General features: G+C 34.7%; 1 pseudogene; it reads right to left on the bottom strand.

Moving 5' to 3' along the window:
• Positions 1-43,629: 43,629 nt before the first annotated feature.
• Positions 43,630-68,158, bottom strand: LOC134370524 (tigger transposable element-derived protein 1-like; annotated as a pseudogene).
• Positions 68,159-72,089: the final 3,931 nt, after the last annotated feature.

The following is a 72,089-nucleotide window of genomic DNA, read 5'->3' as shown; positions in this document are numbered from 1 at the left end:
CCTAGTTTTCACACATTCGACTGCCAAGAACTTATTTGTTTCTAATAGAATAAAATGTACTTAGTCACCTTGATCGCTGTCAGCCTTGTATTACTAGCCTTCTATGTTAGAGTCTGCTAAGAGCTGGAATTAAAATATGTGAAAGGGCTGGATATTGTCAATAATCTATTAAGCAACTTGAAATTCCATCTTAGTTGCTGCACTCAGTAAACATATTTCTGCTCTAAGAAAATAATCATCCTACGAACTCAATTTATTCTACCCTATATAGATTATTACAGGACACCCAGAGGTTTGTACGTTTAGTCTATAATTCAGACCTCATGGGGTATTCATTAAATTATTTTTCAAGGCCCAATTTAAATAACAACTTCTCTTGAAATTTCCCTTGGTCTTCTCCACAAAAAGAAAAAGTTGCTGCAATTTAACTAAGAAGCCCTTAAAAAATCTAATCCATTTCCTTTACTAAGAAAATAGCTTTAAAGAAATGCAATTACTTATCCAGAGAAAAACAGCTATATCATGTCAAAGCTGGGACTGAAGTCCAAGATTCTTGTGCCCAGTACAATCCAGTCACTACATTGCATTAGCGTTTTTTACATCTACTGAAATAATATAGCCATTTTCTATTTATTTTGCTACATAACATGCACATTATTTAGAATATAGAAATTGATGTTGTAAAAAAGAAACATTTCAAATAGTGAATTAAATAAGACAGCAGTACATTTTGCTCTCATTTTACAAATCAGAGATTATTTCTAGGGGTTGTTGGATAATTGTTCTGTCCTCCTTTATATATGGATTCCGGTTTGGAGTCCAAGGTAACTGTTTAGCCATGGCCATATCCCAAAGAGTTCAAAAGAGTGAAGAGCTGAAGTAGAAAGCAAGCAAGTTCCTTCGGGGTAAACATGTAGAAGTTACACACACCACTTTGTCTCACATTCTGTTGGTTGCATGGTCACAACTAGGTGTGTGAGAAGAGGCGAATCTCCAGGTGGGTGGTTGTTCCCTGGTAACATCAGGAGTTGTATTAATATATTATCTGTTTACTTATTGTTTACTGTTTTACTATTCCAAATGGTCTGTCTCAAAAGCTTTGCACACACACACTCACTTCTAATCACAAGAGTCCTACTTTTTGCCATCTCATACTTGTGTACCTAACAGAGCATGTCCAACCATATTTCCAACTAGCAAATTAACCTTTGTGTAAAGGCAAATGACTCTTTATATCAGTCTGAAAAAATTGAAGAGAGACTGCTAAGGAGAAACTAATGGACACAAGCACAACATTTTCAGGATCCCCTGTTTTTCTCTGGATAGTGCATTGAATTCTTCATTATTTTTTTTTCTCTTGTGACTCAAACAATGTTAAAATGGGAGCTGCTAATCCTACACTTGATCTGTTGCCTGCAATTCTAGCCAAAAACAGACTTGATACTCTGTATTTTCAGAGTCATCATATGCAGAAACTACATACAATATTTTGTCTCACATTCTCATCAAATAGTATCCTTTTAGTATAAGGATCCTTAGTATTAACTGAAAAAAATTAAAAGTGGTCAGGAGTCATTTTGAGTGACATATTTAAGGTTTCAAAACTATGAAATTTATAACATCCAGGAAACTGTGACATTTTCTCTGTCAAGAACCGTAAGTATGTCATCTTGCCATCAAATAACCAACCTCTGAGATTCCCTCATGGCCATACTTCAAGGCCAGATGCTCAATCCTTGATAAATGTGCAAGTGAGATAAGAAGAGGGGGCTGCTCAGTTGGCCCTGCTTTCTACCACGTTCACTGGTACCTTATCTGTGCTCTACCTACTGGTTATCTTGTAACATGTGTTCCTTTAATTAAAAGGAATACATCCTATCTTGTTTAACTGACAAATATTTCTTCCACAAAGAATAGAAGGGAAGGAAATAAGTAAACTATAAGAGAGGAACCTAATCCCTTGATAGAAATTCCTCTACAAGCCATAATAAGATATAAAACTGTAATTGTTCCAAAAGATAATAAAATACTTGAAGAAAGGAACATTTTTGTTCCTTTAGTTAGTTTGTTTTGTTGTCTTTTTTGTTTGTTATTAAAATTTTACAATTTCAACAAATATTATTGACCTAGGCCTTATTAGATACTAAGTTTATACTGATATAAACTAAAGTTTATATCAGTAAACAAAACAAACCAAAACCCTGCCCCATGGAACTTGCACTCTAGTAGGAAATACTCAGTGTGAATTTATAGAGGCAGTAGAGAACTGAATTAATAAATATGTACTTGCTAACAGCCAAATTTCCGGTCTTTGAAGTTTTTCTAGTGGTAAGGAGAGTACTATTTCACAGGGAAAAAAGAGAAATGTGACACATAAAGACAGTCCTAATTTCAAATATTTTATCTACTTCATAAACATGCTTAAGATTATGTAATTTATTTGAAAAATAATAAATATATATTTAAATATATAACACTTAAAAATTATCTATTTTCTCAGCTCTATAAAAATCTTCTATTTTCCATCTTTGATGATCCTGTGTAAATCTTACCTGAGCTTCAGTTTTCACATTATGCCAAATTAAAATTTAAGCCAACACTAGTGACCATACGTAAGTGCGCATATCAATGGTGCGCATTGGAAGACTCGTGATGAATGTAGAGTACTATATAACTATATCATAGTATTATTACTATGATTGCATTTTTGTACTTAAATATATCTCCCTGCTTCGAATGACTTTAAAATAAATAAATAATAAAAATGGAAAAGTAATAGGAAATAAAACATTTACAGCAGACAATTTATATTTAAACTAATTCATTAATATTTTTAGGTAGAAGTTCAAATTATTAATTTTTCAAATCATAATAGTTGTTTTGGGGAAATCTGAATCTTTAAAAATATTTTCAAACTTCTTTCTCCAAGATTTTACATGAAAATTTAAGTGTTTTATTAAAATAATGACTATATTTGGTAATTTATCTAGAAAGCAGACACTCTGTCTTTTATAATCATTTAATTGTTTTTATCAGAAGAAATTTTTGATGTATTTATGCAATTTTATTGGATTTTTTCTCTCTTGAGGCAAATTCATTTAAAATATTTGTTTTCATTTTTTTTTAAACATTGAGACATCTCTCCTCATTCCTGTGATATTCCCATGAAAAAAGTAACAGTTTGGTTAAAATAATTACTGAAGCTAAAGAAAAACTTATTTACCACGCACTGATCATGGATCTGAATATTCACTCATTCTACCATCTGAGAATGTCTAACCTACTGTTGATCTAACAGAAGGCTTCGCACAAATGGGAGAAGCTTACTTTGAACTTACTTGATATTATCCAAAGTTTAATCTGATATCAGGAGCTCATTCCTGTTTACCTTAGATAAAGATTCAATAGTTTCCATCAAATAATTAAGCAAATTTTAATACTACTTCAAATTGCTTCTCCCATCTATACAATCTGCAAAAGTTAAGCACATTAATACTTTTTTTCTTTTTTCTTACTTTTGGTTTTATTTGTTTATTTATTTATTATGAATATTCATGAGGTGCAAAGCTAATCGTCACCCCTTGTGCCCATGATGTGAGGGCCAGATTCATGCTGGGGGCATACCCACTACCAGAAATTATTTTTGTACCCCCCACCCCCCACCCAATTATCCTCCAACCTCCCTCCCTCTCCCACTTTGCCCCCCACTCCACCTTGTAGCCCTAGGAATGTTCCTTCCCTCTGTTTGACATGTTTTATTCCACGTGCTCTTGTTACTCTGAGTCTAATGTATCTTACTGCTACATTAAATTTTAAGGTAAAATCAAGGTAATGTCAAAATATACCTATCTCTGATATTATATTATTGTTTTTATTTTATCAAAATAAATTGCTTAAGTGAGTAGACTCAGTTTTAGTACATTAAGTACAGGCCTAATTATTTTTATACTTTATCCATCAGTTTATTATCAGCTTGACAGGTCCACAGTCTCCATTTTCCATATGCCATTATTTTTTCATTCATTCAAATTGAGATCTCTGCTTTGCCAGTTATGGCTATAAAGAAACAATTATATATTAGGTAGTCTCCAACATATGATTATAATGCAATCTAAAAGAATATTTCAAGGTCAGTTGTTTGAACTCAGAACGTATTTTCTATAAGAGGAGAAATGTTGAAATTTGTAGTTATAAAATAAGTTATATTTTAAAACATGATTTAAAACATAATATAGCTGAATGCACATTTGCTATGAAAACTAGTATTATGTGGTACCACTGAAATGTTAACTTGTTGTCAATGAAGTGAAGTCTATCCAATTGTTCCTTGTGTGTCCATAGCACCTGATGAAAGAAAGACCTCTAATCAAAAAAGGTCAAGGCAAGGAAAGCTTATGTTTAAAAGAGAGCATTACTGAAATGTAAATGACTGATTATCAGAATTGTGTTCGACACTGGGTACAACTTGGGCAGATGGTCTCAGTGAAGATTCGTCAGGGCAGTAGAACTGAGGGGGCTCAATCTGTAGGAAAGACTCCATAGTGGGCCAGAATTTCCACACAGCCCAGACAGGGAAGTGATTAACAACACACACAAAAAGCCTTCCCCAGATAATCAGCAACAAATAGCAGTCTCCTCACACAAGTAGGCAGTAAAGTAAAGACACAAGATAAAGAACAGAGAAATATGTCACAACCAAATGAAAAAACAAAGCACCAGCAATGGATGCAGAAGAATAACAGATCTATGAAATATCTGACAGAGAATTCAGAATGACCCTCTTAAGGATGTTCTGGGAGTCACAAGAAAATACAGGTAGAAGATTAAATGATATCAGGAAAACAATCCAGGAGCAGAATGACAAACATGACAAAGAAATAGAATTAATTTTAAAAAAACAAATACAGGGCCGAGCCCGTGGCGCACTGGGGAGAATGTGGCGCTGGGAGCACAGCGACGCTCCCGCCGCGGGTTCGGATCCTATATAGGAATGGCCGGTGCACTCACTGGCTGAGTGCCAGTCACGAAAAAAGACCAAACAAACAAACAAACAAACAAACAAACAAACAAACAAATAGAAATTCTGAAAATAAAGAATACATTATTTGAATTGGAAAACTAAATAGAAAGCTCCAACAGCAGACATAAACAAGAATCAGTGAGCTTGAAGACAAAACACATAAAATTATATAATCAGAGGAGCAAAAAAAAAGAAACAAAAATACAGTAAATATGGGACTCCCTCAAGTGAAATAACTTCTGCATAATTAGGAAAAAGGAAGAGACCTAGAAAGCATTTTCAAGGGAATAATGGCTGAAAATTTCCCAAGTATAGAGAAAGATGACAAAATCCAGGTCCAGAAAGCTCAGAGGTCACCAGTCAAATTCAACGCAAGAAGAAACACCTCAAGGCACATCACAATCAAATTATCAAAAACCAAAGATGAGAGAGAATACTGACTGAAAGCAGCAAAATAAATGAAATACATAACATTCAACAAAGCCCCAATATGTCTCTCTGTGAATTTCTCATTAGAAAGCCTACATGCCAGAATAGAAAGTGATGATATATGCAGGGTGCTGAAGAAAAAAGATGGTCAACCATGGATTCTGTATCTAACAAAACTAACCTTCAAATATGAAGGAGAAATAAAGTCTTTCCTAGACAAACAAAAAGCTAAGGAAATTAATCAACACTATACCTGCCCTACAAGAAATGCTAAAAGGAGTTCTTGAGTCTGAAAGAAGAAGACATTAAGGAGCAGCAAGAAAACATTTGAAGGTCCATAACTCATTACTAAATTAAGCTCATAAAGACCCTCAGAATACTCCTGTGTGCTAATGATGGTGAATAAACCACTTACATCCTTAGTATGAAGACTAAAGGACAAACCTAACAAGACACAAATGTATGCAGCAACTGTGTAAGACACGCAAAATTAAAGATGTATCTTGAAACAGCAAAGTGTCAAAAGGGAGAGGGATGACACCAAAGCACAGAGCTGGCTTTATATATTTTTTTTCTTAGATATCAAAGTTAAGTTGTTATTAGTCTAAAATAATTTGTTATAACTACAAAAAGTATTTTGTAAGTTTCATGGTAACCATAACACAAAAACTTAGAAGAGACATATAAAAGAAGACATGAGGCCAGGAAAAAAAGCATCCACAAAACAACCAGAAAAAAATAGCAAATTGGCAGTAACAAGTCCCTATGTATCAATAATAACCTTAAATGTAGATGGATCAAATGTCCCAATTAAAAGACACAGAGTGGCTAAATGGATTATAAAACAAGAACCAACAATATGCTACCTACAAGAAAGTCATTTACCAATAAAGACTAACACTGGCTGAAAGAGAAGTGATAGAAAAATAAATCTCATGCAAATGGAAACCAGAAAAGAGCAGGAGTAGCTATACTATACTTACATAAAAAAGACTTCAAGACAAGGAAAGTAAAAATAAGTAAATAAATAAATAAGGAAGGCCATTATATAATGACAAAAGGATCAATTCAACAAGAGGATATAACAATTCTAAATACATATGCACCCAATTCCATGGCACTAAGGTATATAAAGCAATTACTATTGGACCTAACAGGAGAGACTGACTGCAATACAATAATAGATGGGGACTTTAATACTCTACTTTCAGCAAAGGACAGATCATCAAGACAGAATTAACCAGGAAACATCAGAATTAACCTCTAGTATAGGCCAACTTGACCTAATGGACATTTATAAAACATTTCATTTATAAAAGCTAGAGAATACACATTCTTTTCAGCAGCACATGGAACACTCTCTGGAATAAGCCATATGTTAGGACACAAAACAAGTCTCGACAAATTTTTTAAAAATCATAATCATATCTACTACCTTGTAAAACCACAAAAGGACACTGGAAACCATACAAATACACGGAAATTAAATACTGTGCTCCTAAACAATGAATGGGTCAAAGAGGAAATCAAGAAGGAAATTTTAAAATTTCTACAGACAAAAAAGAAAACACAACATACGGAACCTATGGAATACAGTCAAAGCACTTCTAAGAAGCAAGTTTATAGTAATAAATACCTACATCAGAAAAGTAGAAAGACTCCAAATAAACCTTGCATTACACCTCAGAGAGCTGGAAAAACAAGAACAAACCAAACCTGAAATCAGTAGAAGAAGAGAAACAACAAAGATCAGAGCAAAAATAAATGAATTAGATATTTAAAAAAATACAAAAGATCAATGAAACGAAGAGTTGATATTTTGAAAAGATAAAAATTGATAAAGCTTTTACTAGACAGCCAAAGGAAAACAAGAGAAAAGACTCAAATAAAGTCAGAAATTAAAGAGGGAATATTACAACTGATACTACAGAAATACAAAGGATCATAAGAGACTACTACAAACAACTATATGTGAGTGAACTGGAAAACCTAGAAGAAATGGATAAATTCCTGGGCACATATCACTTACCAATGTTAAATCATGATGAACCAGAAAACCTAAACAGACCAGTAATGAGTAATGAGATTGAAACAGTAAAAAAATCTTCCAACAAATAAAAGCCCAGGATGAGACAGCTTCACTGCCAATTTCTACCAAACATTTAAAGAAGAATGCATAGCAATTCTTCTCAAACTCTTCCAAAAAATTGAAGAGGAAGCCAGCATTACTCTCATACCAAAACCAGAAAAAAAAAAAAAAAAACAATAAATGAAGAAAACTATAGACCAATATCTCTACTGAACACAGATGTGAAGATTCTCAAAAAAATACTAGCAAACAGAATCCAGCAAAACATGAAGAAGATCATACACCATGACCAAATGGGATACATTCTAGGGATGCAAGGGTGGTTCCACATAGGCAGATTTGTAAAGGTGATGATGCATCACATCAACAGAATGAAGGAACAAAACACATATAATCATTTTAATAGATGCAGAAAATGCATATAATAAATCTAACACCACTTCGTTATAAGCATATTCAACAAATTAGGTATAGAGGGAATGCACTTCAATACAATAAAGCCCATATATGACAAACCCACAGCTAATATCATGCTAAATGGACCAAAAATTGGAGGCTTTTCCTCTAAGATCTGAAACAAGACAAGGATGCCCACTTTCCCTACTCTTACCCAAGATGATACTAGAAGTTCTGCCCTGTGCAACAGAAAGCAATAAATAGTGTTCAAATCAGAAAGGAGGAGGTTGAATAATTTCTGTTTGCAGAAATATGCATGATCTATACATAGACAACCCTAAAGATACCACTAAAAAATTACCAGAACTAATAAATGAGTTCAGTAAAGGTGAATTTGTGTCAGGATGCAAAATCAACACACAAAAAACAGTAGCCTTCCTATTCACCAATAACAATATAGCCAAAGAAGAAATCAAGAAAGTAATCCCATTCACAATAGCTACCAAAAACATGAAGTACCTAGGAGTAAATTAAACAAAGGAGGTGAAAGACCTCTACAATGAAAACGATGAAACACCAGTGAAAAAAACTGAAGAGAACACAAATAAATGGAAAGATACCCCATGTTCTTGGGTCAGAAGAATTAAAATCACAAAAATGTCCATATTAACCAAAGTAATCTATACATTCAATGCAGACATGGTCAAAATACCAATAACATTCCTCACAGAAATAGAAAAAATGCTCTTGAAATTTTTATGGAACCACAAAAGACACCATGCATCTAAAGCCATCTTGAACAAAAAGAACAAACTTGGAGGCATCACACTCCCTAACTTCAAAACATACTATAAAGCTATAAATATAAAACATACTATAAATCAAAACAGCATGGTGCTGGCATAAATACAGACAAATTGACTAATGACGTAAATAGAGAGCCCTACATTAAAGCCACATTCATATAGCCAACTGATTTTCAAGAAAAGTGCCACAAATATATAATGGAGAAAGAACAGCCTCTTCAACAAGTGGTGCTGGGAAAACTGGATATCCACATGCAGAAGACTGAAGCTAGATCCTTATCTCTCGCCACACAAAAATCAACTCAAAATGGATTTAACACCTAAATTTAAGACTAAAACTATGAGACTTCTAGAAGAAAACATACGGGAAATGCTACATGAAATGGGAGCAGGCAGTGCTTTTTTGAGGGCAACTACAAAGGCACAGGCAACTAAAGCAAAACATGTAAATGGGCTACATCAAAGTAAAAAGCTTCTGTATAGCAAGGAATACCGTCATCAAAGTGAAGAGAGAACATACAGAACTGGAGAAAGTGTTTGCCAATCACACATCAGACAAGGTGCTAATGTCCAGAATATATAAGGAACTTAAACGACTCAATAGCAAAAAAACAAATAACCCTATTACACACTGGGCAAAGGACCTGAACAGATGTTTCTCAAAACAAGACATACAAATGGCCAACAGGCACATGAAGAAATGCTCAGCACCACTAATCATCAGGGAAATTCAAATTAAAACCATAAAGAGATATTTCACTCCAGTTAGAATGACTATTATCAACAAGATAAAAAATAACAAATGCTGGAGAGGATGCGGAGATAAGGGAACTCTCCTACATTTCTGGTGAGGATGTAAATTGATACAGCCACTGTGGAAAACATCATGGAGGTTCCTCAGACAATAAATATAGATTTAGTCTGATTCAGCTATCTTAGTGCTGGGTCTGTACCCAGGCATTCCCATGTTTATTGCAACACTATTCATAATAGCCAAGAGATGGAATCAACCTAAATGTTCATCAATGGAGGAATAGATGTTTGTTTATTTTTAATAAACAAACAAACAAACAAACAAAAAAAATGTGGTATATATAAACAATGGAATACTACTCAGCTATTTAAAAAAAAATCCTATCATTTGCAGCAGCATGGCTGGAACTAGAAACAATCATGTTAAGGCAAATACCACTGTATATCACTTGTGTGGAATCCTAAAAAAAAAAAAAAAAAAAAAAAAAGGGGATTCTCATAGAAGTAGTGTTAAATAATGGTTACCAGAAGCTGAAGGAGAGAGTAGAGGTAGGGGAAAAGAGGGAAAGTTGTGGACTAAAGAGTACAAACCTATGCTATCTAAGTGAATCATTGTGTAGTTTATGCATGTATTGAAACGTCACCTTGTACCCCATAAGGATGTCTGAGTTAATGTAAAAATATTTTTAATAAAAAAAATTGTTTTTGAATGTTTTCTTTAATCTGGAAGAAAAAATACCAATAAAAATAGGGAGAGATGCAAGGGTAAAAGCATTGCTAATCTCTTATCAACATAGACAGGTTGGATTTTCCCTCACCACTGGGTTGGTGCTTTTCATTCCATAGGGCAGAATTTTAAAGAAGGAAGACAGTGGTTTATTACAAAACCATAGTAAACAAGCTAAATATCTACTAATATAAAAATGCTTAAAATAATTACAACAAATGCAACTACCACACACACACAAAAGTACTACATCTACCCAGTGTGAATATTATTTTGTAGCCACTGGGAGTATTTTTGAATATATTTAACAACACAAAAATACTTACGGAAAAGTGTTAAGTTATACAGCAGGAATCATGCCATAGACTGTCATTCCAATTTTATTCAACGTGTGGCATGAGGCATGATCGGTCTCAGCCGGAGTCACTCTATATTTGAGCCTATTACATCTTATTGCAAGTTGTAGCTACAGACATTGTTGAAGTTTTGAAGTGTATATAGAAATAAATTAATAGATAAATTTAACAAATAATGTATTTAATAATTGGTGCTACTACCCTAGGATTTCTTACCCAGAATATAAAGAAGTTGATAGAACAGAGATAATGAAGGGGAAGGTGGGGATTTAAAGATATTTTGTCTTTTTTGAGCGGGAAGAAGGAGAGGTTGGGGCTACCTCCCCACAAACATGGTGATGAAAATTCTCATCGATTCCATAAAGCCTGTGAAATATTTTGTCATCAGGCAGAGGACACAGGGGTCTGTTTCTTGAATTGTGCCTAAGAAAGCTAAAACTGCAATTGAAAACAGGATAGAGGTGGCTGGATCGAGAACGGTCTCCCAGGTATTTTCAAGACAAAGGTTACATGAGTGTTTCTCATAGAACAAATGTGAGCTGTTTGGGATACCAGGCCTGCCTAAACCATTCCACGTCCTGCCCAGAGGACTGTGAACATGGATGAAGAGGATGGCCAGATAAACCAAGGGATCAAGGTAGAGGCTGAAGAGTATGTATTTTCTACACTATGGTAGCTTGACCGCATCTACAGAAATACCTTTGGTTAAAAAAGAAAAAAAAGTGGGGCTGGGAGGGGTGGAGAGGTACCTTTGAAACATTTTACGTGTCGGGAAAGTGAAAAGCCAAGCAGTCAAGTAAAAATTGTCTTAGTTGTTTACGACTCTTTCCTTTCGCTATTTTGAAAATATTAGAAACTTGGAAGAGACAAATATGAAAGTAAAGGGAAAATGGAGTTTTCCTGTATCTCATTCCTCAAACCCAGGAAACTGTACATTACAGGTTGTAACCAGGGGAATAAAGAGAGAAATTTCCTTTTTTATGAAGTTTGACATTTTCAGTATTTTTTTTATTGTTCTGTGAAAGAGTTTTATTTTGTTTTTTTCATTGAGGTGAAAATTATATAAAATAAAATAAAAAGATCTGATATAGTTGGTATAATGAATAATTGATAAGTTTTGGCAATTTTATAAATCTATGTAACCACCATGCAAAACAAAATACAGACCACTTCTATCATTTCCTAAAATTTCCTCATGTCACTTTCTAATCAATTCCCTCCTCACCAATAGTAACTGCAGTATAATACTTAACATGATATTTAACTTGCCTGTTCTTAAATCTTATAAATATATATTATGTATTTATATATATTTTTATAATATATGTATAAAACGCCATGCAGAAACTTTATATTTTGCTTATTTTGATCAACGCAATATTTGGGGGAATTCATTCATATTTTTGCACGTACCGGTGGTTCATTCCTGTTGATTGTTGGACATATAACAGTATGTTATACTTTCTTCTGTTGGTAAACTTTTGCATTGTCTTGAATTTGCGTATACTATGAATAGGTTTATGTATATTTTTGTATAAGTCATTGTGTGGATATGTGATTTCATTTCTCTTTTGATAAGCAGAGTTTATTATTATTACTATTGTCAAGTCACATAGTTCAAATGTGTCTTTATGTTAGCGTTTTTTGTTTCTTGTATCATTTTTATGTCTCTAAAATAGAGAAAATATTCTTCTATATTTTCCTCTAAAAGCTTTGTATTTCTAGCTTTCATTTATCGTAAAATTCATCTCAAATTCATTTTTCACTTATCATAGAATTCATCTCAAATGCATATACTGAGATAGAATTTGAGGTTAATTTTCATCCATACAGTTATCTAGTTCTTCCAGCACCATTGCTAAAAAGATTTTGGTATCCCTGTTGAGTTGACTCAGTGCATCATCATAAAATAATTGAATCCATTTAACTAAGTTTATTTCTAAATTCTCTGTCCTATTCTAATTATCCATTTGTCTTGGTTATTGTAGCTTTATAGTAAGTTCCAAAATAAAGTAGCATAATTCTCTCATTTTTTTTTCTTTTTTAGGATTGTTTTAGCTATAACAAATCCTTTCCTTTTTCTGTACATTTTAAATTCTTCCTGTTAAAATTTCTATAAAAATGCTGCTGAAAATACATTGAATTGTAATAAATTTACAGATAGATTTATAGGAAATTGACATTTCAAAAGTATTGAAAAATTGTTAGCTATTACATATTCAAAATATCTTTTGTAAATTTCTTTCTCTTCCCTTTTGAGAATTCCAAAAATCCTTATATTGACCATTTGATATTTGATATTATCCCACAGAGCTCAGATTTCCTTTGCATTTTTTCTCTATTCTTTTGTTTATTCCTTTCTATGTAGTTAATTTCTGATGACTTTTCTTCAAATTCACTTAAACTTTGTTCTGCTTTTGCCAGGCCTCTATTATATCATTTTGTAGTCTTTTTTAGTGATATCACATAATTTTTTTAAAATTTCTAGAATTTCGATGTGCTTTTAAAAATACTTTCTATATTACTGATGTAATTCTCTATCAATATGTACATAGTTTTCCACTATTGCATTTTCCATCATTGTCTTTAATATATTTATCATAGTTATTTTAAAGTTCCTGTTAGTAAATTTCAACATATGGACCAACTCTAGGTCTGCTTCTGTGTACCCATTATCAATGTACTTCCTCCAAATCTATTCACTATCGCTCACCTTGCGATACTAGTTCTGCTTGGGAAGTAGAATTTATAAACATGCCTTTTGCCAGCTGGCATAATGGTTAGCCAGCATACTAAACAAAAAGTGGTGCTCACCTGCGGTAAGTTTCAATGGACTGCCACGGCATCTTCCCAGTCAGTTCAGGAACCATCTTATATTAGCTCAGCAGCAACTATTTGGGTAACTTCCTGGACAGTTTCCAGCTCCTAATTGACATCACAGCCCACAATTTCCTGCTTCCTGCCTCCAGTAATAAAGTAAACTTTTCTGCCAACCTGTGGCTACAGCCATGCCACCCTCCTAGAGATCTGAATCTTAGCCATGTGTAGAAGAATCTCCTTCAAAAATTGTCCTTCCCTGAGTACTCTGTCTCAGCCATATTTGTAGTGGTTCTTCCCTATACCTGATATTTCTTTATTTTTTAGAGTTCTATTTACACCTTACTAGTTAATTTTTATTATTTATTAACTTTCCCTATTCAAGTGTGCTCTATGGTCTTTGTCTCTTGCCTGAACCCTGGCTGAGACAGAATTGGTAGTAGGAGTGGTCCCAGGAACTAGACGCATGGAGATGGAATTTGGGAATCAGTGTGGTTGTGTCCTTGAGTTTGAATATACTCCTAAATCCCTTGCTACTTGGAATTTATATGCTAATAATCCAGGACATTTCATGGCCTCCCAATTAGTCAGGCTATCATCTGTGTTTGATAATGCTGAAGTGCCAACTAAAGCAAGTGCCTTGAGGCTCCAATTGACTGCTCTTGACTGTCAAGGCAACAGTGATGAGTGCAAGAATCTGTAAAAACCGTGGTGTGAAATGAATTCTTCTTTGTGCACTACAGTGCCTATAGAAAGCAAATGCCATGCTCAAGTCATACTATGAAAAATACGGGGAATAGACACAAAGAATAATTATGATTTGTAATGATGAACATGCTAATAATACTGATTTGATCATCACATATTGATCCTCACATAGCACTATCACAAATACTGATAGTCAATTCCATACCCTGCAAATATGTATAATCAATCATGCTTCAATTAAAAAATAAAAAATAAAAATAAAAAAGAAAGGAAAATAGACACCTGCTTGAGACGCTATAAAAAATAAATATGCAATATTTTTTTTTCCTAGTAGGCACAGGTGTGATATTGCTAAAAAATCCAAGATAAAATTTAAAAGTAAAAATCAAAGACACAAAAAAATAATAGCGTGGGCTGATGAGTTACAATGTCAGTTGAATTGGGTCTCAACAATTTCCTATATTAAATTTAGGGGACAGATCAGGAAAGATTAAAATTGGAATGCAAACATCTGGTATACCCAGATGAAACTTAATCTTTGTCTTTTGTATCATTATGAGCTTCACTTTTCAGTTACTAGGTGGCCCTCATGTGTCTGAGGAGACTAGACTTCCTTTGCTTGAAAACTCTATGTCATTAAAAAGGTATGGATATTAATTCTACTCAAGACCTATCAATATCATGGCCTGTTACATAAGGCCCATAACTAGTGCCAAATCTCACAATGTTCTAAGGGGAGAGATACACACTACAACCCAGGAGGAAATAATTTGAACACCAAAAGAATTTCAAGACTTTTCTATCATGTCTGCAGAAAACTGGGAACATGTTAGACAAATGAAGGAGAAAAAAATATTATTCATGTAAATGAACGTACAAGAAATTCTCAGTCTAATGTATTACCTTGTGTACTAGAGGTGGCTCAGGTAGCTTATTTGGTTGAATGAAACATGGACTCAGTGTTGACCTACATTTAATGAGCTTGAGATGATGGAGCTTATCTGGCATGATGCGAATGAGGGAATTCAAAGGCTGAAGCATCTAGAAATGTGGGGATTATGAAGTATGATTGGCATTCCCACTATGTCGTATAAAGAGGTAAAGAAGACATGCCTTCACTAGTCATTAAAAATTAATTAGTGAGGGGAGCACCTACATCCTTGAAAGCCATCTAGTAAATCCCCTTTAAGGGACAGGTATTGCCATTTGGAATGCTGCCCAGATATGGCTTTATCAGTCTTCATTGTCAGCATGGATTCCCAGAAAGAGTATCAGAGTCCAAGTGGCAGCACTTAATCGCCAGAATCAAGGTGGGCCTGTTTACCACAGGAGTTTATTGGTAGTAAGAATGCCCGGGCTAGAAGGATATTTTCCACTGGCAAATTAATCACTTTTTGAATAGAATAAAATAGATGCACAGCATACCAGTGTATTGTTATATACGAGGGGGCTTCAAAATGTTAATGGACAGATTCACCCTGTGCTTTAATTCCATTCTTCCACGAACTTTTTAAAGTATCCCTGGATATACAATATATCCCATTGGGTAATTTTGCTTGCAGATATTTAAATCAAAATCTTTCAGGTATTCTACATTTTTTCCAAATCATTCTCGCCACCAAAATTATGTTGGTTAAAAAAACATTTCTTCCAGTCAGGTTCTTCAATATGCCTATATTTTGTACTGAAAGCTTTGAGTGGACCTAGCCATTTTACCTGATTCTGTGCTGGGAGCAAGACAGTCTAAATTTTTATAATAAAAAGGCATCCTAAAATCCCTTTGTATCCATGAAAAGATAAAACTAAAGCCCATTTGGTATAGACAAGGGCTGTACGTGAAACTATTTAATTTTGCTGCTCAATGTTATAACAAGAAACTAGAGCAATAATCTATTTTTAAAACTAAATTAATATTCATTGAGTATCTATGATGCATTCATCACTAGGATTCATGATCTCCAGTGTATATAAACAATAAAACCCATAGATTCTGTCCTTAAGTACCGTATATTTTATTTAAGAAGATAATTTTAACCAATAAAATACAATTATTACAAATAAATAAACACACATTATGTACATGCATTGCATATATGTACTATGTAATACAAATATTATGTGTATACATAATATTTATGCATATGTGTGTTCAACTCTGCTAAAACCTTGCTCTATAGAGTATTAACAAATTATAGAGCAGATTTTTATCTATGGGAGACAGAGAAATAAAAGTATTAGAACAAAGCCAAAAAAAAAGTTGTGAGATAATAGTTTAAAGAATATCCATGCACTTGGAAACTAAATTAAAACACAAAAATGTATAATTAACTTCATATTAGAGGCGAATTACCACTTGCATCCCTTGCATGACAATTACTAAAGAAAACAATGAATCAGCTCAACTACTATCTGGAATAATAAGACTTTTATATCATTTAGCATTGTCAAATTTGTGTAGGAAGCCAAGATGACTGGAAAAAAAAAAAAAAGGTTGCTACAGTACTTAACGACATTAAGACCCTGTTTGAACCAATGCACATTTTTTACACATTTATCATATAGTGTTTTGAATTATTAGTTAACACTGTGCTTATTTATATTTTTTTTATTCCCAGTCGGACCCTTTGTAATAGAAGGGACTAGATTTCATAAGTGTTTGTATACTGTAGTAGAACTCTGCACAGTGACTTGCTATAGGGATAACACATTTTCTTCGTCTACATATATTTTCATTCATATACATATATTGTGTATATGCACTCAGCAGCAAAATGGACACACTGGCTATATTTGGGGGGTTAAAACTGTATGAGCTTTTAGTTCTTGGAATTTAAAAAGCTAAATCTTTAACTATTCAAATACTAATTTAATGATGATAATTGCTAAGAGATTTCATAGTAAAAGTGTAAAAAGTATACTCAAAAGCAAATATTTTATAGGCTTTTATCATGCTTTCCTTTTATGAACAGTTTCCCATCATAGGAGACTTTTCCTTTATTTGAGTTTTTTAGATAAAAGGAATGAATACGTGAATATCAACAATCTCATATATTATAAAAAGTACTTATTAGCTTTATACAAAAAAGTTTGAAGTCATTCTCAAATAGTATTGTGTGGTATTTGAAATTCCCTATTCTTCAGAAAAACTCAAGATCTGAGGTTTTCTCTAAAGTAATTCAGTAAAGTGACCAAATACCCCTCATTTTAATGGACTGTATCAGCCTCCCAGGAATTTTCAATGGAACATTAACTCGTCTCTTTATAGCTCTATTCTCAAATAACGGTTCTTGTCCTCTTTTAAAAAGTCAGCAATTGTGAAAGCATTTCTTATTAGGAGTTTTTCCTTGTTTGGTGGAGACATTTTTTCAAAGCCAATTCATCCTTTTTGAGGAATTAGTTTGTTGAGAGAGAGCACAATTATTTTTAGGGTAATTGTTACATGTAAGACTCTTATTAGTCAATATTTAACAATTTTCCAAATAGTTATTTACCTTGTAATTATTAATTATACAAATATTCTGTGAATGGGTACTATATTTCATAGTGTTAGATGTTTCCATTGTAGAGCTAGATTAAAATTAATGTCCTGAAAATACAAAGAAATGAAAATAGGACTTATTGACTGTCAATAACAAAGTATAAAACATCTGCTGCTGAACCACGATAAACAGAATAAAAGCAAACTGCCTGAGAATTGGGTAAAGAGTCACGGGGTATAAGAAGAGATATCTAAAATACATCTTGAAATATTAGTGGGACTCGTGAAGTGTATTAAGCAAAAATAACCAGTGCCAAAGTCAATGTATAATATATCAAAGAAGACTAAAACAAAGACCAGTGTGAAACCCTGGGTGCAATTCAGTAATAGTGTCAAGTGAGAGAGGGGAAACCAGGACACACAATTGAATCAGATTTTGTTTACTAGGAGAAGATATTGGAATGCTCTTGGTTCTAAGTAACAGAAAAATCCCAATTCAAACTTGTTTTAAAAACAATAAATTTATTGTATTACATTAAAAAATTTAGTAATAAGAGCTGTACATGCCTTCAAGCCTCAGTGTCATCCATGGGAAGTTTCAGGCATCACTTCCAAACACAATGAAAGACAAAGATAAGAAAAAAATAATAATATTTGTAGTATTCCTTTAAGACAGATGACATCTGGAACAATAAATAAAAAATAATTTTAAAACAGGTATTTAAAAGTTAAAAAACACACCTAGAAATATATAAAAATGAAATTAAAGAGTACTGTTCCAAACCCACTGTGATAAAATAATAATAATAATAATAATAATATTTATACACACACACACACACACACATATAAAACCCCCATGTACAAAATCACTTTATGTTAAAGTGAAAATACAGTCATATCCAGAGATAGAAGAGGCCTACTCTGCTTCAGTATATTTCTTAGCAGTAATGAATCCTTCTCAAGGATTTCTCATCAGGCTTTCCCAATTAATTGGCCAGAATTAAGTCACACGGCATTGGTAAATCTTTTATTGAGGAGAGAAATGAACCACACTGACTGACTGATACTAATTAGAGAAGACACCTGGAATCGTGGTGGCAGTCACCCTCTCTGGAGGGGCATGAAAGAGTAGCTAAGCAAAATTGCTGTTTTCTTTTGTTTAAAGAAAGAAGATGGAAAGAGGATTAGATAGGTACCCAATTTGGGGTTTTTGTTTGTTTGTTTTTTGTTTGTTTTGCTTTTTTACCAAGAACAAAGAAAAATACTGACTTGTTTAATGAAGCTAACAGAGTTGTTAAATCAGTAAGTCTCTCAGGTTTCCATCAAACGAGCATAAAATATGCTGGAGGTAGGTTCCAGAGTGATGTCCGGAGTCAAGGTTTCACTGTTCACAAAAGACTAGATAAGTACCTCTATGTTTTTATTTTCCTTGATAAACTATGTGTTTGAATTTAAGAAATGAGAAGCCAGAAGATGTTCCATGTAGGAGAATGTAATGGATTTTTTTTAAAACCTAATGGTACAAATGATAATAGATGACATAAGACAGCATAGACTAAAAGCAAGAAAACCATGTTTAAAACATTGGAATGTACCAGGAGAAACATTATGTAGGGCTTAGCTTAGAAAGTGATCATCGTATTGCATAAAAGCAGAGGTTTTTTATACTTTTGTGTCTGGGGTTAATATTGATAGAAATTATGAACAATGAAATATTGAAAGATGAATAAGAAAGTTTTAAGAATGATATCTAGATTACAATAGAATAACCTTAAATAATACCAATAACAGTGAAAAAGGTGAAACATTCAGGGAGAGAACATTTTTATCATACTCTTTTGAGGGTACTGATGTGATATCTTAGAGGCTACCTTCAATATGTTAACAGAAATATTCACCTGAAGCACAGAAAATGTGAAATCCAAAACTGTCACCCAAGCAGTCATAATTGAAGATATGGGAGATCATCTTAAGAAAATATACAGCATGGAAATAAAAGATCTGCTGGTACCTGGGTGGGTTTTTACAGCTTTGTCTTTTTTTTTTTTTTTTTTTAATCTTTTCTCATGCCAGTGAATACAGCTGACTGACTTCAATCAGTATGTGGGAATCTAGAAATCACATCTTTTCCAGTCTTGAAGATCTTTGCACACACATAAAAATATCACATAGCAGCATGAAGAATATTAATCCATACTGTCTTTAAAATAGGAGATAGCAGTCTCCAAAGCATATGAATGCATCTTTTTTTGTGGCAAAAACTCTGTGACAGCTATTTTATCTGCTCAAATTTTACACATCTTTTGTTCTCATGTTCTGAAGAGTTGCTCAATAAATGACTAAGTGCTATAATTTTAAATTCTTTCTCAAGGATTATTTCATTATGTGATAATTTTACCTTGGTATTTTTAAGGACAAACTTCAAAAAGATTGTTTTAGTCAACATAGAATGGAGATATTGTGTGGTTAAAAAAAGGAAAAAATGTCAAATGTTTAGCACATATTACTTTCTGGACCATTTGCCAAATATATTTGGTTACCCTACAGAATGTTATAGTATTCCTCTAAGACAGATAACATGTTGGAAACAAAATATTATAATAGTTGCTCTGTAAGATAACAGTTGTGCCTAGAAATATTTGAAAATAAAATACAAGCAATGAGTTTGACCCCAATGTGAATAAATGCATAAAAGCCATATCAATAAAATCATATATGTATAAAATCTTTTTTGTAATATAAAAGTAAATAGAGTAACAATGCAATCTATCCTTATAATTTTTTGTCATTTCTAAATACAAATGGCTGAACACATGTTCAATATAATTTTCAAATTATCTGAAGCAGGAAAATGGTTATTTTGTAAATATCCTTTGGTATATCATTAATTATCGTTTTGGGATTAAGTGGAGACCTAAAGGAAATACAGGGATTAGCTAAAGAAGAGGAGGTATGATTATGTTACAGGGATGACTATGAGAAAAGACCTTTTGAATGGGATAGAATGGTGAGTTTACGACACTGAAATAAGGAAAGTATGTTTGAAATTAAGAGAATGGAAGAACCAAGAATGAGAAGAGACTATAAAGAAAAGTAGGGGCCTAAGTGTAATAGGAAGCCATTAAAATACTTTAAGCCAAAAGATAATATGGTAAGACTCACACTCAGAATACACGACCTATTGCATTCTGTAGAAGTCATCAGAGAGAGACTTTTTAACGGTAACAGACAGAATGCTTTTGCTGTTGTCCACGTGACTGACAGCGGCAGACATGGAGGAAATTGATTTGCGAAGTATTCCAGTCAAACAGACCAGATATTAGTTGTGAATCATCTCTGAGAAGTGTAGGACAGCCTGGCAGAGTGATAACAACTAGGTCTCTGGCTTCTGGAAAAGAATGAATAGTGCCTTTCTCTAAGACAGAGGAATAAAACTAGAAAAAGGGGTAGGTTTGGAAGGAAAGATTATAAATTTGCTTTTGGTCATCTGATTTTTAAATGCCTAGGTTCCAAAATTCAGCAACGAGGCTTAATACAAAATGCCCACTAAAGAAAATTATAGGTTCATTTTTCTTTACCCAGCCACTCAATTTAGGAGTTTTTCACTTTGGGGTCTTTAAGGATTCTTTCTATCTCATCCTGTAATTTCTTTGCAATCTCATAAACACATAGCTACAATTACCACAAACATGCAGATGACTCACAAATTTATAGTTCAAGTTAATAGTCTTCTCGTTTCATTCCATATTTCCTCTTTAGGCAATCTTACATAGCCTCAATTGCCACAGACATGCAAATGATTCACAAAGCCATAACTAATGTTTGGACTGCTGTCTCCATAATGAGACCCAGATATGTCCAGTTGTTTATAGATATTTCCTTCTCAAAGTCACACAAATATTTAAAAACGAAAGACATTATTACTTCAGAAAAGAGCAAGAAATTATTGACAGGAAATTTAGAAAAGTAAACCTCACCCTGAATACTGATGTGAGCCTTATTAGTGAGATTCAAGAACAATTTTATAGCTTGATGAGGATGGAAGACAGATTTTATCGCGTTAAATAATGAATAAGAGATGAAAGAATGGAAATAGTAAGTATTAAAGTTTGCTTATAATAGGAGAGTACTTATTACTTTTTAATAAATGAAAAAATCTGCAAAAGCCGATAGCAAATATGCAGTTGCAGGGGTAGGTTAATTACATAACAGAAAAAAGTTATTTTCACAAATGCAAATTTCCTAAAAGAGTAGAAGGGGATAGGATTGAAAGAAAATATAATGGTTAAAGCACAGATTACTGGGCTCCAGATCTAGAATTGGTGATTTCATAGGTCTGGGTAAGGCCAATTAATTGGCATTCATAACAAGTTCCAAGCTGATGAAGTTATTGCTGTCCATTGGCCACACTTTGTGGACAACTGCTATGGTGATCGGGGGATAAATTGTGCAAAATTGCAGCAGTGTTACTGGGCACTGTTGAGTACTAATTTGAAACTGTGATCATGAATTTATAGTGCTGACCACTATTAAAATATCTAAATATTTCTCTAGCAGCCCTTGGCCTCTAGGATGCTTACTCATCCAAAGCTGATATAGATATAGATATGGATATGTATATAGATATAGGGTACAGTCATGGTTAGGATATGATGAAAAGAAAGGTAGGGGGAAATATGTTCATAAATAAGTGAAAATATTGTTAAAATGATAGACTTTAAGATCTTAACTGAAAATACTTTAAATGATTCTACAAGATGAATGAATAGTAATTGTATTTCTTTTAACATGTGCACATTATCCAACATACTCAGGAGACAATGACTTAAAGCAAAGATATCAGAGCAGGCCACAAGAAGAGGGAATTTTATAAAAGACAAGCTTTATGTTATTTCAAACTGGATTTACAATCTCATTTTAGTTACTTTTTTTTTTTTTTTTTCTTTTCATGGCTTGATAGCTAATTTTTTTTTCATTTAAGCTGCTTTTTTCAGAAATTGCTTTTTAGACTGCTTTCAAACCTACTAGGAAATTATATCTTTTTACTTATTTATTTTAGTGACACATCACATCTTCAAGGGATTTTTGAATGGGTAAGGCTATTTTGTAATCATTTTTATCTATATTAATAAAAAAACAGTGAAGTGATTACATTTAAATTAAATCATTTTTGTTAAAATCATGAAAAAAAATTTTTTTTAAATAAAGGAATGTTTTAAAAATAAAGGATTGCTTTATATTTTCTTATCCACAGTATTAAAGCCTTAGTAATTTGACTGAAAGTTGAAAGAATCAGTAAAGAAATACCTGTACTTAATTTGTATGCATTATTCTGTTTTTATCTATTAGCAGAATTGTAAATTTGGTTTCAGCAGCAAAAACTTACTTTTTTACTTTTTTAAAGAGTGAGAATTCACTAGATTCTTTCATTAAGATTAATGTAATCGGATTTTTAAAATTTCATTTTTAAGCAGAGGAACAGGAGCCAGCAAGGCACGCAAGAGAAAGTTGATTTCTGCCATAGCTGTTCCACTTTATCTATCCTATTCATTGGGTTCCCCATAAAATTATTGTATAAGACATAAAAATAGGTTAAGACAGTTTAAAACAAAAGCTTGAAGAACAGCGTGTGAGAAACCAACTTACACTGAGGAGTGGCAAATGGTAGGGTTTGTCAGATTTGCTTAAGAAAAATTCTCAAGCAGCTAATGAGTTGCTATAGACTGAATGCTGTGTCTCACCACTGGCCTCCCCCCTGCCTAATTCATATATTGAAATCCTGATCCCCAGTGTGATTGTATGAAGATATGGGGTCTGTGGTGGGTGATTAGGTCATTAGGGTGGAGTCCATGTGAATGAAATTAGTGCCCTTATAAAAGAGGATCAAGAGAGACCTTTCACCCCTCCTACCGTGTGAGGACACAAGGAGAAGACAGCCATCTATGAACCAGGTCACCAGACACCAATCTGATACCTTGATCATGGACTTCACTGACTCAAAAAATGTGAAAAATACATTTCTATTCTTTATAAGCCACTCAGTCTGTTGTAGTTTTAAGACAGAAATATAAATATACCTAGTATACATATACATCTCAGTGGGTACATTATTTGGTATCCTAACTTTCTTCATCTATTATATAGAAATACTAGAATATGAAATAAGTTCATATTTGTAAAGTTTTCAGTATAATGACTGTCACATAAAGTTCTCCCACTGAATGTTAGCCACAGCAACAACAATTATATTAACTCCAAAGGTTTTTTTGGTCAGGCATTCTTTCAAAAAATTGTTGCATTCAAAAAGATCAGCTTTCAGGCAGTATTTTTTGCACTCAAATTGGTATTGCTCTGTGGAACACATCAATGTATGTATAAATTTACTTATATATATAATTACATATATAAGTGACAAGTGGCCATTACCTACTCACATGTAGGGAATTTTTGTCATTCGTTTTTATTGCAAACACTTATTATAGTTGTGTGGTGCCTGCTGTTGACTTTAATACATGGATATTTTTAAAAGATTAAAAACCAGCTTGCATTTACTATAAAAGCATCATTCACATTAATATATATGGGAATATTTCATGTGCTTCTTATTGACTTATTTCATGTGCTTTCTATTGACTAATAGAAAATCATGCACCCTTTTATTAAGTATGGAAAGTAGGCCAGATGACAATTTGGGGATTTTTACTAGCAAGCTGTAATAAAAATAGGCTTTGAAGGTGAGACAAATAAAATTATTCTTTAATATTTGCTGTGTCCCTAATATAATATGTGAAACCAATTATTCACTTATCTCTAAGGACAATTAAGTTTGGGTCCCAGCTGGCTACATCCTGATAAATAATGCCAAGTTTTAGGTGAAACTTTGTTGTCAGGATTAGACAGATAAAATTGTTTTCAGAGACAAATTTTGTAAACATATGAATAATCTATAAACGTTGACTTTGAGGATTCTGTAACACTATTCTCAGTACAGCATATAACGCTACTGTTAAATTTACAGGCAAGTATGAGAGAGAACTGTTTATATGTGAGTTAGCAGTATAAAAGTTTCATAACTTTACTTAATTCCTGGCTCTTGTCCTTAGATTTGAACATATACATATGCTCTCTATACAAATACACACACACACACGCGCACACACACACACACACACACACACACATGCACGCACGCAGACATTTTTTTAAAACCTTAAGTGTCTGCAGAGTTGTCCAGTGGCTAAGTAATAATTCACATTAACCAAACTCACAAAAGATTTACTTATAAACCATGATACCTTATCATTATTTTTTGATGAAAAGTAGAACTGCTAATTAGACAAACATGCTATGCATGTCTATTTGCCTAGTAGAAAAGATATATGAGAAGCCACCTGTGAACAGAGGGATGCTTCATGAGCATGAGCTTTTTTTAAAGCTACATGTAATATTAATAATAATTAATAATAATAATAAGCAACTTCAGTGAAAGAAAATGTTCATCATCACTAACTATCCATGTGCTTGCTTATCAACACTTGCAGGCTTGGAATTAGTTTGGAGCTCTGTGACTTGTTCTTTCAATGAAATGTGAACAGAAGTAGGACGTGTTACCTCAGGACCAAAGGTGTAAATTTGTCTCCTTCATAGTTCTCTTTCTTCTTGGAAGCAAATGTGGGAGGCCACAGGCTGAAATGGCACAACCACATGTGAGAACAGCCTCGCTCCCTGATAATGCCCTGGAGAGCTAGAGCTATTAGACCTGTACAGCTCACTATGGCAAGTAGTCATGGACAATTGGCCTTAAAAGAACCATTTTGCGAAATGCAGCTTTAAACAGAATGCTAGCAATAACGAAGTTCCTCGGCTTCGATAAAGAATGGTTTTGGCTGTCAGCATAGCTCTTGGGAAAACATTGTGGGACTTGGTACTCAAGAGGAGCAAGATATAAGAGCTAATCAGGAACTTGGTGAACTAACCATTCTTCTTTTGGAGTCACAGCTGCCCAGGAACAAGACAGAATCCAGCCTGTGTGAGCTGGATATCATCCACATTCCAAGCGTGAGTGAAATAGTTACAGACCAAATGAAAGAGTTATAGTGCGGGCTCTGAGATACAGAAAGCCCCAAACCTGGAAATTTTCACGTAGCAGCTCTCTGATGGGACTAACCTCCCCATTTTGTTTCCCACACTCTTTTCTTTAAAACCCTTTGCTGAGGCTCTCCAGTCTCTGAGACAGATTACAGCTGAACTATTTCCCAGGGTGCACTTCCTGATAATAAATCTTCCAAACTTGCATCAACATTAGACTCTGGAATACTTTATTCCGGGCAGAGGCATGGCCATTCTCGATCGCCAGTTTCTGTCTCACATGTGATTTGGGGTGCTAAGATATAAATTATACTGTGTGAAGCTTCTGAGATTTGAGAATTTGTTTATCACAACGTAAACTAGATTTGAAGTTAATCATTTCAAACAGAGCATGATGGATCTGATCTTTTGCCAGCTGTAGATTTATAATACTGACATACTTCTCTTCACATACTCCAATAATCTTCATAATAATTTGATAATTTTCAAATAATTTGTCACCAGTTTGCTTATGGTGTGTTATTTCCATATTTAGTTAATCCCACATAGTGGATTTGGTTCTGATTTATTTAAAATCCTACCATTGTAGGGTTAGCTTTCTTTCAAGAGTTTGCTCCCTTGCTGTCATTTCCATGTACCTACCTTAGCCGCTGAAAAAAAAGTTTACCTGTTTGTTTTAATGTAGTTAAATTATTCAGTGCATCCTAAGGAAGTATTTCAAATAATATCAAACTGTGTGGCATATGTGTAGGGTTTGTTTGCAAAGATTTATGACACTGGAGTCATGCCTATCCTATAGCGAATATGTTTAAGGGCAATAAGCCCTACACTGAATTATGGGTGCTTGTTTCTATCAAGTACATTGACTTTTTGCCTTAAGAACTATTTTATATTTTTATCCAAATAAGTATTGTTGCTAGATATCAGTCATACTGTCTTACTGAAAGTCAGTAACTGTACAGGATTAATATTTAACATTTTTAAAAATAAAAAAGCTATTTTTAGCATCAACTTTTTTCAAAACTAGAAAAACTTGGAACAAAAACAGTTCACTCAAAATAACTTATTAAACAATGTTACTAAATTTCACTGGAAATGAGATACAATACATGAATATAACTTGTATTCTTCAAAAATTTATACGCATAAAGATATTTATAGGTTAAAAAAGCGTAAATCATAAGATTACTCTCTTCTTCAAATAAGTCATTTTCTTCTTGCTGAACATATTTTGGACTAATACCTATATATATATATATACACATTATACACACACATATAAAAATATTTACACACATACATGGATAATAAAAGGAGGACCTTACTGGGATATGTAAAGACATAAATCTAAGAGAAATATACTGATAAACATATATAGTATAGTATTATATATATATATATATATAGTATATTACTGATGTATACATAGTCTTTGTCTGTTTCTGTTACTTATAGCAAAATACCTGAAACTGGGTAATTTACAAGAAAATGAAATTTATTGCTTTCAGTTTCAGAAGCTAGGAACTCCAAAGTCCAGGGAACACATCTGGTGAAAACCTTAGTGGTGGTGACAGTGATACAGGAGTCTCATGTGGTGGAATAACAGAGAAAAGAGACACTTAGCTCCTCATTCACTCCCCTCTTAAAGCCACCAGAACAACTCCCATTATTCCAAGAATGGATCAATCCATTCACATGGATACAGTTCTCACAATCTAATCATTTCTTCAAGGCTCTACATTTTAATTACCACAATAAGATTTCCCATAACAGTGTCACAGTGGGGGTCAAGTTTCCAGTACATGGACATTGGGGAACACAGATTCAATCCACAGCTACACACACACACACACACACACACACACACACACACACACACACACACACACACACACACACAAAGGAGGACCTTATTGACATATATAGATATATCTAGATATATAATTGATGTATGTATTATATATATATATATATATCTCTATAAGGTCTTCTTTGTATTATGTTAATATACAAATTTCTAGTCATTGCGAACAATGGCAAGAAAGTTAAAAAGACAGGCTATGTTTTCTAATTTTTAAGTAATTCTAGAATGCCAGTTTGGGAAGAAGCATTAACTCTTTCAAGTTATTAGAGTAACATTAATTTCCTATAGTAAAGTGAATCTCTAAAAATCAAAGCACAAAATTAACTAGCATCACCCTTGTGCTCTGTAAGTTTCAGTTTCTTTACTTCTCAGGAAGCAAAATGGGTCAGCGGCAGAACTTGTTTCAAAGAGTTGCAAGATGGTCACATAATTATTTATCTAGGACAATGATATCCTTTCAAAATTTTAGCTAGAAAATATAAATCTCACATATCATAAAATTTAGTGACAAAATAATTACTACATTCTTTCTTATTTTTCACCTAGGGACTTTCACATTTATTGCACATTTAATCTTAAAAGCATTATTTGAGGAAAAATCCATTTCTTCCATTTTGAAAAAAAAAATAGCTGAAATGTTATTTAGAGATAGTGATACATATGTGATAATGCAGATATTTTAATGGTAGAATCTAACTAATGTTTATTTGAATACTCATTGAAAATTTTTTTTTTTTTTCTTTTTTTTTTTTTTTTTCAAATAGACTTTATTTTTTTAAAACAGTTTTAGGTTCACAGCAAAAGTGAGTAGAAAGTACAGAGATTTCCCGCATACCCCCAGCACTCATGTCTTTTCCAGAATGTCATGGAGTTGGAATCCTACAGTGTTTAGCCTTTTCACACTAACTTATTTCATTTAGTAATATGCATTTAAGTTCTCTTTGTGTCTTTCTATGGCTTGATAGCTCATTTCTTTTTAGTACTGAATAATATTCTACTGTCTGGATGTACTTATGTTTATTTATCCATTGACCTACTGAAGGACATCTTGGTTGTTTGCAAATTTTGGCAGGTATAAAGAAAGCTGCTACAAACATCTGTGTGCAGGTTTTTTGAGTGAACATAAGTTTTCAACTCCTTTGGGTAAGTACCAAGGAGCACAATTGCTGGATCATAAAACAAGAGTATATTTAGTTTTGTAAGAAAGCACCAAATTGTATTCCAAAGCGGCTGTACCATTTTGCATTCCCACCAGCAGTGAGTGAGACTTGCTGTGGCTCCACTTCCTCATCAGCATTTGGAGTTGTCAGTGTTCTGGATTTAGATCATTCTGATAGGTGTGTGTAGTAGTATTTCATTGTTATTTTAATTTGCATTTCCCTGATGACATGATGTGGAGCGTCTTTTCACATGCTTATTTGACATGTATATATCTTTTTTTTGTGAGTTGTCTGTTAAGGTCTTGGACCCATTTTTTAATTGGGTTGTTTGTTTTCTTGTTGTTGAGTTTTAAGGATTCTTTGTATATATTTTTTTTTTTTTATTTTTATTTATTTTTATTTATTTTTTTAAATTTTATTTTGTCAATATACATTGTAGCTGATTAATGCTCCCCATCACCAAAACCTCCCTCCCTTCTCCCTCCCCCCCTCCCCCCCAACCATGTCCTTTCTGTTTGTTTGTTGTATCAACTTCAAATAATTGTGGTTGTTATATCTTCTTCCCCCCCCCCCCGGTTTGTGTGTGTATGTGTGTATGTGTGTGTGTGAATTTATATATTAATTTTTAGCTCCCACCAATAAGTGAGAACATGTGGTATTTCTCTTTCTGTGCCTGACTTGTTTCACTTAATATAATTCTCTCGAGGTCCATCCATGTTGTTGCAAATGGCAGTATTTCATTCGTTTTTATAGCTGAGTAGTATTCCATTGTGTAGATGTACCACATTTTCCGTATCCACTCATCTGATGATGGGCATTTGGGCTGGTTCCAACTCTTGGCTATTGTAAAGAGTGCTGCGATAAACATTGGGGAACAGGTATACCTTCGACTTGATGATTTCCATTCCTCTGGGTATATTCCCAACAGTGGGATGGCTGGGTCGTATGGTAGATCTATCTGCAATTGTTTAAGGAACCTCCATACCATTTTCCATAGAGGCTGCACCATTTTGCAGTCCCACCAACAATGTATGAGAGTTCCTTTTTCTCCGCAGCCTCGCCAGCATTTATCGTTCATAGTCTTTTGGATTTTAGCCATCCTAACTGGGGTTAGATGGTATCTCAATGTGGTTTTGATTTGCATTTCCCGGATGCTGAGTGATGTTGAGCATTTTTTCATATGTCTGCTGGCCATTTGGATATCTTCCTTAGAGAAATGCCTACTTAGCTCTTTTGCCCATTTTTTAAAAATTTTCCATATATTTTCATATAATTAAAAATTTTTACAATAAAATCTTAAAAATAATTGACAAAGAACTCATGCTATCAATAGATTAATCCTCCTTTTAAAATATATTCTACAAAACATGTATCAAGAAACATCATATAAATAATAAAATCATGCCTAAAGAAGGATCATACTTTATTCCTACAAAATATCCACATAAGATATATGTTGTACTTAAAATGTATCAGATATGGAAAATAAAATTTGGGGACTCATCCTCAATAAATATTACATAAATCAAACTAATAAATTATTTTAAAAATCAAAACATAAAACTTACCTATAGTGTTATTGTACAAACTAGACAATACAATTTCTTATTTTTCTCCTGTAGGTGCAATAATCTCCTAAGTATACAGATGTCAGTGTGAAAGACTAACACACAAATATGGAAACATTTTTCTTTATTTTCTTCTTCCATCCCTCCCTTTCACTCATTCATTTTTTTTTACACCAAATGAGTTCTAAACAATATTTGAAAAATCAAGACAATGTTGATAGTTTAAGCAAAATAAATAAGACAACTATAACAAGCAAGGCAATCCTTCAGATATGAAGAAGAAATAGTGTATTTTCCAGATGAACAAAACCTGTGGGAGTTTACCATCACACAATTAGCCCTACGAGAAACTGTCAAGGGAGTCCCACATCTGAAATCCAGAATATGATAATAATCACCATGAATATTCAAGAAAGAACAAAACTCACTGGTAGAGCAAATATGCAATTGAGAAAGAGAAAGAAACCATATCTTACCACTTCAAAAAATCAACTAACACTGTTTGTCTAAACAATAAAAGGGAAAGAAAGAAATAAAAGGTGTTAAACAACCATACCAAAATCAATAAAATGCCAGGAGTAGGACAATACCTTTCCATAACAATTCTAAATTTAAATGGTTGAATTACCCAGTAAAAAGACATGGACTGGTTGAATGGATTAAAAAACTAGACCAAACTATATGTTACCCACAAGAAACTCACCTCATCTGTAAAGACTCACACAGACTACTGGTGAAGAAAAAGGGAAAAACCATGAAAACGGAAACCAAAAGTGAGCAGGTGTAGTTATTCCTATATATAAAATACACTGTAAATCAAAAACTATGAAAAGAGGCAAAGAGAGTCATTATATAATGATAAAGGGATCTATCCAGCAAGAGGATATAACAATCATAAACACATATGCACCCAACATCAGAACACCCACATATATAATGCAAACACTATTAGAACTAAAGAGAAAGACCCCAATACATTAAGAGCTGGGGACCTCAACATTCATCTCTCAACACTGGACAGATCATCTAGGCAACAAATCAAAAGCTAAACACAGGATTAAAACTACGTGTTAGACTAATTGGACTTGGAAGACATCTACAGAACATTTCATCCAACAACTACAAAATACACATTTTTCTCATCAGAACACAGAACATTCTCCATATGTTAGGTCACAAATCAAGTCTCAAAAAATTTGAAATAAATGACATCATTTTAATTATTTTTTCAGACCACAAAAAATCAGTAACAACTGAAACTTTGGAAACTGTATATATACACGGAAATTAAACAACATGCTCCTGAACAATCTGCAGGTCAAAGAAGCATTAAACAGGAAATCAAAATATTTCTTGATCCTTATGAAAATAAAGACAAATCATACCAAAACCTAAGAGGTACTTCAAAAGCAGTAATAAAAGGGAAGCTTAGTGAAATAAATGCTCACATCAAAAATAAATAAATAAATAAATAAATAAACAAACAAACAAACAAATAAATAAATAAAAAGACTTAAACAACCTAACATTACTCCTACAAAAACTAGAAAAACAAGAATGCCAATCCCAAAATTCATAGATGGAGAGAAATAATTAAGATCAGATTAGAAATAAATGAAATAGAGACCAAAGGAATCAGACAAAAAAATCAATGCAACATAATTTTTTTGAGAAGGTAAACAAAATAGACAAACCATTAGCCAGAATAACAAAAGAAAAGAGAATACCCATACAACATAAATTGGAAATGAAAAGGAGGCATTAAAACTGATACAAGAGAAATAAAAAGAATCATTAAAGACTATTATGAACAACTATACAGCAACAAATTTGAAAGCCTGGAGGAAATGAATGAATTTTTGAATACATACAAACTACCAAGGCTGCATCAAGAAGAAATATAAAACCTTAACAGACCAATAACAAGCGACAGGATTGAAGCAGTAATCAGCAGTCTCCCAACAAAGAAAAGTCCATGACTGGTTGACTTTACTGCTGAATCTACCAAATATTTAAAGACGATATAGAACCAATTCTCTTCAAACTATTCCAAAAAATTGAAACAGAGGCCATTCCCCCAAACTCATTCTATGAGGGCAGCAATACCTTGATACCAAAATGAGGCAAGGATACAACAACAATGACAAAATAAAATTACAGGCCAATATCCTTGATGAACATAGACACAAAAAAGCCCAACAGAATGTTAGCAAACAGAATATAGCAGCACATCAAAAACATTATCCATCATGATCAAGTGGTATTCACCCCAGGGTTATAAGAGATGGTTCAACATATGCAAACTAATAAATGTTATACACTGCTTTGACAAAATCCAGGTCAAAAACCATATAATTATCTCAATAGATGCAGAAGAAGCATTTGACAAAATGCAACATCCATTCATAATAAAGACTGTTGACAAATTAGGCAAAAAAGGAAAGTATCTCAACACAATAAAAGCCGTATCTGACAAATCTCCTCCAATATCATCCTGAATGGGGAAACCCTAAAAGCTTTTCCCTTAAAAAAGGGAACAAGACAAGAATGCCCACACTCACCACTCCTATTTAAAATAGTGTTGGAATTACTAGCCAGAGCAATCAGTCAAGAGTAAAATATAAAGGACATTCAGATTGGAAAAGTTGAAGTTAAATTGTCCCTGTTTGCAGATGACACAATCCTATGTGTAGAAGAACCCAGAGATTACAAAAAAAACTCTTAGAACTGATATGCAAATTCAGTAAAGTTGCAGGATACAAAATCAACAATCAGTAGTGTTTTTATTCTTCAACAATGAACTAGCAGCAAAAGTAATCAAGAAAGAAGGCCCATTTACAGTAGCCACAAGAAAAATAAAATACCTAAGAATAAATTTAACAAAGTGAAAGATCTCTACAATGAGAACTAAAAATCACGGCTGAAAGAAATGAAAGAGGACACAAAAAGATGGAAAGACATTCCATGTTTATGGATTGGAAGAAATAGGGGTGGAAAAATGTCTATACTGTCAAAAGCAATCTACAGATTCAATGCAATCACCATCAAAATACCAATGACATTCTCCACAGAAATAGATAAACTTGATTCTAACATTCACATGGAACAACAAAAGACCTGAAATAGCCAAAGTGGTCTTGAGTAAAAAATATAAAGCTGGAGGCATTACACTCCTGGACTTCAAATTATACTACAAAGCTGTAGTAACCAAAACAGCATGGTACTGGCATAAAAATAGACACACGAACCAATGGAACAAAATAGAGAACCCATTAATCAACCCACATACTTACAGCCAACTGATTTTGACAAACAAACCAAGAACATACATTGGGAATGAACAGCCCCTTCAATAAATGGTGCTGGGAGAGCTAGATATCCATGTGAAGAAGAATGAAACTAGACCTGTACATCTCACTATCTATCAAAATCAATTCAAAATGGATTAAAGACTTAAATATAAGATCTGAACTATAAAACTACTATAATAAAACATAAGGGAAATACTTCAGGATGTAGGACTGGGCAAAGACTTTATGAATAAGACCTCCAAAAGCACAAGTGACAAAAGGAAAAATAAACAAAAAAGATTATATCAAACTAAAACACTTCTACACAGCAAAGGAAACAATCAACATTGTGAAAAGACAACCTACAGAATGGGAGAAAATATTTACAAACTATGCATCTGACAAAGGATTAATATCCAGAAAAATGCAAGTAATTCAAACAACTTATCATTTAAAAAAATAATAATCTGATTTAAAAATGGGCAAAAGAGCTGAAGAGATATTTCCCAAAAGAAGACATGCAAATGGCCAACAGGTACATGAAAAAAAAAAATGCTTAACATAACTAATCATCAAGGAAATGTAAATCAAAATCACAAACAGATCTCTTACTCTGGTAAGATTGGCTATTTCAAAAAAGACAGAGAATAACAAATGCTGGTGAGGATGCAGAGAGAGTACCACTGATGTTGAGTCTGTAAATTTTTACAGCCATTATGAAAAACAACATGGAGTTTTCTAAAATAGCTACCACAGGATCCCACAATCCCACTACTGGATATATACCTGAAGGGAAATCTGTACTCTCATGTTTATTCCAGCCTTATTTACAATAGCCAAGATATGGAACCAACCTAAATGTCTATCAGTGGATGAGAGGATGAGGAAAATATATTATATACACACCATGGAATACTACTCAGACAAAAAAGAATGAAATTCTGCCATTCACAGGAGCTTGGAGAAGATTATGTTCAGTGAAATAAGCCGGGCACAGAAAGAGAAATACAACATATCCTCACCCATAAGTGGGAGTGAAGAAAGAAAAAAAGAAAAAAAGAAGGAAGGAATTAGGAAGGAAGGAAGGAGAGAAGGAAGGAAGGAAGGAAGGAAGGAAGGAAGGAAGGAAGGAAGGAAGGAAGGAAGGAAGGAAGGAAGGAAGGAAGGAAGGAAGGAAGGAAGGAAGGAACCAGATAAATAATGTGTTGAACTTTCAGAAGGAGAGAACAGATCTGTGGTTTCTAGAGGGGGGGGTGCAGGGAGATAACAAAAAATTAGTTAGACACAAAGAATAATTACATTTTGTAATGATGAATATACTCATTATCCTGTATGGTATTACATATGATGTTTCATTTAATTTTTTTTAATTGACATATCAAATTGTACTGATTTACTGTGCACAATATGATGATTTGAAGTATGCATACATTGTGAAATAACTAAGTCTAGTTAATTGGCATATGCATTACCTCATGCAGCTATCATTTTTTCTTTCATCTACTCTCATAGCATTATGTGTGATTTAATAATGCTATATTCTGAATCTCCCTACATTTATATAAAATCTATACAGTATAATCATTTTTCATGTCCCTTTACCAATTCCTCCCATGATTATGTATGCTCAATTTCCCATCACAGTGATTGGCACATAAAGCTTAATGGTTTAACTTCGCAATTTACTTCATTTTAACAAAATAATAAAAGAAGCAGCTTCAAACGTTGAGGTTAATTTTAAGACTCTATTAATATATGTTTAAAAAATCATTTGGAATTGGTAAGAGTCAGAGCAACTGTTTTTTTAAAAAAAAATCATTTGGAATTGGTAAGAGTCAGAGCAACTGTTTTTAAAAATGTCAGTAGAATTTCCTTTTCTTCTAAGAAAAGAATAATCCTGCAAAATTAAAGACATAAATTATTTACTGAGATTAAGTTTTGAAATTAAAGATATGAATAAACATGAATAGGAACCTGGAGATTCGAATCAATATTATACATAATTAAGCAAATAAAAATAATAAATTAAGGTTATATTTTACTTATTGCTTATTTTTATTGTATTGGATTTTTTGTTTTTTATATGCAAGAATAATTCAGTTCAATCTCAATTTTTTATAAGAAAGCAAGTCATTTTTATTCAACTATTTATTTCTATAAACACATTACCAAGTGTCATGGACTATGTAGAAATCATGGGAAAGAGTTAATTGGCTGATTTGAGTAGCCACATTCGTAGGAATTAGACATTGGATTTTGAGCTAGAAGACAACATTGGTCGGGAAACATTAGAATAAATGTAGAGATGCAAACCAAAGATAAATTCATGTAGAAATAATGTGTCAAGGCCAAAGACATAAAACCAGTTCCAGGAACATCGACCAATTCAAAGTTGATGGTTATATAAATAGCATAAGTATCAAAATAATTTCTGTAAGGCATGTACAAAATATAATTTAGAATCAAAATTAAAAAGTGTATCGCTCTAGTTTATAAAAATTTTAAAATATTCTGAGCAGTCTTGCTGTGATAGTTTATGTATAATCCTGTGTAGCAGGAGGGAGTTGGATGAAATGATTCCTTGTGGACATTGCCATTTATATAACTGAGCCTGAGTATTCATATAAACTAGTAACAATCTAAGCAATCTCAATGATCTGTGAAAAGGACATGTAAAGTGGGAAAAAAGGACTTGAACCAGATGGACTGGTTAACAATAGAACATTTTACAAATTGCCAACAAAATAAAAACAAGAGGTAGGAAACCACAACCTTGACATGAACATTTCCCCTGATCTGGCAGAGATTACTATGCTTCTATATTTCTAGCACACATAATCATTGTGTTCACTATAAGAACTAATTATTCTTATCCATGTGGAACCAAAATTAATTTCTAAATTATGAACCAACAGATTTCATAAGCCTCCCTAACATTTAGGAATAGAAACAGGTTATTGGGTTTATCGATAGAGTTTAGGGAAAATGTTTAAGACATATAAATTTTTGCCTATTTATAACATTTGATGGCAGGTTTCAGTGATGATGATTTTTCAAGATAAAAGAAAAAATGGAAAACTTGAGAAATAAAGTATTATTAAATTTACAAAATATCTTAGCCAAAAATTTGGCCATTATAAACATAAAATATTTTTATCTGCCTTTGTCTTCTCTTTGTTCCCAATCATGGGATTCAACTATTAATTATAGAAGGGCGAATGAGGGAATTTTTTTCATATTTTCAGTTCATCATATTTCCACTATAGTTGTCAAACTTTAATAGTGCAGGTTGCCAGAAGGAATTATTGTACATATAAAATCTTAAAATATATGTATATCATTATCAGAGACTTGTTTATTGAAGTTTGGCATGCTAGGATTAGAGAACCCCATAAACATTTAGCTAAATTTAAGATAAATAAAAGTAGATGATTTGATGAAGCAAACAGTACATCTATGAAATATGGTAAGCTGGGTGAACACTTGTTTTAGAAATATTCCTGCCTGGGAAATAAATGTTAGGAAATATGGATATTTGAGAAATGTGTTTTTGTCTTGAAGGGGATATCAAAAAGAAAAAAATAAATAAAAAACAGAGACAGCTGTGACCTACTGATACCTTTCGTACTGTCATGGTCTTAAATTGATGAATCAGGGCATTTTTATACTGTCACATTTATTTTAATACCCAGAGCAAGGTTGCTACATTTTTCTTAATAGGTTGTCACATGACACACATCATCACGTAATACAGAGCATGTTTACAAGCAATCTCATGCAGCTACTTTATGCTGGATTAAAACTGAGCACTAAAATCAGAAGAAATGCTTTTCAAAATGCTTTCAAAACACATGCTAGGGAAATAGCAGCAACTGCTGAATACTAGTTAGACTCTGTAGAAACATACAGAGAACATTGGGTTATACATATCTCTAGTCTAAAGGAGAGATTTCACTAGAAACAGATAAGAGTTGACATCTGAGCGTGACAACTTGAGCCCCTGAATGTTTACAGGCTTGGAAGATGATTCTCCAAGTGTTATATCTTGGAGCAAAAGTGAAGAAAATATTTCAATGACATGAAAAGTTCCAAAGATGGTATTTAAAAAAAATGAGAGGAAATCTAAGAGTTTACTATTAGATTTAGCAATAAGGATATTTAAAATATATGTATTAAACTATAAAAATATATTTCTAATTATCAGCATTTCCATTTAACCATGATAATATTTAGGGTAAAGGTATATGTCTTAAAACTACAGATCAAGGGACTTCCATTTATGTCTATGATAAAGTGAATTGCAGCACAACAAAGAGGACAACTAAAAATTCTACATAAATGGAAATTTGTATATCGAGAGAATGACCAAGACAAAGAGGACTCACGTGGCTAAGACAAATCTTGAAGAAAAGGAAACTGCAGGGATGTTAATGTGACATTCAGCAGTATTTGTGAATCCTGTCAAAAGATGAGACAAAGGGAAACTTCTAAAAGGTATATAGGGTCAAGATGGGGGAATAGACAGTCCCTAGCATCACTCTCTCCCACAAATCAACCGATTTAAACTGTAAAAACATAACATCAAGTGCATATGGAACGGGGAGACGTCCAGCGGGGGAGGCAGAAGCTCCGAGGAGACCACATGCCCTGCGGGGCTGCCATCGCACGATCCGGCAGATAGGCTTGCCACCTGGCTCTATTCCCAGCCCAGCCCAGTGCGCACAGAGTGGGGAGAACTCCGGCAAGGGAGGTGGAAGCTCCACAGAAACCACACAACCTGTGGGGCCGCCACTGCATGATCCAGCAGGTAGGCTTCACCGCAGGCACCCGGCTCCATTCCCAGCCTGGCCTAGTGCACTCAGAGAAGGAGACATCTGGCAGGGGAGGTGGAGGCTCCGCAGAAACCACACACCCTGTGGAGCCGCCACTGTGTGATCCAGAAGGTAGGCTTCACCGCAGGCACCCGGCTCCTAGGTATAGATGGAAAGTATCTCCACATAATTAAAGCCATATATTATAAACCCACTGCCAATATCATCTTGAATGGGGAAAAGCTGAAAGCTTTTCCTTTAAGAACAGGAACTAGCCAAGGATGCCTACTCTCACCAATCCTATTCAACATAGTGTTGAAAGTACTAGCCAGAGCAATCAGAGAAGAGAAGGAAATAAAGGGCATCCAGATTGGAAAACATGAAGTCAAACTGTCCCTGATTACAGATGACTTGATCCTATATATCAAACAGCCTAAAGCCTCTACAAAAAAACCCTTGGAGTTGATAAATGATTTCAGCTCAGTAGCAGGATACAAAATCAACACACAAAAATCAGTAGCATTTCTATTCTCCAATAGTGAACTTGCAGAAAGAGAAATCAAGAAAGCCTGCCCATTTACAATAGCCACCAAAAAACTAAAATACTTAGGAATTGAGTTAACCAAGGATGTGAAAAATCTCTATAATGAGAACTACAAACAACTGCTGAGAGAGATTAGAGAGGATACAAGAAGATGGAAAGATATCCCATGCTCTTGGATTGGAAGAATCAACATAGTGAAAATGTCTATACTACCCAAAGTGATATACAAATTCAATGCAATCCCCATCAAAATTCCAATGATATTTTTCTCAGAAACGGAAAGAACTATCCAGACATTTTTATGGAATAACAAAAGACCACACATATCCAAAGCAATGCTGAGCAAAAAAAATAAAGCTGGAGGCATAAAACTACCTGACTTTAAACTATACTGCAAAGCTATAATAACCAAAACAGTATGGTACTGGCATAAAAACAGACACACTGATGAATGGAATAGAATAGAGAATCCAGAAATCAAACCACACACCTACAACCATCTGATCTTTGACAAAGGCACCAAGCCTATACACTGGAGAAGAGACTGCCTCTTTAGCAAATGGTGCTGGGAGAACTGGATATCCATATGCAGGAGAATGAAACTACACCCATACCTTTCACCATACACTAAAGTCAACTCAAAATGGATTATAGAAATAAATATACACCCTGAAACAATAAAACTTCTTTAAAAAATATAGGAGAAACACTTCAGGAAATAGGACTGGACACAGACTTCATGAATATGACCCCCAAAGCATGGGCAACCAAAGGAAAAATAAACAAATGGGATTCTATCAAACTAAAGAGCTTCTGTACAGCAAAAGAAACAATTAACAGAGTTAAAAGAAAAACAACAGAGTGGGAGAAAATATTTGCAAAATATACATCTGACAAAGGATTAATATCCAGAATATATAAGGAACTCAAACCACTTTACAAGAAAAAAACAAGCAACTCAATTAAAAAATGGGCAAAAGAGCTAAGTAGGCATTTCTCTAATGAAGATATACAAATGGCCAACAGACATATGAAAAAATGCTCAACATCTCTTGGCATCCAAGAAATGCAAATCAAAACTACACTGAGATACCATCTAACCCCAGTTAGGATGGCTAAAATCCCAAAGACTCTGAGCAATAAATGCTGGCGAGGTTGCGGAGAAAAAGGAAGACTCATACATTGTTGGTGGGACTGTAAAATGGTGCAGCCTCTATGGAAAATGGTATGGATGTTCCTCAAACAATTGCAGATAGACCTACCATATGACCCAGCTATCCCACTGTTGGGAATATACCCAGAGGAATGGAAATCATCAAGTTGAAGGTATACCTGTTCCCCAATGTTCATTGCAGCACTCTTTACAATAGCCAAGAGATGGAACCAGCCCAAATGTCCATCATTGGATGAGTGGATACGGAAAATGTGGTATATCTACACAATAGAATACTACTCAGCTATAAAAACGAATGAAATATTGCCATTTGCAACAACATGGATGGACCTTAAGAGAATTATATGAAGTGAAACAAGTCAGGCACAGAAAGAGAAATACTACATGTTCTCACTTATTGGTGGGAGTTAAAAATAAATAAATAAATTCACACACACACACACACACACACACACACACAAAACGGGGGGCGGGGGGAAGGAGGCATAACAACTACAGTTCCTTGAAGTTGATACGACAAGCAAACAGAAAGGACATTGTTGGGCGGGAGGGAGGACAGGGAGGAGGGAGCGAGGTTTCGGTAATGGGCCACAATAATCAACCACATTGTATATCGACAAAATAAAATTTTAAAAAATAATAATAAAAAAATAAATAAATTTTTTTAAAATAAAAAATTTAGAGTAAAAAAAAATTAAAAAATAAAAGGTATATAAATTTTGGTACTCTCAAGAACAGAAAGACAAAAATTGGAATTGGGTCTGTTTTCAATTCCTGAGGTATGGCTAGAATTTTGTGAGAAAGAATGTCTTTTCATCCATTTGGGCTGCTATAGCAATATACCATTGACTGGGTACCTTATAAACAACAGAAATTTACCTCTCACTATTCTGGATGCTGTCAAGTCCAAAATCAATGAACCAGTAGTTTCAGCATTAGATGAGAGCCTGTTTCCTGTTTCACAGATGGTGTTTTCTAACTGTGTCCTTACACAGTGGAAGAGGGGGCATGGCAGCCGTCTGGGACCTTTTTAAAAAAGGCACTAATCCCATTCATGAGAGCTCTGCCCTGAAGATCTAATCGGCTCCCCAAAACCCCATCTCTGAATATTGTCACATTTGTAATCAGGATTCAGCATATGAACTTTGGGGGAACATAAACATTCAGATCATAGTAGGAGATGTAATGATGTGAGTTGCAAAACTGTCAGTTTTCCTCTGAAGCATTTGGCAAATTTGTGAATAACATGAAAATAACAACATCAAAAACCAATAACAACTTATGAGGAATCTTCTAAAGTAAAGTGCTTAGTTTCTTTTTTATCACAATGTTGAAAAGAGAAGTGTTTCCACACCTTAGGACCTGGAAGAAACTAGAGGTGGATTGAACTACACAAAAATTGATGCAATGAATACTGAAGTCAACAAAATCTCTGTTTAGATTAAGGTAACTTTTCACAAATCTCTCTTCACAAGAGAAGATGAAGTGATTGGTAAATGGAGGACTGGTAAATGTTTTAACAACTCTCTCTCAAAAAAAAAAAAAAATTCCCTGATTTGTAGTGATTGCCAATTTCTTTGGTGTAAATACTTCCTGAATGTCTGGTTTCATGCTACCAATATGATGCAACTAAACAAAGAGTTGGGAAAAAATTGGACATAATTGGACCTAATGAGTCAGTTTGAGCTGAATCCAGAACACTAATGGATGAAGTCTACCTTCGTCCTAAGAAAACAGCATCACAAAATTTGTAATATGAAATATCTGACTTCCAGTGAAAAATTATGAAGAATGTAAAATAAACTGTACTAAGAGAATATAAAAGGACAATAGAAACAGACACAATGATGAACTGGCTACTGGAATAAAAAGAGATAAATATTAAAATAGTGGTCTTTAATCAATAAAATTGATTCTAAGTTGAAGATTTTTCACTAGAGGACTAAGATTTATTTTTAAAAATCAAATAGGAAATTTAGAATTGAAAAATGAAACTCTTCATTATGTATAAAACTTAACCAAAAAAAAAAAAATCAAAGAGAAACAAAGGCATATGACAACACAAAAATTTGTGCACAAATATTTATAGCAGCATTAATTGTAATAGAAAAAAAAGAAACAATTTAAATGTCCTTAACAGGAAAAGGATAAGCAAATGTGGTGTGTGTGTGTGTGTGTGTGTGCACACACACATATATATGTATATATGCATATATATGTATATTTATAGTACTCTACTATATATAATATATATTTATATAGCATTCTACTATAAACAGAACACTATAAATTATGAGTACTGTAAATTATGGCATAAACATACAATGGAATTTACTCAGCAATAAACATAAATGAACCATTGATACATGCAATGAATATCAAAATATCCACACTGAGTAAGAGAAATCAGACAAAAAATACATACGATATAGTTTCATTACATAAAACTCAAAAAAATGCAAACTAATCTATAGTAATAAGAAACAGTTCAGTAGTTGCCTTGCAAAGGTCAGCATGGAGAGAGAGAGGAGATAGGGATTAAAAAAGTATATAAGGATAATCAAAAAAGGGCAGGAAGAACTTCTGGGGATGATGTGAAAGACACATAGAAAATATAGATTTTTAAAAAAAATTTTAGTGTTTGTCAAAACTTATTGAAGCGTAGACTTTAAATGGGTGCATTTTATTTATGGGTAGGTAAAGTTTTCCTCAATAAAGCTGACTTGAAAAAAAAAAAAAACAACAAAGGCTAACCACCTAAAAATCAGGTTATTTGTCTGGTTTTTGTTTTGTTACTCAGTCTAAAACTCAGTTTGGTTAATCACCCAGTAGGAGTCAGATTTAAGGAACATTACAGTAATAAACCAGCTGGGGAATTTGATTTTTCCATATGACTCCTAGCAATTCTATTTTTGCTGTTTTTCTAGTCTCAATTAAAAAGCCCATTTTGTCATATTAAGACATGTCCTGAAGCGCTCAAGACTGTTAAGGTAATAAAAATTTCATGGCAAAATATAGCTTATATATCACAATCCTCCAACTTAAATTATAAACTGAATTTATACTTAACTGTATAAATTTCAAATCCTTTTTAATACTCTATTTAATAAACCCATACCAGCAAGATTATTTTCTGATTTATAAATTAAAATTAAAACGCATGAAGATCATTTTAAATCTAGGAAATTCATTACAACATATCCTTTGTAGGTTAAAAACTCATTCAGACCCTTCGAACACAGCTGAGTTGAACAGCTGTCCTAAATTAAGAATAGCTAATGATTGTTAGCATTTATTATGATTATCTATTATGTTAAGCACTTTATATACACTTTATATATACTTCAGAGATGTTGCAGGTTCAAGTCCAGACTACCATCATGCAGCAAGTATCTCAATAAAGAGAGTCACACAATCTTTTTTAGTTTCCTAGTGCATATAAAAATTATGCTTACAATATACTGTAGTCTATTAAGTGTGCAATAGCACTACGTCTAAAAAATCAATGTACATGCTTTGGTTTAAAAATACTTTATTGCTAAAAAATGCTAATGGTCATCTGAACCTTCTGTGAGTCATAATCTTTTTGCTGGGGGAGGGCCTTGTGTTCATGTCGATGGCTGCCAACTGATCAGGGTGGTGGATGCTGAAGGTTGGGGTTGCTGTGGCAATTTCTTAAATGAGACAACAACAAAGTTTGTTGCATGAATTGACTCTTTATTTTATGAAAGATTTCTTGTAGTGTGTGATGCTGTTTGATAGCATTTTACCCACAGTAGAATTTCTTTCAAACTTGGAGTCAATTCTCTCAAATCATGGCACTGCTCTATCAACTGTTTATGTAATATTCCAAATCCTTTCTTGTCATTTCAACAATGTTAACAGCATTGAAGACCAGTAGATTCCATCTCAAGAAATCACTTTCTCTGCTCATCCATAAGAAGCAACTCCTCATTTGCTAAGGTTTTGTCATGAGGTTGCAGCAATTCAGACACATCATCAGGCTCCACTTCTAGTTCTAGTTCTCTTGCTATTTCCACCACATCTGCAGTTACTTCTTCCAGTTTTGTCTTCAGCCTCCCAAAGTCATCCACGAGAGTTAGAATTGACTTTCTCCTAATTCCTGTTAACACTGATATTTTGACTCTTCCCATGAATCACAAATGTTCTTAATGTTATCTAGATTAATTAATCTTTTCCAGAAGGATTTCAGTTCACTTTATACAGATCTATCAGAGGAATCACTATCTATGTAGCTAAAACCTTACAAAATGTATTTTTTAAATAATAAGACTTGAAAGTCAGAATGATTCCTTGATCCATGGGCTGCAGAATGAATACTGTGTTATCAGGCATGAAAAGAACATTCATCTCCTTGGACATTTCCATCAGCCCTCTTGGGTGAGCAGTAATATTTTGAAAGAAATCTTTTTTCTTTTTTTCTTTTTTTTTTTTTCTGAGCAGTAGATCTCAACAATGACCTTCAAATATTCAGTTAGCTATCTTCTAAACAGATGTGCTGCCATCTAGGCTTTGTTGTTCCATTTATAGAGCACAGGCAGAGAGGATTTCATATAGTTCTTAAAAGCCCTAAGATTTTCAGAATGATAAATGAGCATTGGCTCCAAGTTAAAGTTGCCAGCTACTTTAGCACCTAACAATAGAATTGGACTGTTCTTTGAAGCTTTGAACCCAGGCATTGAGTTTTCCTCCCTAGCTATGAAAGTCCTAGATTGCATTTTCTTCTAATAGAGAGTTGTTTCATCTGCATTGAAAATCCATTGTTTAGTGTAGCCATCTTCATCAGTTGTCGTAGCCAGCTCTTCTGGAAAATTTGCTGCAGTTTCTGCATCAACACTTGCTGCTTCACCTTGCACTTTTGTGTTATTGAGATGGCTTCTTTCCTTAATCCTCATAAACCAACCTCTGCTACCTTCAAACTTTTCCTCTGCAGCTTCGTGACCTCTCTCAGCTTTCATAGAACTTAGGTCCATGCTTTGGATTAGGCTTTGGCTCAAGGGAATGCGGTATCAGCTTTGATATTCTATCCAGACCACTCAAACTTTCTCCATATCAGCAATAAGTCTGTTTGGCTTTTTTACTGTTTGTGTGTTCACTGAAGAAGCACTTTTAACTTTCTTTGAGAATTTTTCCTTTGCATTCATAACTTGGCTAACTGCTTGGTGCAAGGAGCCTAGATTTCTGCCTATTTTGGCTTTCAACATGCATTCCTCTCTAAGCTTAATCATTTCTCGCTTTCATTTTAAAGTGAGATGTGCAACTCTTCCTTTTACTTGAATCCTTTGTAGGGTTATTAATTGGCTTATATTTCAATATTGTTGTGTCTCAGGGAAAAGGGAGACCGAAGGAGAGGGAGAGAGATGGGGTGAATGGCTAGTCAGTGGAGCAGTCAGAATGAGCACATTTGTTAAGTTCATAATCTTATATTGGCATGGCTCATGGAACCCCAAAACTATTACAATAGTAACATGAAAGACCACTGATCACAGATTGTTAAAATGGATGTAATAATAATGAAAACATTTGAGATATTTTGAGAATTTCTAAAATGTGACACAGAGACATGAAGTGAGTACATGATGTTAGAAAAATTTTTCTAAAGACTAGCTCGATGCAGGGTTGCCACAAACCTCCAATTTGTAAAATATGCAATGTCTTTGAAGTACACTAAAGTGAAGCACAATAAAACAAGGAATACCTGTATTATCTCATTTAATCTTTGAAAGTTTTTAATGTCTATAATTATATATTTTGTCCTGAAGAAACAGAAAGTTTCTGAATCAGAGACAGATTATTACTATGACTGACAAGCAATAACTGCATCAGTTTGCCACACACCATTTTCTTTGTTCTGGGGTAATGCAATGAAAGCCAGATGGTTACAATTTTGCAAATAAAGGGGTCTGCACCACAGGAGATGAATCCAATTTATGAATCTGGGCATGTAGAGACTGCTAAGTACCCTTCTCTCAATAGGGAGAGAAACTTTATATTCCTAATGTAAATAAATCCTTTGGATCGTAAATGGTTAATTCAGGGTTTCATTCCCCTTTGAAATATAAATGCATACCTCTGGGGAGATAAATCCCTAAATCGACCTGGAGTTCTTTCACTATACATACTGTTATTATTTAATTCCCAAAACTTCTTTTTTAATCCCAAAACCAGCTTCCTTGGTTTAAAAGTGTACCTGTTCAAGAGAAATGAGAATGTTCACAGGATTCCTCACTATCTTTAGTAAAATTCAATCTTCATTATATTGATGAGAAAACTGTCAATTCCATTTTGTACAAGAATATGTAGAAAGTAAACATGCAAGATTCAAATCCCGGTGTATCTGGCTTCAGGGAGAGTGTGCTTACACTCCACACTTTACTCCGTTGCTATTATTACAATGGGGGAATAATTTATCACCAAGAATAAAAGAACTTGGACAGCATTTATTATAGCTTTTCTTTCCTTCACATTACCCAAAAAACAGCCAACTAAAAGGAAAAGTGTGATTTATATATGACTCTTTAGTAAATTATAACATATTTGTTAAGACAACAGCCTAATATTTTGAAAGAAACATAAGTAAATAAGTACAAGTACCCTCACACTTCTATGCCTTGCTTTATGCCCTCAAAAACATCTTCATGGCATTCATTACACAATGCAATTATTTCTCAGAAAATGTTGCCAGTGATAAAAAGCTGTGTATTGTCTATATCCAGATTTGAAATGCTAATAACATGTATAACACATACAAACAAGTAATCATGGTTACTATCTTGCATACTTTCCTGGTCAGTATCATTTTCTTCATTATTATTTATTATTTTTAACTTAAAAATAAGCAAAAATCTATTTTAAAAGAATAGCAAGTTTTTCCCATTTCAATTTCTACATATTTGGATAGATCACAATGAAATGTCAAGAACACAAATGTTAGTCATTATTGCTGTGTTTTATATTTGTAATTTATTACTTATTCAATTTATATTTAATTAACCTTCAGTTTGAAAATTTGTAGAGTTTATACATATTTTACCTCATTGCTGTTGCCTTCTGGAAAACCACTTTTTTGGTAAAATGATTCTTTTTATTTGTAGTTTTAACATTTTACATTAAAAATCAAGCTATATATTCATATTAATGGTAAGGCTAAAGTAAACTTACAATATTCATTTTTAAATTATCAAGGAGTAAAAGGATGTCTTCAAAGTTCATCACCTGTAATTTACCTCATTTAGACCCTGCAGCATAGGCATTTATTAAGTTAAAAACCTATATAATACTCATTACCTAACTTAGGTAACAGGCGATCATGTCCATGAAGCTATTACCAGTTTCTAGCATCTTCAGGCATTTTTTCATTTCATATACACGATCAGAAGTTAAATGTTTTTAATTGAGCATTAGTATTTAGTTTGGGTTCTTTCTTTTTCTATGTAAAATTACTGTCAACTCTACTCTGCTTCTCCTAATGAGAAAAAGAACTCTAAAAGGAAGAGGAAGCCACCGTTCAGAACGAAAGTGAAGTCTTTTAAAACCTGCTTTCTTTGAAGGAAGGTGAACCTTACAAATGATTTAGTTTAAGGAGTTAGGCCTATGGTTTTGGATGCAAAAAAACAAAAGGTAAAACCCATCGAGTAAACAATAATCAGTCTTTCAAGACCTCAGAAACAGAATTTCAAGTAAAAGCATTTAACTTTTACAAAGCACTTAGTAAATGCTAATCATCGTGCTAAACCCTTCATAGACATGATGTTATTGCCTGTTACAATATCCTAAACAATGGATATTTAAGAAATAGGCCAGTAACTAAAAGGTACTCATGTAGAGAAATTCAAATAATTAAATTGAAAATAAAGGTAGTAGCACTGCATATTTTGATTTTCATCATGATATTTGATTAGTGTCAATGTTTAAAAGAAACTTATTGTTTAAATATATTAAAATAAATATTTTTAAAAGTAGTCCAAATATATGAGAATTTAGGCCAATTTTTTTATTGAAAGAAGATTATATAATATATTGTAGCTAAAAAAATGAAAATTCAAAGTTGAAATGTTTGCAATAAGTGATATATATCTATTTACAAAGATATTTTCCAAAACCTTCATAATTCTTATTTCCAAATCAAATGATTTAAGTCTTACCTACTAAAATATTTTGTTTTCAAGCATTACTTTTTTTTTTTCTTTTTTTAGGTTTGGAAAGACCTACTTTACTAATATGAATAAATTCACTTAGGGAGATGTACCAGAAAAATCAGTGGAAGTTGTGGGAGAGATTCAGAGCTATCAAATATAATGATATGATTTACAAGAATTGTAGAGTCCTAAAAAATTGAACTTACATGAAAGAACTAAAGGGTTTTCTCAAATTCAAAGGTCTCTAGAATTAGACAGAGAAAGTCACTAACATACCTAAGGACCAAATAAATTCAAAATAGAGTGAAGTAATGTAGAAAACTGAGTTATTGTTGAAGATTTCAGTTGGTGAATGAAGAATTGGATGAGGAATAACTTAAATATTAGACTTTTGGACTACAGAACCATCTTCTTTGAGTTATAAAGTTATTGATATAGAATGAAAAAATACTGTTCAGTTATCCAGTAAGAATAGCCTACAGATTCCAGGCAGTGGTATAGATTTTTAGGCAGCCTCAATTAATATCCAACCAAATTGTTTGGAATTATGTAATTATGACTTTAGTGTGCTAAAGTCTTGCTCTTCCAGCTCAGGAATATACATAACAAAATATAGAAAAGTTTGAGAGTCACAACTCCCTGACAACATTATTGCATGAAAAACTTTTGTGCTTTCAATAATTTTAATTTTAATTAAAAATAGTAATGATATATACTCTTTTATGACTATTTCTTTCACTTAACATCCAAGAGAAATGAGTGCACAAAGAGATATGAACAAGAATATCCATAGCAGTTTTATTAATAATGGGCAAAAACTAGAAGTCACCCACATATTCATTAAGATAAAAATGAAAAAAAAATTGTCCTAAATCCATACAAGACAATCAGAAAAACAAGAATAAAAACTAACATACATCTTAGAGTAATATTTTAAATTTGATCTTTTATATAGAAACTTACTAACTTGCGTACTATATTGACATATTTGAGACCATAAGTTCCATAATATATACAAGTTTACTAGCTTATAATTAAAATATATTAAAAGGAAATTAAACATTTAAAATATATAAAGGTTGCCAAAAATATTAGAAAGTATGTGAATTTTATAATGACCCCAAACATTTATCAAAGCTTGACTAAAAAGTGATTGCTAAATTTGTTAGTCACAACAACGTAGAATGTTTTGTACACCTAGTCTTTAAAATTTGTAACTTCAATAAACTGAAAATAAGTCAACTCTTCAGTGTTCATTCCTTGAGCAATTCTGCCCTTCACGACATCAAAACAAAAAAACAAGCAAAGAAAAACAAACAGAAAACCCCTTTACGTACAGCAGCAAGCAGTAAACACAAGTTCAGGTTTAAGAGGAACAGAAATCACATTCTAATGATCCCTCAGATTTTAAAAAGATTTTATAGGAGAACACATTAACCTGACCTATTGCTTAGTGGTCAGTGGGAGGAGGGTCTTCAGAGTTCTACCTCTTCCTTTTGTACTTTTTGTAAATTGTGCTCATAAATGCACAGATAATGATGCCTCCCTTATTGGCATGTATTCTGTGCAGTTTAACAATTTTTAAAGAACATACAGCTTGTAATTTGCTCTGTCTTATGGTTACATAGTGATTTTTTTAATGGTATCTTTTTATTCCTTCCAGTACCTCTCCTTTTCTATTTTTTTAAATGTGATACAGCAAATAAATACCTATCCCAAGAGGATAATTTATTTCCCTTAGTTATTAACACTTTAATTTTTTTTTTTTTTTTTTACTAAGGCACATGCTGCACCATAATAATGGTAATAATAAAGTAACCTTAATTATTTACCTAGCAACAGCCTGAAAAGAATAGGTAGAAAGGGAAAGGAGAGTCTGAAAAATAAGCTAATGAGATCATTATCAGTATGTTTCTGTATATTTTAGCATACTTCCCACCTCCAAGGCTTATAATTTCATAATACTCCATCACGAATATGATTCTATATTCTCCAGACAAAAAGTTGTTTCTTTTAGTAATTACAATAAAATTTTTAAAAGAAGAAGCATTTAAACTGAATTGCTTTAACATTCCTAAGGCTCCCTGGACTCCTGTTAGCATATCTTATTCTTAGTATCTGTAGTAAAAACACATTTCTCCCTTTTTTATACATTGCTAAATTTTCATTAGTACCTCACAAACAATTAAATCACAAAGTAAGCAAAGCCAATTGAATAGTGGCTGAACAACCGTCACCACTACACAGTATTAAAAATTGAAAATGAACACAGTTTAGCTTTACCAGCTAATTTCGTTAGGTATCACCCTAAGGCATCAACACCATTTATCACTATCACTGCAGCCTGGCATGTAGGCGCTATCACCAGTAGCTCTTACAAAGCAAATTAAGAACTTTTAAAATTGTCTTTACTAAGGAAAAGAAAACAAATGTTTAACATTCTTTGTGTATAAGTCCTTTGTGATCAATTCCAGTGTCATATTAGCCTTAACATTTGGAAGTTAGAAGTTATAATACAAAGATGTACTGCAGTGTGTAATTACTTATGGCTCTCAAATTCCTAAAAATCTTAAAAACTGTAGCCTCCAAAAAAGCTTCAAGTTGAAAAATAATTGAATTATGTTTCAAGTAGATAAAAAGGACACTACTACTATTTTACTTAAAATGTAAGTAGACTTTACTCATTAGTTATCCTTTTAAAATGTTTAATTCTTATAAGATCATGTACTGAATGCAGAAAATTTCATTTATTTTTAATATGGCATAACCATTATGCATTTGACTTAGCAACACAAATTCAATCCAGTTTCATAGTTAAGATTTCACAACAGATTTGGATCCAGGAGAAGTGGTCTTGATTTTTATATACCATTTACAATAATCATAGAATTGAATGAGTAAAGCCAACTTTGGAGAAGTAAAATTGTCTAGTTGTGCACTCTTACTCTTCAGTGAGTAAACTGAAGGACAGAGAAATGAGCCTTGCTTAAAGTCTGTGAGAGTTTAAATTGCATAGATTTGATTTGGGGCTCCTAAATTCATGTTGATTCTATTGCAAAATATATACTTAGTAAAGTTTGTAAACATCTTCCCTACCTCCAAAACCCTTTGACATTATCAGAATCAGGAGCTGACTTGCCTTAAAATTATAGAAAATGAAAAACCTCAAAAGCGAATATCAGCAGTTTCCATACAAGCATTATCTAGAGAAATTGCTTTTAGCCAATCAGCTTTAACTCTTTTATTGGCATACTTAATGTCAAGATGGATGTCAAGGGTTGCAGTCAGTGGGCCTGTAGTCTACTGGCACCATTTAAAAAAGGACATTGCCGATAAAATTGGATGGACCCAACTCTGTTTGCCCCTATTTTATGAATTTTATTTAATCTAACTCCATTGTTCTGATCTCATGTTCATTCAACATAATTTGGCTTGTCCTGTGTCTATGCGCAGAAAGAGAATGGGAAGATCTTACAGGCATCCAGTCTTCTGGCAACTATTTTTCATTGCAAATGAATAAGTTGGCATTCTATTGTCTAAAAGATTATTGTAGACATTAATTTTTGGAATGCCCCCCTGAGTTTACAGAGTTGGGTTAAGCCTCCATGGCACTATCATAGCACTGCATGTTTTCTTTCATGGCCACTCCCACAATGTATGGCATTTGCTTGTATATTTGTCTTTTACTCCACTAAACTGTATGTTCCTTGAAGACAGGAAATATACCATATTTTGTTGTTCTATTACCAGTACATAAAACATGGTGGTATTGCCAGTTTATAGCCTGTAACATAGCAGTTTCTCAATAAATATTTTAAATTGACAAATGACTTATTGACTGAATTCCAGATTCCAGAGTATGAAGTTTCTAGAAGACTAATGTCACATAGTCAATATCCCAGCTTAAATGTTTTTAGTATAGCAATGTTTACACAGTAGCAACTATAGATAACTTACTCATGATGCAACATGTAAATTTTAAAGTTCCTTTTTTTGTTTGATGTTCAAATCAGGTTAATTAGCATATTCTCCATTATATAACGTAATTGATTTTCATGGCCCTTTACCAATTCCTCACTTTCCCCCTCCTGCCTCTCTCTTTTCCACCTCTGGTAACCTCAGTTCTGTATTTTGTTTTTTTATTGTTGTTTTTAGTTAAAAGTTCCACATGTTATAATCAATGCTATCCTTCTTTCTTTTTTTATCTGTTAATTTATTTATTTATTCATTCATTTATTTTTATTAGTTCTCACATGTAAGTAAAAACATGCAGTATTCCTCTTTCTGTGCCTGGCTTATTTCACTTAATGGTTTTTTTGTTTGTTTGTTTTTTGTGTTTTGTTTTTGGCAGAGTGGTATTCTATTGTATAAATATACCACATTTTCCTTACCCAGTCATTCAGGGATGGACATTTAGCTTGATTCCAACTATTGGCTGTTGTAAAGAGAGCTGCAATAAATATGGGAGTATAAGTGTCCCTTTGACATGATGATTTCCATTCCATGCACCCAGCAGTGGGATTGCTGAGTCATACAGCAGTCCTACCTTTAGTTGTTTGAAAAACCTCCATGCTGTTTTCCATAATGGCTGCACCAATTTACAGTCCCACCAACAGTGTCAGAAGGTTCCCCTTTCTCCACATCCTCGCCAGCACTTGTTATTCTCTGTCTTTTTTATAATAGCCAGTCTAATTGGGGTGAGATGATATCTCACTGTGGTTTTGATTTGCATTTCCCTGATGCTGAGTGATGTTGAGCATTTTTTCATGTGTCTGTTGGCCACTCATTTATCTTCCTTTAAGAAAAGCTGATTCAGCTCCTTTGCCCATTTTTTAAAATCAGGTTACTTGCTTTTTACTAAGTTGTTTGAGTTCCTTGTATATTTTGGATATTAATCCTCTGCCAGATGCATAGTTTGCAGATATTTTCTCTCATTCACTAGATTGTCTTTTCACTCTGTTGTTTCTTTTGCTGTGCAGAAGCTTTTTAGTTTGATATAATCTCACTTGTTTAAAGTGGAAAAGCTATTATTGCACTTTAATAGGTAAAAATAATATTGACTAATGCAATGTTTAATTTCAAATAATATTTATTATAGTTTAAATACTTTTTATGAGGTGTGTTTGATTTTTTAATGGGCCCTCTACTTCAGTAAAGGAAAGCTTTTTTTCCCAGAAAAAAATAGAAACTGAATAAAACACGTTTTCTGTCAGATCCTTGTTATCTCTGATTAGTAGATTTCCATCTATCAGTTTTTTTGTTTGTTTTTATCATAAACATACGGTAGTTTAAAATATCAAGCCACACGAATCCCTGGTTGTTACATGCATTAGGGATATGAACATAATTGCTTCTTTCTACAGAAAACAGCAACCTACTCCTGTAAATCCATAACTATCCTTTATATACCCTCCTTTACCTTTATCCCCTTAGTTTACTAACTGTCCTGTACAGTAAAAGCTGGGCTTCACAAAATGTAAAAAGGAACAGAAATGCACATTCATACGTACATAGCAATAAATCCTGTATGTATGTCTTATTTCTCTTATTTACTTTGTCTTACACTTACAGAATTTAATCCATTTCAGGATGACAACTTTTTCTTTTTTATTTACTTCTATTTTTCTCTGTTATCAAATAAGAACCTTCTTTTCACTGAGTTTGAATTTCTCCATTGAAGATACTCATGAACTTATGAATACACAATAGCCATTACCGCCTAGTGAGAACTATTCAAGATAATACATAAATAAAAATCACTAACAGTAGTAGAATAAGGGAAAGAATATCTAATCAATGTATCAGGTATCTTGTCAGTACATATTTTATTTCAATAATTAAATACCCAAAGTCTGATTAGAAAATGAATCAGATTACTCGGCATGGTTGACACTGTCATTATCATCCTCAAATAATATGAAAGATTTTTCTCATTCTAAACCAGTCCATGAATGCTACATTAATCCATAAAGCCTATCAGAGCCCTATTCAGGAAGTAATTGCTTCACTATTACTAATTTTTGCCCCAGTGGCCTGAATTCTGAGAGGTGTCTTTACAATAAACACTGGTTAATGGTTTTGAATTCATGCTGCTCCTATGTAAATGTATTGAGTTCAGATGCAAAACATAATTTTATGGGTTGGCTATTTGAGAATAATCTGTTCATGATTTCAGTGTGATCCAGTTTCTTACTAACATTACTACCTAACTATTCAACAACCAAGATATTCACCAATGAATCATATGAACTCACAATGCCTTGAAACACACACTTTACTAATCACAATAATCCCAGTAACTAAAATAGCAAACAATTTTGATTCTATTACTAACTTTTAAATGGAATGGTCTTGGCTGTATGGAAAATTCCTAAAGTGTCACTCACAAGAAGTTATGCTGTTTAGCACTTCTGTAGCAGTTTTAGCTCATCACTGTTTTACCAGCTTTTTTCCCTAAGAAAGCATGTAGGCTTTGTACAATGAACATAGTCTGAGAAAACGTATAGCTATTATTTGAGTAAATACCTGCAGTAGGTTTTCACTCATTTTCCATATGCCATTCTACTCTCTACCTAACAGTTAAATAAAAATTCAGTTCTGTTTGTTGATCAAGAAGCCTAATACAAAAACACCTATGATCTCATAAATTCTGAATGTTGGTGATTGCCAGTTCTTTAGGTACATTTATGAGGAGACAAGTATATCAAATTTACTTATAAATGTATCTAATCTATACGTCTATAAATAAACTAAATAAGATAATTTATTTAAATAAAATGAAAATTCATTGTTTGCACCAATTCCAAAATTCTTAGAAAACGGTGCTATTATTTTATATTAAAAGTATTATATCCAGCAGGTGCCAAGGTGAGCCGAGACCTGTGTGGAACCAGGGGCTCAGTCTTAGGCCTCAGAAGGAAAGGCCCACAACCCCAGCAGGCACAAAGGTGAGACTGAGCCCCATGTGGCAGTCTATGGCTAAGGAAACCAGAATAGGAGCCAACGTGGTGTAATATAGCCCCTGCCACACCTACTGCTACCACAAAGACAGTTCACCATCAGAGTAGCAGTCAGGGCCACTATACAGGCTCCCTGCCACTTACATTGATATGAGTCATCAGTAGAGCCTGCAAATAGAGGGGGAAATATTTATCCTCATAGCCAACCCCAGACTAATAAAGAAGCAAGTCCTCTACCAAATGACCAAATATCAACTAAAAAATACTAGAACTACAAACAAACAAGAAAAAATAATACCACTAAAAGAATACAGTAATGCACAAGTTTCAACCCCATAGAATAGGGAATCCTTGAAATATCTGAAAAGGAATTCTGAGGAATGATTTTAAGAAAACTCAAAGAGATAAAAGAAGACTCAATTAGAGAACACAATGAAACGACAAAAAATATATAGAACATGAAGGAGGAAATTTACAAAGAGATTACTACCTTAAAAAAGAGTGTATCAGAACTCCTAGAAATGAAAGCTTCACTGAATGAAATAAAAAACACAACTGAGAGCTTGAGAAGCAGGCTAGTACAAGCAGAAGAAAGAATTTCAGATCTTGAAGATGGTCTTTTGAAATAACCCAGGCAGACAAAAAAAAAAAAAAAAAAAAAGGAAAAAAGAATTAAATATAATGAAGAAAATCTAAGACAGATAGCAGACAACCTCAAACACTCTAACATCTGAATTGTGGCTATTCCAGAAGGGTAGGAGGGGCCGAGCCTGTGGTGCACTCGGGAGAGTGTGGCACTGGGAGCGCAGTGACGCTCCTGCCGCGGGTTCGGATCCTATATAGGAATGGCCAGTGCACTCACTGGCTGAGTACTGGTCACGAAAAAGACAAAAAAAAAAAAGAAAAAGAAGGGGAGGAGAAAGAGAAAGTTATTGAAAACCTATTCAAGGAAAATATAAACAAAAAACTTTCCAGATGTACAGAGAGATGCAGACTTTCAGATCCAGGAAGCTCAAAAGTCCCCAAACAGATTCAATCCAAAAAGATCCTTTCCAAGACATATTATAGTCGAATTTGCAAAGCTCAAATACAAAGAGAGAATTCTAAAAGCAGCAAGGGAAAAGCATTAAGTCATATATAAGGGAACCCCCTTCAGACTAAAAGCAGACTTCTCAACTGAAACCCTACAGGCCAGAAAAAAGTGGAATGATATATTCAAAATAACAAAAGAAAAAAATTGCCAGCCAAGAATTCTTTACCCAGCAAGGCTTTCCTTCAGAAATGAGGGAGAAATAGTGTATTTCCTAGACAAACAGAAATTGTGGTAATACGACACCACACAACCAGGCTGGCAGGAAATTCTCAAGAGAGTCCTTCATCTGGAATCTGAATAATGATGATCACTATCACAAATACAAAAGAAAGAGCAAAACCCACCAATAAAACAAAAATGCCAGTGAGAAAGAGAAAGAAGCTAAGTCATGCCTCCTCAAATTTCCAACTAACTTTGAAGAAGAGAAATAAAAGGGGAAGTAATGATCAAAAGATATTTAAAACATCTAAACAAAAAACCATTAAGTGACAAGAAATAAAAAAATACACCTCAATTACTACCCTAAATATAAATGGATTAAACTCCCCATTCAAAAGACACAGACTGACTGATTGGACTAAAAAGCTACACCCAAGTATATGTTGTCTTCAAGAGACCCACCTCCCCTATAGAGACACACACCAACTAAAAGTGAAGGGATGGAAAAAGATATACCATGCAAATGGAAAGCAAAAAAGAGCTAGAGTAGTTATTCTTATATCTCAGAAAATAGACTATAAACCAAAAATACAAAAAGAGAGAAAGGCCACTATATGATGATAAAAGGATTTATCCAGCTAGAAGACATAATAATCATAAATATGTATGCATCCAATACTGAAGCACCCAGATATATAAAGCAAACACTCTCAGACCTAAAGAAATAATTAGGCCTTAATATGTTAATACTGGGTGACCTGAACACCCCTCTCTCAGTATGGGACAGATCTTCCCGGCAACAAATCAACAAAGAGAAATAGAATTTAAACTATACTTTAGACCAACCATACCTGGCAGATATATACAGAACACTTCACCAAACAGCAAAAGAATATACTTTCTTCTCATCAGCACATGGAGCATTCTCCACGATAGACCACATATTAGGTCACACACCCAATCTAAGCAGATTAAAAAAAATTTTAAATCATTCCAAGTATCTTTTCAGACCAAAATGAACTTAAACTGGAAATTAATAACAAGCAAAACCCTGGAAACTATACACATACGTGGAAACTAAACAATAGGCTCCTGAATGATCTATGGGTCCAAGAAGAAATTAAATATGAAATCAAAAACTTTCTTGAAACTAAGGAAAATAAAGATACATCAAACCTAAACCTGTGGGATACTGCAAAAACAGAATGAGGAGGCAAATTTATTGCAATAAGCACTTACGTCAAAAGAATGAAAAGACTTTAAATAAATAACCTAATGCTACACCTCAAAGAACTAGAAAAATGACAACGTTCCAATCCTAAAGGTAGTAGATAGAAAGAAATAATTAAGATCAGGCAGAAGTAAATGAAACAGAGACAAAAAAATGATAGAAATGATCATCAAGGAAAAGTTGGTTTTTTGAAAAGATAAATAAAATAGACAAACCATTAGCTAAGCTAACAAAAAAAAATGAAGAGAGAAGACCCAAATGACAAATGTAAGAAATGAAAAGGGAGACATTACAACTGATACCACAAAAATACAAAGAATCACTAGAGACTATTATAAACAACTGTATGACAACAAATATGAAAACCTGGAAGGTATGGATAAGTTTCTGTACACATACAAACTATCCAGACTGAACCAAGAAGAGATAAAAAACCTAAACACACCAATAACAAGCAAAGAGATTGAAGTGGTAATCAGCAATTTTCCAACAAAGAAAAGCCCAGTTCTGGATGGCTTTACTGCTGAATTTTATCAAACCCTTAAAGAAGAATTAATACCAATTCTCCTCAAATTTCAAACAATTGAAACAGAAGCCATTCTCTCAAACTCATTCTATGAGGCCAACATAATTCTGCTACCAAAACCAGATAACAGAAAGAGAAACCAAGAAAATAAGCCCATTTACAACAGACACAAAAAATAAAATGCATAGGAATCAATTTAACCAATGAGGTGAAAGACATTTACAATGAGAATTACAAACCACTACAGAAAGAAATTAAAGAAGACACAAAAGATGGAAAGACATCCCATGCTCTTGGATCAGAAGAATTAACATTGTGAAAATGTCTATACTACCCAAAGTGATCTACAGATTCAATGCAATCCCCACCAAAATACCAATGACATTCTTCACAGAAATGAAAAAGACAATCTTAGCATTCATATGGAACAACAGAAGACCCTGAATAGCCACAGCTATCCTGAGCAAAAAGCAATAAAGCTGGAGACATAACACTACCTAACTTCGAATTATATTACAAAGCTGTAGTAACTGATATAGCATGGTACTGGCATAAAAATAGACAGTTGGGCCAAGGGAGCAGAATAGAGAACTCAGAAATCACCTCTCAGGCTTACAGAAATCTGATGTTTGACAATGGCATGAAAAACATACATTGGGGAAATGTAGAGAGTTAAAAATCTTGATTCTCATTTGATTTGTAGTATAGGGTTTTTAGGTAATACCCCTATGGGACAAAAGTCTGTAGTTAAGAGACAACAGTCTTTAGCCAGGGGGCAACGACCCATCTAATCAACTCTAATCACTGCTTAGGTATGCGATTTTTTACTTTAATGATTTTAGAGATAACAGGTGGTGGACATACTGATATTGTTGAGAAATTTTAAAGAATTGCTGTAGGAAAATATGTGAGGAATGTTTGCTGATGGGAAAACACCTTGGTACTGGAAACTTAAGATATAATCACAAATAGAACCCATAGGAATGTAATGATTGTTTTAAATGTTATAAAAATAGTTATATCTTAAGTTAAAGATAATGATCACAGTGTAATTAGCTTAACATTTCACTAATTATACTTTGGAATACAATACTGTTAGTTTTAATGACGTTAGTATGCTCCATTGTTTAAGCTATACTTAGCTATGGATAACTTTTGTCACATTGCCCATGTCTTCCTATCCTTTAGAAATGATTGAATCAACTGATGTGTCTTGTGAAACTTTCTTATCTTTACAATAAAAACAGAAGCTAACTTTGAATTGCGGTTGTACCGAGTTTTCTCCTTCTAACAGAGGGGTTGCTGAGGTGCAGTGCCTTCGGGCCTCTCATTGCATTCATGTTGCTTTGAGTAATCCTTTTCTGCACCTCTGAGAAGTGTAACAGGGAAAAAGACTGCATCTTCAATAAGTGGTACTGGAAAAATTGGATATTAATATGCAGAAGAATGATCCTAGACATGCACCTCTCACAATACACTAAAATCAACTCAAAATAGATTAGAGACTTGAGACCAGAAACTAAAATTACTACAGTAAAATATAGGTGAAATTCTTCAGGAACTAGGTCTGGGCACAGACTTTATGACCATGAGCCTGAAAGCACAGGCAACAAAAGAAAAAATAAACCAATGGGACTATATCAAATTAAAAAGCTTCTGCACAGCAGAGGAAACAATCAACAGAGTGAAACGACAACCTACAGAGTGGGAGAAAATTTTTGCCAACTATGCACCCAACAAGGGATTAATATCCATAATATACAAGAAACTCGAGCACAGTGAAAAAAAATACAATTAAAAAATTGGTGAAGGAGCTGAGTAGATATTTTTCAAAGGAAGACATACAAATCACCAACAGGTATGTGAAAAAATGCTCAACATCACTAGTCGTCAGGATAATCAAATTAAAACCACATTGAGATATCATCTCACCCCAGTTAGACTGGCTATAATCAAAAAGATGGTGAATAAAAAAATGCTGGCAAGGGTGTGGAAAGAAGGGAATATTTCTACACTATTGGTTCGACTGTAAATTAGTACACCCACTGTGGAAACCAGTATGGAGTTTTCTCAAACAACTACAGATTGATCTTCCATATGATCCATCAATCCTACTTCTGGGTACATACCCAAAGGAATGGAAATCATCATGTCAAAGGGATACCTGTACTCCTATGTTCATTGCAGCTCTATTTACAATAGCCAAGACATGGAACCAACATAAATGTCCATTGATAGATGACTGGATAAGGAAACTGTTGTATATATACACCAAGGAATACTACTGTGCCATAATAATGAAATTCTCCCATTTGCAACAGCATGGATGAGGTTGGAGAAACATATTTTTGAGTGAAAAAGGGAAAGCACAGAGGGAAAAATACCACATGTACTCTTCATAAGTGGGAGCTAAGAGAGAAAGAAGGAAGGAAAGAAAGACCACAATGGTGCAATGGAGTTTCAGAGGGAAAGAACATACCTAGTGATACAAACCTACAGTGGGGAAAGAGGGATAGGGAAGTAGCTTGGGGATAACTGGGTGGGGGACAAGGGGTATAATCACAATTGTCATAATGGGCAGGCTGCCAGTATGGATCTGGCCATCACATCTTGGGCACGAGTGGTGACAATCAGCTTTGTATTCCATGAATGTTCATAATCATTAAAAAAAAAAAGAAAGAAAAAAGAAAAGAAAGAAAGAAAGATAAAAGGAAGAGCTGCCAAAATGGAAGAAAAGAAAGTATCATATTCTGGGAGAACCTCATTTAAAATATTTGCCAACCAAAAAATAGCTATTATTTATATTTATTATATCACATCATTTTCCATCTCAGCTAAGAGTAACTAGTATGTTTATATAGTGAGTCTCATTATTCAGAGTAATTATATTCTCCAAAGTTGATGCAAACACTAAATTAGCAAATATGGAACCATTACACCCAGGAGAAACACAGGTTTAGTTTTCTGAGAGGACCTAGTCACAGCATTTTCATCAACTGATCAATACATAACTTTGTTTTTGCGTGTTTCTGATTAAAGACACATAAGTTAATGTTTTTTCTTTGAAGAATTCAATGGTCTTCAAATGGTTTAAAGCGAGGGATTTTGAAGGCTGTTTCCATTTTATAGGTTTGTTTGCCAATGTCTTTGTGAAACAAGCCAGTTTCATCGACACTGGAAAAAACTGCACTTCCCTATAACTCTCTTCTTGTATAACATTTAGCAACTATTTTTTAAATTTTTCATAGGCTTTTGATCTACAGGACCTACCTCACCTGCAAATTTATGATTTTTCTTGCTGTATTGCTTTTTGAAATGTGCAAGCTAGCCAGCACTAGCCAAGAAGAGTTTAACATTTTCCTAACCCTGGGTAATGTGGCTGTAAATTCTTTGAGCTTTTAGCCTCATAACAGTGCTATTACACGTTTTAATCAGTTGTCATCTCATAAATTGCCATAACTTCATCAGGCACTGTAGACATTACATTAGCACTTTCTGAAACAGCCTCACACATAGTCAGTGAATATCCTCTTTCTTTTCTTTGATGTGCATGTTACTGATTGATTAGCATTGCACTTGTGGCCAACACTACTATAACTCATGGCTGAATGAAGCTTATCTAAACTTATACTTTCTCTATGAGGCATATCATAGTCTTCTTGTGATTAGGAACACTAGATTGTACTTCAGCACTATGCTAGGAAATCATTTTAAACTGTAAAATTACCAACAACAACAAAAAACAAAAATGTGAAAAAATGGCAATAAATTGGCTGAGAAATGAACACTTGTTTATAGTATGAGATCTGAAACAAGAGGCAGAGTTTCACCATGTTCAACCTCAGATGCATGTCAAGTGATTTAAATTTTTCACCACTCTGTATGTGTCTATAAATCACCATTAAATATCAGGAGTACTGATTTTGGAGTTACAAATAAATTTAAGTGGGGAAATGATTTCACCAAAATGATGAAATTAATGATCTTGGTGTCACTCGCCCAGAAAACTGATCAACTTAAAACTATTAAAACACAAAAACTGCCATCCTGTAATAACTGGAACTTGGAGGAAGAAGAGGAAAGACCCACTGGGTCTATGATGGTGTGGAAAGCCACCTTGAGCAGGAGGAGAAATTATCCCATCAGTGCCAGCCCCAGCCATTCATGGAGCAGCTGACAACGTATGGAACAGCTACCTAAAGATAGTGAAGCCATAGTAGGACCCTTTGCATGGAAATATTCAGTCTGCAAGAAAGAAGGGTGCTATGACCACTAGTAAAAACAAACAAACAAACAAACAAAACTTACTTCAGAGTGCACTATACCATTTCCCAGGCCAGAAAAGGTGATCACAAGCTTCTGCATGTGCATAGGAGCGAAGGACTACAGCCAATAAGAGGAATAAATCACCCAGAATTTGGTGAGTCTTCATGGGGGACTCTTGGGGAGCTGGCCTCACAGGAAATGTTTGCAGTGCATGTAGGGGCTAATCCAGCAAGAGTACATTGGGGAGCAGCATAGGCAACTGATCTGCCTTCCAGTGGCACAGGTGCCACACAGTGGAGACCACTCAGTGTGATAGAATTGAAGGGGGCATTGTTTGCAGAAAAGACTCCGTACTTAACCAGAATTTTCACACAGCCCAGTGGCATTTGAGGTGACCCCACATGACATGGAAGTGACTAAAAAGGCTGGCCCACACAAAAAGTTTTTCCCAGTCTGAGAAACAGCAGTAAGGCAGCGATTTAGCTCAGGCACAGAGTTCAAGTTTCAGTCCCTATGGGAAGTTTTGCTCCATTCAGAAATTAACCACAGGACAGAAAATCAGTATAAATGCAGTTTTGAAGTGGTGGTGGTTTCTATTAATCCACCACTAAGTGGGAAAAAATAGACCAGAGACAAAGTTCTGACATTGAGTGGAAAAGGTCTAATATCACTAAAGAATACCTATAAAACCTGGTAAAGTTTCTCCTCAAATGCCCAGGCAGCAAGGTAAAGATAAACATCAAGAAAGAACAGCAAAATATAACACCACAAAAGAAACCAACAAAAATCAGCAATAGACCCAGAAGAACAGTGAATTTATGAAACATCTGACACACCTCTGACAAAGAATTCAGAATAATCCTCTTACAGTCGTTTCAGGAGTCACAAGAAAATACAGATAAAAAAGTAAATGATATGTGGAGAACAATCCAGGAAGAAAATGACAAAATTGATAAAGAAATAGAATCAATTAAAAAATAGAAATTCTAGAAATAAAAAAAAATACATTATCTAAACGGAAAACTTGATAGGAAGCTGCAAAAGAAGACTTGATTGAACAGAAGAAAAAGTCAGTGAGCTCAAAGACAGAATAATTGAAATTACCCAATTAGAAGAGAAAAAAAAAAAGAAAACCAGAAATGCAGTAATTATGAGAGTCTCTCAAGCAAAATAACATTTGCATAATTGGCATACCTGCTTAAACAGCAGACTAGAGCAAGCAGAAAAAAAATAATAATTTCCTATCTTGAAGAGAGTCTTTCCCTGTTCTGAATGATATATAATATATAATATATGAATAATATATAGATTTGTCATATATGGTTTTTATTGAGATACTTTTCTTCTATATCTATTGTGTTGTGAGTCTTTGCATGAAGCAATGTTCACTTTTGTCCAGTGTTTTTTCTGTGTCTATTGAAATGAATTTTGTCCTTAATTCTGTTCATGTGACCTAATGAATTGCCTTAGCTTTTGTTTGTCTGGGAAATACTTATTTCTCTTATATATTTGGAACTTAGTTTTGCTAGATACAAAATTCTTAAATGATAGTCTTTTTTCCTCATCACTTTGATTATATCATCCCACTGTCTCCTGGTCGATAGGGTTTCTACTGAGAAATTTGTTAACAGCTGTATTTTGTATTTTGTATTGCACTGGGACTCTGTCGAATGTGTTTCTTTTCTCTTTCTACTTTCAGTATCCTTTTTTTTTTTTTTTTGTCTTTGGATTTTGATCATTTGTTTATGATATGCCTTGGGGAGTTCCTTTTTGGACTGAATTTGACTGGTGACCTTTAAGCTTCCTATACCTGGATTCTGTCATCTCTCTTTACATGTGGGAAATCCTCAGCTATTATTTTCATAAGTATGCTTTCTAAGTCTCCTTTTTCTTCTCCTATAGATATGCCAATTATGCAAAGGTTATTTTGCTTGAGAGAATCCCATAATTGCTGGATTTCTGTTGCTTAAGTACTCAGTTGTATTTCTTATTATGTTGAATGAATCCTTCAGTTTTATGAGTTCTGCTATGTTCTTTTTAAAAGGTATTTATCAGTTTATAAAGTTTCTCTTTTTTTTTTTTCATTTTTTTGTGGCTCTTTATTCCCATGTGGATCCACGGGAACCCTATTACTGGTCCTGCAGGCCTGGGGGCCACCAAGGTCCTCTTCTCCCCTGCCACCTCCATGAAACTTTATCCAAAGGGCACAGCTGTGGCTTTTGCTGGCTCCTGCTCATTCACTTAGCAGCTCCAGCCTGGAAGTGGCCAGGGCTCGAAATGGTCAGAGAGTTTTTTTTCTTTTTTTCATTGTGGCTTCTCTGGCCTTTATTCACTGCATAGGTCCCTCCTCCTCTTCCTCTGAGCTCTAGAAGCTCCAACTTGACTGTCATTGCTTTTAAATAGTTGTAAATTAATTGATTTGTTGGAGAGATTGAGGCTGGGGACTGTCTATTCCACCATCTTAACCAGAGACTTGGAGCCAGGCACCAGACCCTCTGCATACAGCCAGGCATACTGCCAGCACCATGGGGCCCACCTGGGGTCCTGAGGTATGGAGTCAAGATCAGATCCCCTCCCACAACCAGGCACATCACCATTGCCACCACCAACTAGGTAAGGAGCATGCCAAACATATCACTTCCATGTGGGTGGCCCACCACAGCCACCACAATAACCACAACTGCCACAAAAGTGGCAAGATGCCACAACCACCATGCAGATGGTCTGTCAGCCACTGGAGTGCCTTAGCAAGAGGAGAGTCACTAGTAGAGTCCAAAGAAATGAAGAGGATGTCTTTCTACACAAAGTTCATTCCAGACTGACAGAAGAAGCATCTGCTCTGTGAGAATATTGGGGGACCTGAACACACCTCTCAGCATTGGACAGATCATCTAGGCAACAAATCAACAGAGTAACCATTACTCTTTCAGAAGGAGAGAAGAAATCTAGGGTAATTACAGAGGGCATGAGGGAGAGAGAGGTGGATGGAGAGACATTGGACAAGGGGCATAAGGAATAAGTATGATTTATAACAATATATGCTAGTAATATTGATTTGATCAACATATGTCAATGTTGAACCCCCAAAATATGTATAATCAATCATGATTCAAAAAAAAATTTTTTTTAATTACAAACAAAAATAAGTTTAAAAAAAAGTAAAGTTTGTCCTTCATATCCTGAATTGTTTTGCTTTTTGTTGTGTTGTCTATTTGAGTCTTCTTGTATCTCATTGAGTTTCCTTAAAATTGTTGTTCGGAATACTTTTTCAGTCCTTTCACAAGTTTCCTGCTGTTTGGGGTCTGGTACTTGAGAATTATTGTATTCCTTTGGTGGTATCAAATTTTCTTTTTCTTTTCTGTGTGCGTGCGTGTGTGTGTGTGTGTGTGTGTGTGTGTGTGTGTGTGTGAGTGTGTGTGTGTTTCTACTTTCCTTACATTAATGTCTTGTCATCTGGTGGAGTAATTGCTTCTTCTATTACTCTGACATGGTTTTTGACGAGAGATACTCCTTCCTGGAGATGGCTTTTATATTGACAATTTTCCCTGGCCAGACTTGCAGGCACCCCAGCTGGTGTTTCATGCCCCTTATAGGTGCACTGGGGTGTACTGAAGTTACTCAGCTTAATGGCCCTGGGTGAAGTTCTTTCCTCTTTCCTTTGGATGGAGGCTTCTTCTGGGTCTTTGCTTCTCTCTCTTTCCTCTTTCCTCTGGCCTGATAAAACATTGGAACACCTGTATCTGGGTGAGGTGAAACTGGTGGCGCCTGGGCTGGGTGTTGCAGTGGGGAGTGAGACTGACTGCTGTGTAGAGAGAAGGGCAACTGCAGTGGTAGTGCTATGGTGTCAGTGGGTGGAGACAGCAACAGCCGTGGACTTCCAAGGACAGGGCTGCTGAGATTCTTCTCAGATTCTTCTTCGCAGGATCACTGTGTGAGCCCTCCGTGGAACACCTCATTCTTCCTCTTGTGGCCTTTGGGTGGGGCCACTAGCCTGATGCATGTCAGGGGATCTGGTTGGGATGCCTGTGGGTGGTGGGGAGAGTCTCTAGGCAGTTCTGCAGTGAAGGAGGTGCATTTGTTTCTGAGTGTTTTGGCAAAGTTTCTAGGCAGGACCATTCAGAGTGGAGCCACTAGGCCAACTCTCTGAAGTGGGAAGATGCTCATTATTTCCACCAGCCTGAGGGTATATTTGTTAACGTACAGACCCATGAGCTATTTTTCCAAGTTGGAGACTTAAGCATACACAACTCAGTCAGCTGGTGGGGCTGGGGGTGGTCCACCTGAGGAGGCTCTGCCTGTTTGATCTCTGGCCTGGGATGTGGGGGTGTGTCAGTTCAGGAGGACTAAGGTTGGCTTTCCAAGCTGCAGAACAGAGTCATAGCCACTAAGAGCTGAGGCTTCCAACTGCCAGGATCAGGGCATTTAGGACTCTCCTGTGAGTGTGCTGGGTGGAGGGCAGAACATTAAATATGGGAAAACACTGTGGCTACTTGTCGGGCCTTAAACTAACGCCACCTTAAGTGACATTACAAGCAGCGCCATTATGGGCCCACAAGGGCTTATTAACGTGGCAGCCTAAGACAGCACCGGGAGGAAGTAGGGTGGGAGTGTCTGCGGGAACCTTGCCTTAGCTGCTATTGGCCAAATACGCGCTTCCGTGCTTGTGAACACTGCGTGATTGCAATAGCTAGGCATTGAGACAGGATGCATGCTCTCATAACCTTTAAGCTGATTGGAGGATGTAAAAACCTCCCTTCCCCATTTGCCTTTAAAAGCAAGTGCTTGTGTGATAATAAACGGAACTGCTCGACAGAACCCCCGCTGCATCTGAGTGTTCTTTAACGGGCTGGTTGGGGCTGGCGGCTGTGCTCACCTCTCTTCAAGGCTCTCTTCCCCCATCTCCTTCCAACGGGGACCGGAGGGAAAGAGGAATCCGGGCAATTCGCTCGCCCACCAGAAGGAACACCAACGGAGAGACTGATAGTGAGGCAAGGGCTGTTCGGGTTGGCTGGCGGTGGACCCGACAGCTACTGGCCCAAGAGCAGGGTTTTGCTCCCATAAGAGCTCTGATTTCAAGATGGTACCAATATGTGTCAGTTTAGGTCTCTCATCTAGGGAGTTAAGGAAGGCACCATTCAGGCTAATATTCTAAGGCACTTGTCTTGTAGGGTGCTGGCCATCCTTGGCTTCATAGTTGCCTTGCCAGAGGATCTGTGGGCCTATGCGGTGAGGATAGAGATTGATGTGGGTCCTCTGCCTACCTTTTTGCTATCAGGGAAATTCTTACTGCTTCAATCCCAGTGTTGGAGACATGGCATCCTTTTTCACTTTTGTCAGTCAGAGTTCAATCAGACAAATAGAACTACTCTTCACCTATGTAAGACTTTAGTCTTCACATTTGATGCTGGATTTCAGAAGCTACAAAGGAGGCAGCTGGAAAAGAAAGATGGATATAAGGGAGAGGAAATATAAACTGAACTTTCACACAAACAGGAACCCCCTAGAATGAACTGGATCCCATTTCAGTTCTCATTGTCTCTGACCATGATGCCATGGTTATTCTGCATGAGAACCATTGCCTTTTGTCATGGAGATAAACACACACCTGGACCAGGAACAGTAGAAACTGAAGGAGTATCCAGGAAGGAAAGGTAGATCAGTTGTAGACCTGACTGCTGCCCCATTTGTACAAGTTCAGAAAGCAAAAAGCAACATGTGTGAGCTACAAAAGTGCCCAATGACCTTACTGCATGCAGCCTTCTACAAACAAAGATTAACAGAGTTGCTGCTTAATTTCTGCTGCTCCATATATTCACAAAACATCTCTCATGAGCTACTCTAATCACAAACATACAGGTGAGAGAATTCCAGGAAAAGTAAGCTCAACTTAGCCAAGTTAACACATTACAAAGACAATGCAGTCTGCCTTTTGTCACTTGGTACATTATTTAAACATGCTAATATCCAATAAAAACAATAACGTCATGCTTCCAGCAAACATGATATAACTTTTGCACTGACTTCAATCGCAATATTTGGGAATATTAAAAGAACCCTTGAGGAGATCACTCGTTTTCTAGACATATTTTTCCGAACCCCATTGTGTAGTAGTAGCAACCCACTATTACCTTGATTTTGAGAATCAGTTACCCAACCAGAACTGTAACCCTCTTCGTTGCTTGTTGATTCACTGGCATGAGGAACTAAAAGTGGTCAAGTTTCAGTCTCAATTTTCAGTTCAGCAGAATCACTATTTTATCATTGGTATAAGTCTTCCTCCTTTTTAGTTTAAGACCTTGCTGTGGATTGAGTGAAAACCAAACCCATAGAAAATTAATCCCTACTGAAACAGTATTAAGAGGGTGAGAAATCCTATTATGGTAATTGAAAGTTGCAGCATTTGGGAGGTGATTAGAATGTGAGGACTGTGCCCTGGTGAATGGATTGATTTGTGCATTTAGTAATAGATCTGGTTCTGATGGCTTTAAAAGACCAGCACGTGAGGAGCTCTCTCTCTCTCTTGCTCAGCCATTTTGCCATGTGAGATCTTATGTTATTGTAGAGCCACCACCAAGAACAAGGCCCTCACCAGATGTGTTCCCTGGACTTTGGACTCCCCAGCCTCTAAAACTGTACGAAATAAATTCTATTATTTATAAATTGCCCAGTTTCAGGTATTTCTGTTTCAAGCAACAGAAAAGGACTAATACAGAAAATTGGTTCCAGAACAGTGAGTGTTGCTTATAACAATATTTAAAAACATGGAAGTAGTTTGGAACTGGGTGTTGGACAGAAACTGGAAAAATTTGGAGGAGCAAGCTAGAAAAAGCTTTGATGCCGGTAAGAGCTTTGTAGACAACAAAACAAAACAAAACTAAACAGGGAAAGTTTGAAACATCTTAGAGCCTGGTTAAATGGTGGTGAACAGAATGCTGATAGAAATATGGACTGAAAAGACCATTCTAAGAAATAAGAAGTTCATTGGAAACTGGGATAAGCATTACCTTTGCTATGAACTGGCAGGGGACTTGGCTGCATTCTGTTCATGCCCAAAGTTTCATGGAATGTAGAATTTAAAAGTGCTGAACCAGTATATTTGGTGGAAGAAATTTCTAAGCAGTAAAGCTTTCAGTCAGCTGGGTGGATACTTGCAACATCCTAGATGTGTTGTGGCAGAAAAGGCATAAAGTAAAGGAAGAATTCATAAAGAAAAGGGAAGCAGAGGGTAAAAAATTGGAAAGCTCTCAGCCTGACCACATAAAAAGTAAGAAAGTCTGTTAGAGAGAGGAAAGCAAAGGTGTAGTCCAGGAACATTTTGCTACGGAGATTAGAACAGGAGATGGAGATTATCACAAGAAGAGAAGAAAGACCTTGAAGGCATTTCAAAGATCTTTGAGGCTGCCCTTCCCATCACAGGACCAGAAGCCTAGGAAGACTAAATGGTTTCAGGGAGCAGAAGTGAGGCACCCTCCATGGGCTCACAGCCCAAGGCCACCTCCGGATGCTGCTCCCAGTATCCCAGCTGCTTTGGCTGCTCCAGCTGTGGCTAAACTGGCCCCAGTTGTGGCTGGACCCAGAGTTTAAAAGGATACAAGCCAGCAACCTTGGTGTTGTCCACATAGTGCTGTTTTCAGGCTTGCAGAATGCCAGAGCTATGCCACCCAGATTTCAAAGGATATAGGAAAAACCTAGGGACCTAGGAAAAGATCTGTCACAGGGGCAGAGTCACTGCATAGGGCTTTCACTAGAGCAATGCTGAACAGAAATGTGGAATTGGAGATTCAGTACAGAGCCCCCTCTAGGGCCATGCCCAGTGGAGTCATGGGAGTGGGACCACCATGGAGACCTCAGAACTGTAGAGCTAACATCAGCCTGAGAGACCTAAAGCATGGCCTGAGATGAGGAAGGCCATAGTTGAAGGCCCAGTTGCTGTACCAGTGTGCTAAGAATGCCGGACATGTAGTCAAGGTATGTGATTTGCCAGCTTTAAGATTTGATGCCTGACTTGTTGGGTTCTGGACCTGTTTAGGACCTGTTGCCTCTTTCTTTTGGCCTATTTCTCCCTTTTTGAATGGGAATATGTACCTAAGTCTTCCCCAACATTATATCTTGGAAGTAGATAAATTGTTTTGATTTCACAGATAGGACTTTGAATTTTGGACTTTTTAATTGAAACAAGACTTTAGGGATGGAATAAATATATTTAACTGTGAGAAGGACATAAGTTTCTGGGTACCAGGGACAGAATGGATTGAATGCTCCCTAAACTCATAGAATCTTAATTACCACTGTGAGTGTTAAGAGGTTGAGAAATCCTGTTATGGTAATTGAAAGTTGGGGCTTTGGGGAGGTGACTAGACTGTGAGGATTGTGCCCTAGTGAAAGGATTGATCCATTTGGGGAGTAATGAGTGTGGTTCTGATGGCTTTAAAAGGAGAGTGAGTGAGAAGTTAGCTCTCTCACCTGCTCAGCCATTTCTCCATGTAATACTTTGCATTGCTATAGAGTCAGCACCAGGAAAAGGCCCTCACCAAATGCACCCCCCAGACTTTGAGCTTCCCAGTTCTGAAATTGTAAGCAATAAATGTTGTTCCTTTACAAATTACCTAGTTTCAGGTATTTCTGCAATAAGCAACAGAAATAGACCAATACAGACCTCTATACCATTAGAACTTAAAGTCAAAGAGACAGGCAACTTTTTTTTTTTTTAACAGATCACTTGTGATAATAGTGAAAGGAAGTAATTCTCATTTTCACAGATACATGAATCTTAGCTATTGGGAGATACATCACCTTATACAGACTGCTGATTTAGTGCATATAGCACAGCCTGGAAAACATTGCCCCAGTTCTACAAGGGTTTGCAATCTAGGTTTTACCATGTGTAAGAATGCAAAAGGCCATTGTACTGTTTTATCAAGCCAGATGCTTCAAGGTAATTGTAAACACATACATCCAGTGAATTCCATGATCCTAGGCTCATGGCCAAAATTCATTTGCTAGAATATCATTTGTTTGATCAGATGTGATGCCAAGATAATGAATATGGCATTCTGTAAGCCCATGGATAGTTATTTTGGCAGAAGCATTGCAGACAGATAAGGAAGTCCAGGATTTTGTCCATATCCAGAATAAGTGTCTACCCTAGTAAAAAGGAAGTTGCCTCTTACAACAGTTGAGCTAGTTACTAACCCCAAGGAACTGTACCATATCAAGAACTAACTATTGGGCTTTGCTGTGGGCATATTGGCAATCAGCAGTGACTATAACCTGTTTCGTTCTGGTGAGTGGAAATCCTACATCCTGACCCCATGCATAACCTCTATCATTGCTGCCATGGTCACTATGTTAATGAGCCAAATAAGCAATGACATGGTTGGCTGGGAGCAAGGTGGTTGACATTCACCTCATTTTTCTCCATACCATCTAAAACTATCTGGAATACAATATATTGGAATTTATCGTCTGTCTCCTCACATTAGAATACAAACTCTACTGAGGACAGGATTTATTGAGTATATTGTTCACTGTTGTATTTCCAGGACATACAACAGAATCTGAAGTGTAGTGTATAAACTCAAAAATTATTTCTCACGTGAAAAATAATTAAATGTT

Source organism: Cynocephalus volans, chromosome 2 (assembly GCF_027409185.1).
Source record: "Cynocephalus volans isolate mCynVol1 chromosome 2, mCynVol1.pri, whole genome shotgun sequence".
NCBI lineage: Eukaryota > Metazoa > Chordata > Mammalia > Dermoptera > Cynocephalidae > Cynocephalus > Cynocephalus volans.
This window is presented reverse-complemented; position numbering and strand designations above follow the sequence as displayed.